The 70,947-nt window shown below is 48.3% G+C and overlaps 1 long non-coding RNA gene across 1 annotated transcript; it reads left to right on the top strand.

The window, feature by feature from the left end:
* Positions 1-7,042: 7,042 nt before the first annotated feature.
* LOC134560343 (uncharacterized) lies at positions 7,043-35,640 on the top strand. The gene is made up of 8 exons (XR_010082722.1): positions 7,043-7,303; positions 7,828-7,960; positions 12,039-13,627; positions 15,067-15,231; positions 18,085-18,593; positions 19,347-19,454; positions 19,586-19,740; positions 35,324-35,640. It is a non-coding gene; the product is annotated as an uncharacterized LOC134560343 (long non-coding RNA).
* Positions 35,641-70,947: the final 35,307 nt, after the last annotated feature.

The raw sequence follows: 70,947 nt of genomic DNA on the forward strand, positions 1-70,947 counted from the left end.
TCACACCTCTCTCAGCTGTGCTGTGTGGGTCCCTGTGCGTGTTGGATCCTTGTGTGTTCCCCACATGAGTCACTCCTGGCTGGGGCACGGATTTCAAAAGCACACAAGTGACCAAACTTAATGATTTTCAGCTGACTCCAAGCATTGTCCTAAACATGGAATTCCTACCCATAAACCCTGTGCTGCCCACACTCTCCCCCTGGTTCCCAGGCTCTGGGGTGTGCGTGGAGGCACGTCCTGCTCCCCCTGCTGCGAGGTGGAGGGGTGCTGGGGACAGTGAGAGCAGCTTGTGGGCTGTCTTTCTCATCTGCTTGCACAAATGGTCTCAGAACATTCATGGGCATCACCAGCACCTGTACCTTTCTCTGTAGAAGTTGTGTTGCTAAATGGGTACTTTATATCTCCTCGGAGGAAGTTTCTGTGATGGAAGGAAATTATTTGCTAAGTCCTGCTAAAGTCTTTGTGTAAATTTAACAGTATTAATCTGTGCACAGGACAAGGTAGGGACAAGAGATAACTCAAATATTTCAGGGACAAGTTATATTTTGAGTTGTCAGTTCTTTCAACAGAACATACAAAGCGTATGCACAGAGACTGCCTCATTCCTGGCCATGGTGAAATGAGGAATCCCTGTCCTGTAGTTGCCTGGGACGTCAGGGTAAAATCTATAAGAACTTGAATTCTTAGGGAAATTCTTACCCAGCAGCTCCCTGGGGCTTTAGCTGAACTGTGGGATATTCAGCGTTTCCCTACTCTCGTGTCAAGGACCGTCTCCTCTCTTCCCAGCTGTGGATGTGGCTGTGCACCCCTTCTGTGTCCTCCCCTCCCACGCTCTGCTTTCATAGGAAGGAATCCTGGGCATGTGAGTCAGAGAGCCATAGCACGTCCTGGCCGTGTCACCAGTGGGATGATTCAGGACTGAGACAGCACAGGACACCTACCCCGTGATCTGCATGGAGCTCCTGGGACACTCAAAGCCACATTTCCCCAGCGTGCCAAGCTCTTGAGAAAGCCCAACCGCTGTTTTGGTGCATAAATAGAAACACAGCTCCTAAGAGCAGAAATGGAAGAATGGGGGATGCTCAGGGCAGTGAGTCTGCTGTCCCCTCCTAGGTTGGTGTCCCATCTTCCCTACGTTGCAGGGGTTGTTTGTGCCAACTTCTCTCAGCTTCTGTTTCTTCTCTCCCACTGTTTTTCCCCCATGTGAGAGCACTGGCGCCTATGATGGAGGGTCACCACTGAGGTTACTCAGCTGGCTCCAAGGATTAAGACTTCCTGCTCTGCTCCAAAGAGCTGCCAAGTCTCCCCTCCCCGCTGCTCACCACAAACCCAGTGCCTGTTTGTCTCCCTCTCTCCCCTTCCCATCCCTCCTCCTACCAAGAAATCCAGATCTCTCTCCAGCAGACAGAGAGGGAGGTCGAGGCACCCCAGCACCCTCCAGAGGCATTAGCTGGAGCACCAAAAGCAGCGTGGCCCCAGGGTGATGTCCTTGATGGCACTCACCAGTGCTGCCAGAAGGTGAAATGAGCCTGTCTGTCCCTCTGGAGTCAGGGACAGGTTCCCATCAGGATCTGACACAATAGTTGGTTTCACAAAAGGTTTTTATTTCCACTGAAAAATGCCATCAAGTTTTTTTACCAGCAGGCTGGGGGGGTCCATGGATAACTGGGAAGGTTTTCTTGAAGAGTAACTAAGGACAATGTGATTTTTTCATTAGATGGGAATAGGCACAAGGACTGTAGCTTCCTTACAAAAATGTTGGAGGGGTAGAGAAATCTCTGCCCTGGGCAGGACCCTGTCCCAGAGGAAGCTGCCATTGTCCCAAGGACAGTGTGGCAATGGGGGAGCAGCCCAGGAGGACAGAGCTGCCTTTGGTGGGCACCCGAGTGTGTGGGAGCAGGACACAAGGAGAGCTTCATTCACAGGAGCAGAGCAGAAACCAGAGGAGAGGAGTAAATAGAACAGGATCCTGTGAGAGGGAGATGAGACAAATGTGGTGGGAATGGAGGGAAGGTGGGATGGCTGCTCACTATTTTTGTAAAGGGGGGGTGCTGCTCCAAAAAGCACCACAGAGATCAACCACATTCAAGTAAAAACATCATTTTCTCTAAAAATAATACAGAAGCCCTAATAGTAATGGTTGAACAGGATGAGGAAAAGCTGCCTGCTCCACCCTAGGATGTGCTGAGGTCAGGTGAAACCACCACCACCACCCTCAGGCAGGCTTTGGACACCGTGAGGGGGTGCCTGAGATCCCACCCTCAAACTAGAAGAGAGACAGCTGCTTTCTAGGACTTCAGCCTCTCCAGCCATGGCTGAGTCCCTTCAACTCCTTCCCTTTGCTCCCACTCCTCTTAAAGATCCCACAGGAGATTTGCCACTGCTGTTCAGGCTGCTGGGGTCACCAGCCAGGAGCTTCTGTCTTTTTCCCAGGAGCTGTGAGGCTGCAGCAAACGTACCTCGGGGAACATCACACCTGAATTTGGCCCATTGTCTGCCAGTTTATGCTAAATGGAGACCACAGAGACCTCATTTAATGACTGGGATTGTGTAGGTGTAAAGCTCTTTGAGGTCTCCATAAACATGGGTGTTTATTCATTTAGATTTCATTTTGATTTTCTTGTCAGATGAACTCATTAGCAGGGAGAAAGCCAAAGCCTCACTGTTAAAAATTCAACTCCAGTTTTTATTTTGTTTTGTTTTAAGAAATGAAAGAAGTATAAATTAACTAATTTCTAATTCTGATCTTGGTGCTGGTCCTTCAGGGTGCCTCCATGTGTGTTCTGGGAATTCATAGGTAAGGAAAAGCTGAGAAAAGCATTGAAAGAGGAGGACTGGGGGTGACTCCTGCCTTGTTTGATGGCACCCTGTGCTGGCTGCCCCTTTGGTTGTCAGGGATATCACATTCCAGGGATGCACTGCTGTGCTTAAAGGGTGAAGTGAGACAAATGAGAGGACAGAGGTTACACACATGAGCTGCAAGGATGTCCCAGTTTAGGTGCTGGGTGGAACACAGCTGGAGTGTGCTTGCTCCAGCCCTGGGGCTAAGAGCAACAAAGGGAGAGAGCAGGGGATTTATCTAGCTGGAGTCTAATACTGCTCTGGCCGCAGCAAAGGCTGCAGCACTTCCCGACTATCGGCTGGCGCTTTCACTCACACACATCTGTGATTGATGGGCAGAGAGTATAAACACCTCATTAGTGCCATAATTCACTGCTTAGGACTCGGGCTGGGCTGTGGGAGGGAGGGGGGAAAAAGAGTTGAGAAAGTTTATTAAAGAAAAAAAAAATGGAAGAAGGAGAACAACGGATGTAAAGGCCACACAAATCATTCCAGGGAGTTATCTGACCTGCTTTGAAAACTTTAATTGCTGATAATGGACAACCTGTTGGGTGGTATTTTATTAACACTAATAGATTTTTACGGGATATTTCTCACATTGCTCTCCCGGAGCCTGAGGAATACATTAAATATTAAAAGTTAATGCTCTTGGTTGCTGTTTCAAGGATGCCCCACCGATAACGAGCTTTCCCGCAAGTTAGAAACCGGGAGCAGACGTGAGCTGCCTCTGCCACTTACGGCCTCTGCAATAATAATGAGGAAAATACTTGCAGCCTGCGTGCACCTTGCAGCTGAGGTTCTCAAGCCTGGCCTAAATGCCCTGTACAGGCAGTGCCCAGCCCGGAGCTGGTGGTAGCAGTATCTAATCTCCAATCCTGGATTTACAACACTCGGATTCCAGAGTCCCATGCTGAAAGCAAATGCTCATAAACTCCCATATGCTACTTTACATTTCAGTTATTCAAAGCAGAGGCTGAACCGACAACCCATTCCTGTTTCTCAGGAGAACTCAAGTCTGAAATGGATGATATTTTTCTTTAACATGCCAAATGGTTTTATAAAAGTGCTGCTTCCACACTAATTTGTTGCAGAAATGACCCAGCTGCCTGGAACAGAAATGGAAGCGTCTCCTGTAGGCAGCAAGCAGGGTTCTGGAGGAAGCCCTTGACATCCCACAGTCCTGCACACAGCATTGGACCCTGAAAGTATGGAAAAAAAGGTAATTTCTGTACTGTAAAAGATGGATTCACGAAGTAAATGCAGGGAAATTTGCTGGAGGAAAAGTGAATTTGAAACAGGATAAGCAGTAACCAGCTTGTGTTGAGTCAGAGCCCTTGTGTTAGAACTGAAACTCCTAATCTGTGCTCAGGGGGCAAGCCTGGACTTCAGTGCCTCCTCTGGACACTCCAGCACTGTCAGCAGCCCTGGCCTGGGTCTGGAAAGCCAAGTGAAGTTTGTTTACCCTGCCCGTGGTGTCTCTTTTGAGTCGCGTTCCTTCCCTCGCGGCAGCAACGGGCTTGGGTTTGGATCTTGCTCTGACCACTGTTTGTGCAGCCACCTCCTTGTGCCAAACCCAGCTGGGCTGGACAGCCCCATCCACATTCCCTGGGACAGTCCTGGTGCAATCTGGGTGAGCAGTGCAGCTTTCCAGGCAGCCTGGCTGCCAGCAGCTCCCAGGATTGCAGTGCAGGCAGCCAGCTGGGCCTCACTCAGAGCCTGTGTTCCGGGCTGGAGGCAGCCCACAGAAAGATGGATATTGGGATATTGGGAGGGAATTGTTCCCTGTGAGGGTGGCAGGCCATGGCACAGGGTGCCCAGAGCAGCTGTGGCTGCCCCTGGATCCCCTTGGCAGTGCCCAAGGGCAGCCTGGACAGGGCTTGGAGCACCCTGGGATAGTGGAAGGTGTCCCTGCCCATGGCAGGGGATGAGGTCACTCCATCCCTTGTCCCAAGTCCCTCTGCAGATCTCCTGGAGCCCCCTTAGCCACTGGAAGGGACTCTAAGGTCTCCTTGGAGCCTTCTCTTCTGCAGGTGGAACAACCCCATTTCTCTCAGAGAATCTGGGTCCTGGCTGGATTCAGGAGGAAGTTGCTTTCAGGGCAATGGGAGGAAGGGCCAGGAGACCTGGTGCAGTATTTGTTTCCAACAGGGTAAATCCTTTGGCTCCCATACTCCAGGATGTGCTTTGTTGCTGGACTGCTGCTGTTCAGCAATAAAATGGTCTCAGTTACTTAACGGGAATTGAGTGCTTGGTCACTTCTCCCCCTGCCAGCCCATCCGTTCTCCCGTCTCCCCTCCAGCAACGACAGCTTTTCCTGATTGACCCCACAGGCTTACGAAAAACCTTTTTACTTAAACGTGTATTGACCTCAGTCTTGCTGCCCAGTGAATTATGTCACAGCTGGCTATCTGAAAGTCATCAATCAGGGCTCAGACCCGGGAGCTGTCTCCTGGTGACACGGATCCGAGCCTTCGTCGATGAAGGTTCTACCAGGTGCCTTCATGTCTCTGGCAACTGGGAGGAGAATACCCTTTGTATGGTTTTTTTCTGTCATCATCCCATAGGTCCTATGATTTTTTCCTTTCCTTTGATTTGTTTTTTATTTCCCTTCCCCATCTGTCTTTGCACTGTGTATAAAATTGCCTTCCTTGCCTCAACCTCCCCTTCAAAGAGAAACAAAAGGAAACTGTCAAATGTCACATCATGGATGATCTTAATTCTTAGTTAGTGTTAATTTTACCAGTCCTTTTTCCCCCTTTCCTATTTGATTTTTGTGTTGATTTGTTGTTGTTGTTTCCCCTGATGTGATTTTATGATCTGGACAAATGCACTGGACAAATGAGAAATTTAATGATACTAGAAATATCTCTCCCATATTTTGTAATGCAAAGTAATTCCAGTAGATCTTTTGCCCCATGACTTGGGATGTGCTGGCTTGTTGTCACTTTGTGGATGAGGGATGGCGAATACTCCACGAAATGTGAAGCATCACCACAAATTCAATCAGCCCTACTGTCTCTGTACAAGGACTGATCGAGCAGGACGGAGGGAGCTCAGTCTGTGACAGAGTTTGTAAAAGGGAGATCTGTGTTGTACTTGAAACAGTAAAAACACCATGAGTTTTCAGGATTCCCTGTTCTTTTGGGGGAGAAGGAGGCATGGTTTGATCTTCCTCTTCTAATAAGCAAGAGCAGGCTTGAGTGTCTCACACCTTGCATAGGTGGCAGGGCCGGAGAAAGAGGGATGTTTGCCTGCTTTCCCACATCTCCAAACAGGGCTGCACAAACAATTCTTGACTTTATTCTATCTGCACTGGAATATTCTGCTAACAAAGCTGGGAAAGAAAAAGAGCATATTTTTTACTTCTTCTAGAATTATTAGAAATACCATGTTGGTGACAGACCCATTTCTTGGTGGAGATCTTGTAATCCTAATTCTATATCTGTGGCACATTCCTTCGATGCACAACACGAATTCTTCAGCTCAGGAATGTCTTGAGTTGGGGATATGTTACCTTTTTCTCCGTGTCTTGACTTCAGCAAATGCAGGCAGATAAGGCTGGTGATAGCTCTGACAATGTGCCTGATGCTGTGGCCAGACCTGGCAGGGCTGAGGCGAGGCCAGGGCTGCTGTTGGCTCCCGCTGTCCCCAGGGAGGCTGTGAGGGGCCTCGGCACCTCCAGTGCTCTGGGTGGAGATCAGGCCCCCAGATAACGAGGTGATGACAAGCACTTTCAGAAATCCTGACACACAGACAGATAAAAGAAATGCAGTAGTAGTGTCTAGAAATAAATCCTTCTCATTCTGCTTTTGATCTTCTGAGTTTCTCAAATATAAGAATTTTCTCATATAAGTCTCTTATGTTATCCATAAGCTTAGGGTCTGCATTTTAACAACCTTACAAAATATTGCTAAAAGAAATGGATTCAGGCATTTGTTTTAAAGACACCAGATTAGGCACTATCTGTATTTAGATTAAAATCCTCCCCCACGATGTTTGTGGTATAATATCTGTGGTACTGGCATGTGCAGCACTGCCCGAAGAATGGAACTGGCTGGAAATCCCCTCATCTGCATAAATGCAAATGACTAAAGAAGTTGGACTGGTAGGAGAAAAATGAGTAGATTGTGGATTTTATTATTCCTTTATTGATGTAAATTGCAGGCATGTGTAATGATATTTGTGATTTTAAAGCAGGCTGTGTCCCTTCAAAGAAAATGTGAGCTCATAAATCCTGGGAGATTAGAGATCCTGAGGCCCGATGTGGCAACAGCTCCGGGTTTATGGCATTCCTCAAGACAGCCAGGATGGGATGTTCTGTGACCTGGCTTTTATGAAGATCAAAAGGCTGGAAACTGTTGAGAATAAGATTTTCACATCATGCAGGGGGAGACACCGAGCTGTGAGATGGGAGGAGGCTCTTTGAAGTGTGCAGATAAGGACCCTTCTAACCTTGAGCCAGGTATGAAAGCCATTTCCAGCGGCACAGGAGCGTGTCCTTCCACTGGGCTCTTGTGGAACAGCCCAGCTGGGTTCACTCAGGTACACACCTGGCAGTGCCTCAGCCACAGGGGATGTTTGAAGAGGACTAAACGGACTGGGAAATGTAAAATTAATGTAATGGGGAGGTGGGAATAGTATGTGGTAATGTCTCTGGGACCGAGGAGCCAGCAGAGCTCCCACTCTGGGAGCTGGAATCACCAGTGTGCTCCAACATGGATTATCTGTGTCTGAGCACGGGGGGAAGGTGGGAGCGCTCACAGAGAGCTGGAGAGAGACACAAAGTGCCTCACACCTCTGTGCTCACCAGGAAGCTGAGCCAGCACAGGGACAGCGATTCGCTGCTGCTGCAGGCCAGGGAGAGCTCGTCACTGGCAGGGAAGAGCTGTGGGAGAGGCATTTGTGGAGCACAGCATCACTTTTCCAACTGTCCCAGAGCTCCCCATCCAGCACAAACACTGACATGTTTGTTCATTCCCTTCTCAGATTCCTCAGAGGGGCTGGCATTGGCAGCTGCATCATCGTGGTGCCTTGAGAAAGCACTTCTACACAGTATTTCCCATGTAAGCAAAGGATCTTAGCACTGCAAATCTTCCCAAAAAAGGATTCCCCTGAGCTGGTAAGAATAATTTCTGGTCACATTTATAGAAGTTTAAATGGCATCTAGACAAGATAAATATCCTTAGTGTTTTGTCATCTTTGTGCTGATGAACTAAGGATGTATTTTCTTTTGCATAATGACTTTCTAAGAGAAAACAGCTAAACAAGACAGAATAAAAATAAAATTTCATGACAGATGCTGTTGATACATGTGTTTCTTCTGTAATAAGCTCAGTCCTTGGCTGACAATAAAATAGTAATTGTCCCTGGCCAACATCTTGAAAGCTGAAGGTGAAAACAGAGTGGTGGGAATCACATGGCTTTGTACTTCATGTCTAAACATTGAATTCCCTCACAACAACATAATTTCTTTTTAAATCTTGTCCTAATTATCACAGCTCGCATTGATCTTCTTGGAAAATGCCGTTTCCTGTTGGCAATGGTTGAGGAAATGACAATGATTTGGTTCTTTTAGGTCTTCTTCAGATAAGAAGAGCTTGACTGAGTTGTAGCCATGGGTTTTATTGAGGGGTTCTTTTTCTTTCCCAATGATTTTTTCTTTTTCAAGTTGTGTTAAGTTGAATATTGGACTTTCCCAATGTATTTCAGTGAGTCCAGAAGGCAATTGTGAGGGGAATATTGAGATTTTGAGGATTCTTTTCCAAAGCAAAACACAATTAATGAAAGAATGAAGTGGTACCAAATGGAACTTCCATTCTTTCCCTCATCCCAGCAGTGCTGTTACACTCAGAGTAATGGGTATCAAATATTCCAGCAGTAGGATTGCAGAGGGAGCTCCTCGTTTCTCTGAGCAGGGTTTGCTTCTTCTTTACTCCTCACTGTCCAGGTTTTCCTTGTCATCCCTCTCAAAGCAGCAATTCCCCAAACACCAGAGCAGAGAGGAGTGTGTTGTCACCCTTCCTCTCAGCAGGGAATGACAGGATCCTGCTCTAACGGGCCCACAGCTCTGAGTCACAAGGAAATTGCTGTGTCCCTGTATCCTTTTAATTGTAGGGTTTCAACCCAAAGTATAGAGACACACATCAATTATTACATTGTCATTTAAGCTGGAGTAAGTCCAGTGTGGTCCCTGAGTGCTGGTCCAGCCGAGTGGCAGGAGCAGGGCTGAGAGTCCTGGTGAGCAGCACAGGATTCCTGGGACCTGCAGGATCTGTTCTGCTGCCCCTGCAGTCCCTTGGGCTGCTCTGGAGGAGCTCCTGGGTGACTGGGGATTTCATTAGGGCCTGGCACAAGAGAGGTGGGAGCTTGTCAGTGTGCTCCCAGCAGAAAGGCTGCTGTGAAAAAACCTTGCTGTGGGCTTTGAAATCTGAACTGCGGCCAATTCCAGCTGAGGGATGTGACAGTCACCTTTTGCTGTGAAGTTGCCAGCTGAACAATGACAGTGTTGTGTGGTTTGAAGAGACAGGGAGCAGTGGGAAGGAGAAGTGTCTGTCGTGGCTGGGATTGGGCTCTGGGAGGGAGCAGCCCTCAGCCTTTCCAAGCCTTCACCTCAACACCCACAGTTGGACTGGTTTTGAGGGGACACATGTGCATCCCAAATTTTCTACTTTGGCAAGCTCAGTTTGGCTGGGCCATCCGGCTGTGCTTCTGCTCCTTTGAAAGCTTTGCCTGATTAAAGAGTCCTGGGAGCTCAAGAAGGAAAAATCACAGGAGGGGAACAGGAAGGGGGCTTGCTAAGAGATGTGCTATTCCCTAATTAAATAATAGCCTAAGAGGAGCTCACAGCTTGTAACAACCAGGGAGATTCTGCTGCTAATATTCACTGCAAAGCTGCTCTTCCCAGGGCCATGCCTCCCATCCCCAAACATGTGCTGCACAGCTCTCCCAAAGCCCTGTCACGGAGGGTGAGGGTTGGAATACATTCACCCAAATTACAACATCTCATCTTTTGTTTTCAATTTGTTGGGACAAACAGCTGCCCTGTTACTATTTATGATTTGCCACTCCTGTAAGAGCCCAGCTGAAGTCATTGCACTGAGTCTGAGCTGGTTGGGTCTGAGCAATGCTTGAATTAACAGCACAGTGAATGTGGAGAGGAGCAGAGCAGGAGAGAGAGGCTGGTACCTGTTGTGTCCCTTTTACAGCTGGGGAGCTGAGACCTGGCTGTGGAACAATTTGCTGTCAGTCTAAAACAGAGGTGATGGCAGGATCAAGAAAGCAACTCAGCTCTTCTCCATTTGAGACAGAAACACCTTTTTTGATCAATATTTTTGATGATAAATGCAATACCCAGCCTGAGAAATGGCTGGTTTAAAGATCAGTGATATTTATGAACCAGGTCCTGATGTCCTTGGACTTGTTCCTGCATAAGCATGGAGACTGAGAAAAGTAATAGTTAGGTTTGTGTTCTTGTAAGGAATAGGGATCATTAAAATCTGGAGACAGGGAAGTGTAATTAGTGAAAGGGGCTGGGTTACTTCCAAGCCAGGTGAAAACAAAGCTGGCAGCAAGACATTGCTTGGGTTTCCCTATGGACACAGATTTTAGATGAACTGAACCAACACCCTGCTTGGGGTGACAGCCTGGTGTAACAGATTGGTGGCCAGAAGACAGAAATAAACTGAAGTAGTAGTTGATTTTTTCCCTAAAGAGTAAGGAAATAGTCAGATAAACAGATATGTAACCCCAAACACCAAGACATCAACTTCTCCACTCTGCTCTCAGTTTGTTGTATGGATGTGGCACAAGTGTCATTACAAATCTGGTACAAGCCACAGATATTTTAGTCTGTCCAGCACTGTGGTGTAGTGAGAAGCAATACAAATGCTATTTGCTGTTTGCTGAAGGAAGGAGTGAGGTGAAAAAGCTCAACTGCAAGGTGAAGCACCCATGTAGAGGCTACACCACATTCCAGGAGGCTGTCCATACCCATCTCCCAAGGGTTAGGACTGTGCTGTTGCAATTCTTCATGAGATCTTTCTTACACAAGTTACAAACCTTGCAGCATCTCTCATTCCCTTGCTCCAGACTGGGAGCAGACGTTGGGAGAGGATCCAGGCCTGTGTATTACCCCTGGAAGAGGCCGTATGTATAAATCCCCCTCCTTTCTCCAGCTGTAATGCACAGTGTATGCACATTATTACCAGAGACACATCCAGAGCACAGGCTAGAGTATAACCTGGATAAAGCAGAGTCTTGGGAGATTTCTCCCCATTCAGAAAAGCTGAAAGAATTTTGTTTGGAAAGTCAGACTTGGGAGGAAAAGGACAGGGGTGAGGAAGGAGGAACCACTTTAAGTGTAAAAATGTTTGAAGGGAGTAGGGAAGAGCAAGGATTCAAGGCTATGTGAGCAAGTGTCATGTGCAGGGATAAGAGAGCCTGGATTTAGGCTAGAGACAAGGCAAGGAATTTGCTCTAGACAGAGTCCTTCCTAAACCCTGTGTGCTACTGGAGCTAACCATCATGTCAGTAGGGTTTAAAAGGTGCTTCAGAGGAACTGGGAAGCAAAGACAAATAAGGTGGGTGGCTGAGGGAGGAATGGAAAGTCCAGTGGTTACTGAGTGAGGCTTGAGTGTGATGAGAATCCTGGCTATGCTCCAGTATGAGATTTCCTATCACATTAATTATACTGCAACGGGCTCCGGGGTTTTCTGTGATTCAGACTTGTTGTATCAAAAATCACAGATGTTCACAGACACCAGTGGTGGGGTAAGAGATAATCCTGCTGTGGTGTGTCCCAACCTTCCACAAAGATGCCTTCAAAGACAAAACCTGAGATTCCTTGGTGCTGTTCCCTCTGTGCAAGTGGGCAGGAAGTGAGTGATCTACAGGGATCAAGGAATGATCAGTTCTGGGAAATGTCATGTTCCTCTCAAAAATTAACTCCATCCCCTTCCCTTTCATTAAAATACATATGCTCTTGCATGGCATTTTTGTAACACTGGAAAGTGTTACTTGAAAAGTGTTTCTAGCTTTTAAAATATGGAAATATGGTGACTTAAACCTACATGAACATACTGGGAATGTCGTGGTCCTGTCACTCTTTGTTGTGGGCAGAACTCTTGGCAGGTATGTCATGAAATTGTGTTTGTTCACACCAGGAGAACTGAGGTGGACTTTCTCTCTCTCCCCTCTAGCTCTCTCTTTTTCCCTCCATCTGGGTGCACTGGCTGAAAAAATGCCTTTGAGACCATGGAAGGACAGGAAATCAGTGTGGAAGAAGTGAGGTCTGGGAACAAGAAGTCATGGCAGAGGCAATTCCATGCTGAACAGCAGTGAAACAAAAGCTAAAGCCAGACAATATTGACAAACAGAAACGGAACAAGTGAGGAGCTGCCCCAGCATGGTCTGGTAGTGAAGAAGGAGAGCAAGGAGAGTCTGATGCCGAGTTCTCCAGTCATGACTGCCCCACAGTTGCCTTCTGTCACCTGGACATGAGGTAGATGAGGTAGAGCATCTCCAAATAATGCCCAAGTCACCTTGCTGGCTTCTGTGGAGGGGAAGGTAAGGGTGTAACAAGCACCCTTCCTGAGAAAGGGTGTCGTGAAGTGCATGGGGTCAGGATTGCTTTAGACCTGGGATGTGAAGACTGTAAGGCCTGGCTTTTCCTGAGACAGCTGGAGTAAGAATGAGGTTGGGTTTTAAGTCTCTTTTATCACTAAAATCTGGAGGTCTAACCTGAGGAAGACAGAGAACCCTCAGAATCCTGGCCATTGTGACCACACCACTGTCATTCCCTTTTGTGATGGAGGTGAAGACTAAAGCTTTGTGCTGGCCAAGGAATTCCTTCAGTCAGGAATAGTCTTAGGAGACTGATTCCAGAAGCCTTTCTCCTAACCAAAAGTAAATAGAAGAGAGGAGAATTGGGTCCTTTCTGGAGTAGCCACCTGCCCTCCCACCCAGCCTACTTTGGCTGGAAGACTTGGAGCATCCTCTACTTGTGCCTCCCCTCGTGTGGCCAAAGCACAGTTAAGCCTCCTGTCCCTCTCTCCCCCCATAAAAGTGCATGATGGGATTCTCTTTGCTGCCTCACCCTCCTCTCTCCAGAGCTGTGTGTTTGAAATGATATCTATTTCTCTTTGTGACAGCACACCGTGACTGCCGCCTTGACGCTGTGCCGAGCTGACATCCCAACCGGTCTGACACTGATGCCTTTGGGCAGAAATCAGAGCCGGTTTGCTCCACGGCTCCGTGCAGCCACGGCGCCCGTAGCGCCTCGCAGAGCCCCCAGCGCCCTGCCGGGGAAATGGAGCGAGCACGTGGGCCCCACATGAACCCCGGGGAGGGCGCAGGCGTCACCTGCGCTCATCCTCCTGCCCCTTTTCAGCTTGCAGTGCTCGCATTCACATGGGTTTATTTTTTTCTATTTCCCCCCTCTTCTCTCTCCCTTTTTGCCGTGCCTGTGAGAGGATTGGTTTCCTGTTTCTCCCGCGGCTGCAGAGTCCTTGGGGAGCTGGGTTTCCGTGAGCTGGAAAAGGAGTGCCCAAGCGTCTGATCAGCCCTGATTAGTGTTGAGAAAGATCTAATGGGTCCTGGCTTCTGGGACCATTACCTGTCATTTACTTTTATTAAGTCTGTGATGAGAAAGTTTAAAATTAAAGGCTTTGTAAATTGGATTCCAGTTCTAAAGGAGGACACCGACCGGGAAATCAGTGCCTAAGCTCGCAGATGGACCACTGGGAACAACACCAGACCAGGGCGTTCCTCTTCAGCTGCTTTGACAAAGGTCCCGTGCCAGGGGTGGAGGGGACAAAGCCTCGGGGTGTCTATAAACCTTCAGCTGCATGAACCATGTAATTCCTCCTTTGCCAGGCTACTCAGGTTCAGACATCCTGTTCAGGAGGAAGGGTGGCCTTCTGGTTGAGCCATTACCCAGGCTGGGAGCTCTGTGCCAGCTGAAATGATCCCAGGCAGGTCGTGTCATCTCCCCAAGGTTCATCTCCTGGTTTATAAGGAGCAGGGCCTTGTGCTAGTATTGATTTTGTTCCTTACCTGTTGCCTGGTTTGGGCACTCAGCTCTTTGGGGCTGGTACTCTCCTGTGCTTACAAGAGAACCTCCAACTCCTTTGGGTGTTCCAGGCAAAAATAAAGACTTTTGTTAAATCTATAGCAGAAAGCAAGAAAAAGGGATGAGCCAGCTAGTTAAGGTAAACATCTAATTCTTAGGGGTTGTAGCATTGTTGTATTCTCTGCTTTTGAGACTTAATCTTTGAATTAAGCACCCAAACACTTGTGAGTGAAACACCCCAATTGCACTAAAGCAGAGCAGCTAATTATGGTGTGACAAGGGAAGCTCAGGGGCCAACCCCAACAAAGAGCTGCTGTCACTTCTGTTTTCTCAGCTGAATAAAAATCTCGTGGTGACACTGCTCTGATGAGGAGCAGCATGAACTAATGGTTATAAGTACATTCTGGGAATCAGAATTCTTGGTTATTGTGTCTCAGTTTGTCTTTGACTGCAGTGACGTGGGAGAAGTCACCTGAGGTCAGGATTTTAGGTTGCCTTGTGCCCATCCTTGCATGCCTGTTGTGCTTACGTGGCTTTGCATGGAGATTTGAGGTCCACACGGTGTCTCAGAGGCAGAATACAGAGCTCCACCAAAGCACAGGCCTTAGCCAGTTGGAAGGAGTTTACAAAATTGTTTGTCTCCTGAATGGAGAATAAAACAGGGATTCCCTTTAAACTCATGGTTTCTTGGAAAAGTTCACCTCAGGTTCTCCCTGCATGGCTTGGCAGTTTTCATCTCCCTGTGTCTTGCCTGTGTTGTTATCATTATTGTTGTTATTATTATTATTATTACATCATGCTATATTTACTTTTAAGAGAAGTCAATTTGTGAATATTTGGAAGGGATACCCTCTTCCCCTCCCCTCTAGCACCAGTGTGAGTCCTCACTTTTAGGACGATCCCCCTGTTTTTAAAGAAGCAGGACTGAGAGCAGAGGCTTGCACCATACAAATCCACACCTTTCACCTTCTTTCCCCAGAGAGAGTCCAAACCACGCCAGCAGGAGGTGGGAAAATACACCCAGAGCAAACTGACACAGGGAGGGATGGCAAAGGAGGGGCAGGGAGAGGGCACTTGGACAACCCAGGGCGCAGAATTCCTGCCAAGTGAGGCTGAGCATGTGTTAACTCCAGGCCGTTCTTCCTGTCTGTCCACAGGCACAGCAGCTCCTTGACTTCAGCTAATTGCCACATTCCCTTGAAGGAGGAGTGATGCCTCTCCCAAGTTTCTCTGCTAGGGATGTGAGGAGCTGATCTCTGAGTTATTCAGTGGTTTCTTACATCATTCCTGTGTTCCCAGCCGTGCCACAAGGCTTTCAGAAGGTAATCTGGGGAGATTTTATCAAATGTAAAATGTTCCTAGACATTACTGGAGCCATGATGTAATGATCCAAGCTTTTTGTTCTTTAAATTCCACTGAAAAACCACAGGCCCCAAAAAATTGTTGCAGGGGAACTGATGAGTTTTAAGAAGGAGGCTGAGATCTTGTGCTGGACTGAGCCATTCTGGGGGCAGTTTCTGTAGAAAAGGTTTCTGTAGATCCTGCCTTGCTGGCCTTGTAAGGTCTGGACTGAGTGTCTGAGGCGGGCAGCAGCCTCTCCACAGCACCCACTCCCTGGGTTCTGCTGCCTGGTGGGAAGTGCTGCCAAAGGAGAGGGCAGCAGGGCTAGGATGCTTTGTACCCCACTGACTTCACAGAATCACGGAATAAGCTGGCGAAATGTTGGGAGTTTTGATATTTGTTTTGATTGTGGCTGTTCCTATTTTTGTGAAGACAATTCCAACCCAAAATCTTGCTCAAAAAGACCAAATTCACGGTCCCCTCAAGTAACAGAGCTCTCTTAGTGTCGTTCTTGCTGGGGCTGAGGACCTGGTTTGCAGGATCTCAGTGCTTTGAAAGGCCTTTAAACCCTTCCAGAGGGACAGTGATTCCTGAGTGACACAAAGCCTCCCTGGCATGTTTATATCTGCCAGACTGGGATGAGACTGTCCATGCTTTGATGCTTTGGATTTCAGTACCTGTTGAAATCCCCTGAACAAATGGTGCCATTAATTACGGGGCCTGGCTTTGATGAATGCTGCACGGGGGACAACATTTCATTTTGTCTGGGGGCAGTAGGTGGGATGGGGCGTTTCAGAGTGTTCAGTGATGCAGGAGAGGTCCTGGTGTTGCCTGATCAAGGGGAAGTTGCTTCCTCTCTCTAGAGTGCTGTAAAGTCAGTGTCAAGTCACTGTGGCATCTGGGTTATGTCACCTGCTGAGGGGGCGACACTTTGTACATCACATTTACTCAGACAAAAGCCAATTCATCCCTCTATCTAAAAAGCTTTTAGAATTTCTCTAAGGGTTACAAATAATTTTGTCCTAAATGGCCTCTGCCTGCCCCATCCCCAGGGCACTGAGCAGAGCAATGATTTTGGGTTCAGATGAGATACACGAGATGGGGGAAGGCCATGGGGTGTTCCCAGGGAGAGCCCCAGGATCCTACCACCCTTTTTTCCCCATATCCATTTGAAACTCCCAAAAGAAAAGTTGTTCATATGACAACACTGTAGGAAAGGCTTGTTCCTGAAGTGATGGAAATTTTTTTTACGGCTTTGGTTCAGTTTCTTATTTGTGTGGATCGTTATGTTTTGGTGCTGGCAGGTCATGCTCATGCCAAAAAGTTGAATTAATTTCGGGGGCACCTGAAAGTTTTGGTGTGTACAGACAACACAGTACTTGTCATTTCAGTCTAATTAATTGCAGCCATCTGAGAACATCTCTGGTGGGTTCTCACAAAGGGTTTCTGGACAGGATAAAGCAGTGTTAGAAGACTCTCCTCCTGGGACGAGGGGACTGCTTCAGGACTGCTGGGTGATGGCTTTGTGAGCTGATGGGTTTGGTGGAAAACAAGACCATTCAAAAGGGAAAGGAAAAAGAAGGAAAGTCAAAGACAATGCTGTCAAAAGTAAAGATAATGAGAGGAGAGTATTCACTCCTTTAAAGCGCCCAAAATGACAAGGAACAAATGGGAGTGCGTGATGTTCCCCTGTGGTCATGAGGAATCTCAGCAAAGACTGAAGGCATGATTCCTTTTAAGTGAGTTTGGTTTACACTGGAGATGTTTACATGATTCACTCATCCGTGTTCCAGTTTAGTGATTCACTTCAGGATAAACTGAACCATGCCTTGAGAATTTCTTATTGCTGACTGTAAAGGTTTTCTGATGATACTGGATGAGGTGAAGAGGTCTGTGCTGTATCCATCTCCCTGGGTCAGAATTAGACACAGGAACATTCAGTTTTGTGCACGTGGTTAAATACCTGCACATAGGGTGAACCTCTGGGTACCTGATACTAAGGTAGCCCTAAAATCAAGGCATGGAGTGAAGAGGCAGAAGAAACCCTGTGCAGGTCCTGAGAACAGACTGGTTTTTAAACTAAGAATTTAAATTCTTTTTAAAACTAGGAATAGAGTTCTTTTTGTGAGAAATTTCAGTTTAACTTAATTGATCCTTCCCAATGAAATTGCACTGAAAGTTTCCTGAGCAGCTCTTACAAAGAGGCTTTGGAGTCTGGAGGAGGGGCAGGACACCTCAGGTAGTGAGTTTGAAACAGGTGAAAGGAAATAAGTTGTGATCTGAGGGGCTGAAGAGATTGCAGAAGGCACTGCCAGGGAATCCAGGGGCCAAAGGCACAAATATGTTGAAGGTACGTTTAGGAGTGTACCTGGAGGGTGGCTGTGCTGGCCACCTGATGGAGGAATCATTAAGCAAATTACTGCAATGGAAGCCAGGTAGAGCAGGGGAGGCTCAGTCTGGGAAGACCTCAGTGTTGCATTCTCTCTCCCACAGTGGCTTTTGGTAAAGATCAGTGTCCAGCTGCACTGATTTTTGATCCAATGGCATTTCTGGTGCTTGTTCTAAGGACTTGCCTCTGGAGACAGTACTGGCAGGTGACCCCGGGGCTGTCCAGGCTGCCCCTGAGCCCAGTGTGAACACACTGACCTGCAGGGCCTGTCTGGCTCTGTGTAGTGCTCAGACACCATTCCCATATCCAGAAAGGATTATGGGATCCTACCCTTTTCCTGTTCTCCATGGAGCACGCAATGCCCAAGGCAGGCAATCCTCCTTGTGTTAGCGCTCCCCAAAATACCCAGCAGGGGATAAACTCCAGCACTGTGCTTTCCAAACAGGCTGGGAACCAAGAACGAGAGACAAGGGTGACCCTTCCTCCAGCCCCTTCTGTCCTCCGGGCATGCTCGTGCCACGTGTGGCTGCAAACAGTCGGGACATCTGGAATGGGTTCATGTGAGTCCATGGTCTGGATCCTGGTGCGTGGGAAATCCTCATCCTCTGCTCATTCCCCTGACAGGCAGCTCCTGCCTCGGCGTGACAGCACACAGACAGATCCTCTGCAGAGTTCATGGGGGAGGATGTTCTGATTGGGGTCCAAAATCATTCTCACAGTAACATCTTCTGATGTTTAGCCCTCCAGATGGGGCAGGATCTCACATCTAGCACAGACTTACCATGTATAAACCACTAGAAAACACTGATTTTGTTACTTCAAGGCAAAACCTGCTCTCATCCTCCTTGGTTTTACAAGTGACTAAATGCATCAGTCCAGTTTCTGCCTCACCACTGGAGTCTTCCCAGCTGAGGATGTATTTCACACCTCCCACCTGAAGGACACCCTGCCCAGGTGAGCACACACCTGCAGTCCAACCTGGGCAAGGCATTTAAACATCCTGGCTGAAACTGGGCCTAAGACTGGCTGCTGAGGGGGCATGTAAAGTGAAAACCACATAAAAATAGGTAGGGCATAAACTTGGAGCCATTGTTTACTACGTTTTTATGTGGTTGTATGGCAGCTGTCTGACCTCCTCACCTAATTTGCAAATAATCTTGTCAGGACAAATTAGCCCATGCTGAGGCTGTGCTGTTGAGACTAGATGGTTATCAGGACTTGCACTGGTGAGTTTTAAGGTAGTTCAGGAGTCCCTGTGGCAGCCACTGCAGTGCAGAGAGGCTTTTGGATTAACCAGAATGAATATGCACAAACCCTCTTCTACAGAACCTGGAATTAATGCTTTTCTGAGCTGGTTTCTTTCAGGCCATTTTTGCTACAGGAGCAAGTGTTGAAAATAAAGATTTAAACTCCATTTTAAAGTCTAGCTCTGAACACTCTGAATTACTTAATTCATCTTAATAGAGGTGTTCACTCTGAACCTGAAAAGCTTTTAGTTGAGATTTAGCCTGTGGTTTGATATTACAAATTGCTTGGTGGTAACATTGGTTTAAGACACTGCTGTCTCCTGGCCTCTCGTTCCTGCTGCCCTGCTGGCACAGCCACTCCTGTGGTTGGGAACCAGGTGGGAGGAGCCATCTGCCTTGGAAAGGGGGGAAAAAGGGTTTCATGTGTTTGGTTTTTTGTTTGTTTGTTTGTTTAAAGCAGGAAAGTTCCTCTGTCCGGTTCAGTGCCTGGTCACAGCGAGTTTTCCTGGCACAAGTGAGTGGAAAGAGCACTTTGGCATGGAGAGGAAATGAGCAGCAGAGGTGAAAGGTGAGCAGCAATTACTGGTGCTGGGAATGCCCCAGTGTACTTTAATATCAGCCCATGATCTGCAGCTGATCTCAACATGTGAAAAATGTTCAAATACCTTTCAAATTGTCGGGTTTAATCTTTGCTTTTAGGTGTCCTGGCAGGCACTTCCCATTTCTGTCCTTATCTCCAGTCTCCAGCTGTCTTCAGAGGCCTCCCAGCTACTGTGTCCTGCAAGTTCAAAACCCTGCAGCCCAGTGGGACTGAAAAGTGTGAAGGAGCACAGGGACCGGAGCTGAGTGACATTGTGAGTATCAGTTGTCTGCAAGGAATGTTTCCTTCATTTCCAGAAGGAGTTCACTGAGAAAGAACCTGTTTTAATATAAGTGAAAGCTGGGTTTCCACGGTGACTTTCTCAAATTTAGAAGATCTTGTCCTTTAAATCCAGTTTACCATGGGACATAAAGTTCATTTGCTATAGACCACATCACACTAGCTGAGACAAGAGAAGAATATGGTGAGGTGCCTGGAAAACAAAACAAAACAAAAACTCTGTAAAAACCAGACTTTTGTGGCACTAGAAAGCAAGAAATTGTTCTTACTGAAAATCTGTCACCCCACTCCCAGAGTGGAGTTCCCTGATAAATAAATTCCTGCAAGGACTGAAAAAACAAGCCAACACAGAAAAGTGGAATACCCAAATGGTTTAGTTAAAGAAATATTCATTTTGTTTCATAAATTATGATGGTTTTGATAAAATTCCCCTTTGTAAATTTGAGTTGTACTTGACAGGAGAAAATTGGGACCTCCAAAGCCTGTGAAAAAATGTGTGCTGCCTTTAGTTCACATCCACAGAGCAAAATTCAAACGGTTCCCATCAGTATCTGGCATACAAGTGGAAAGGGCAGCTTAGCAGAGTTTCTCTGGTTATAAATAGCAATGGATATATATCTTATAGTGCAGTGACACGGCTGGAAATATCAGCCCTCCCCCTTGATTAACATATCTCATTAGTGGGACTGCTGAGCCCTGGAGTGTGGAGTTTGCTCAGAACTCAGTGGGAAACTTGTGCTGGCAGTGGGAACCCCATTTCCCTCTCCATCCTCTCCCTGGAGTGGCCAGTGCTGCGAGAAAAACAAGAGATGGAGAGAGGAGTCTCAGATTTCTTCCCGGTGACACAGACAGAGGCAGCTGAGGGGAATCCTGCCCAGCAGAGGTTAATGTGACCCACATATAATTGTGTGAAAAGATGCCACTCTGCGCCTTTGTCAAAGAGGCTTCTCCTCACAGCCAGGGCTCCCCAGCCCCTTCAGCAAGGCACAGTTTTCTTGCATTAAATCACCACTGCCCTCTTGCCAGCTGCTTAGAGTTTGCACATTATACAGAGGAGATAGCTAATATATATTTATATATTTTTAAAACGTGACAGATTGTCTTGTAACATATGTGGTACTGCCTTGAAATGAGCTCCGTGCGTGTGATGGCCGAGCCAGCGGCCCCTGTGTGTGTGTGGTTTGTGTTTTATTCCTTCTGCTGGAAATCTGAGAGCCTGGGACACTGGAGCTGTTCGTGTTGCTTTTTCTCTGAAATATTCATGACGAGTTGATGACCTTGATTCTTTGATACCTGCCATTTATTTCTGTGCCACTGCTGATAACTGCTGCTAAGTACATATGTCAGTGCCATGGTTGAATGAGTGGGATGATAAGGAGAGGGAGAGCATCTCTGGGATTCGTGTGCTGGAATAAGATTACTTTAGAAACTCTGAGGGCATTTTAGGAGCCTGCCACACCATCTTATTCACCCCACTTTGGTTTTTCTGACTAAAGCCTGTTTTCTTTGCTTCTGCTCCAGCTTTTCCTTCTGACTTGGAAATCTGCTAGGTCGCTGCTGCTTTTCTCAAAGATGATCCTTGGCTCACAGTCAAGTGAATTGCCAATGAATTAGTTACACTTACATTTTTTAAAAAGAGATGTGAGTATGGGGACACCCAAGGAATTCTTCCTCAGCCAGAAACAGATCCTCATTGAAATGGACTCCAGGAAGTTGGATTAGATGATTAGGGCATTTTGGTGCCCTAAAGACAAGGAAAGATGAGGGCAGAGCAGAGGAACATAAGAAGAAGAGTAGGCAAGCAGGTAAACCCCAGTACCACCTTGTAAGTGTGACATTTCAGCAGACAAATTTCACTGATGTTTGTGAAGCCATTCCTTGGAAGGAATCTAACCTGCCAGGAGCAAGGTTTTGAGGATAGGGGATAAAATCAGTGACAGTAAGGGTTACAGAATTGACAAAATAATTAAATATATGGGGAAAGAGTTCCTGAGTGGAAGTTAAGTCCAGTATGAAGCAGTTTTCACTGACATTGCTGGATCAAGGGGCCAGTGTGGTTCCTTTTGACTGCACATTATTCTATGGATTTTCAGAGACATAACTGGTGTCGGGGCCTGGATTCATCCTGCTTAGTTCAGTTGTCCAGCTGAAATACGGGATTGGGAGACCTGGGCTGGCTGCCCTGCTCTGGGTCCTGCAGTGGTGATCTGGGGGTGAAGGTTGGTGCTTCCACCCTCATTAGGGTTGGGAATTGGAAATTTCAGATGGAGGCAGCTGGGCCCCATCTGTTGGATGCTGAAGATGGGACTCTGATGAGGATGTATTGACAGAGTTTTCCTTCACCTAAACTGTGAAGTGAGGGAAGCCAGAGCAAGGGAGACAATGGAGAAGAAGCTCTGCTATGGACTCTCTTCTCAGCATATTTCATACAGAAAATTGCAGCACTGTCTCTTTTCTGGGCTGTCACTTTCCCCTCACAGAAGTCACAGCACAGGGCTGTACTGCAGTGTACATTCTCCTGAAGATCACTTCCCTTCCCTATGAGAAAATGTGGGCAAAAGAAAGAGAACACAAGGATGGAAGGAAAATTAGCAAGGCCTGAGGGGCGTCTGCATGTGCTTGTTGAACTGCAGCATCCTGGAGAGGCAGGAGATAAGGTGGCTCAGGGAATGCAGCCCAGTCCAGAGAGGCATTTATTTAAGATTGATATCAAACCTTGGAATTGTGAGTGGGAGGATTTTTGAGGAAGGAACAGGATGTTGCCAGGAGGGAGGGAGGCTGGCTGGAATGATTTATGGTGAGGGTCAGTGGCAGGAAGTCACTGGAGATACGTGATGGTCTAAAACGCAGGCCAAGGAACCCGCGTGCGGACACTGCTTTATACTCAGAGATTCTGGCTCCTCAGAACAGGCCCAGCCAAGTGACTGGGTGGTCTAATTCAGGGTCATCCTTGGTGGTCCTGCGTGCGTGTGTTTTGGTCAGCTTGCTTGTCTGTGTGTGTCTCTGTGCGCACTGACCCGTCCTGCTCCAGGCTCTGCTACGGAGGCTTCGAGCACTAAAAACATTTCACTGTGCTTGCAACAGAGAGTTCAGGCCTTCCTTAGGGTGAGCAGGCATTTGGTGCTCACACAGATAATTGTGGACATGGGGGAATGAAGCAGTGGTGTTCGTTATTAGAGTTCCCTCCTCCCCAAAGGAAAATTCCCTGTGACCAAAGAAACGAAGAGACTGGCAAGAGCAGAGGAGCTGTGATTGGGAATGGTCTCTGGGACCATAAACAGCACTGGGGAGTTCAGCTGGATGGGAAGCTTTAACTGTTTGTCAGTCTGAAATCTGCGGCTCCATGGCATTGCACCAGGCCAGTTATCTCGAGCAGGACTGCTGCAGGCAGCCGTGCCTTTTGATACTGATGGCTAGGAATAAATTACTGATCGTTAAGCACAGCCACCTTCAGTCTAACCTACTTCTGAGTGCACTTCTGTGTGTTATTGTGCTGTCCTGTCTTCTGACCCAGCCAGACCTGGAGTCCTCTTGTGTCAGGAGCAGTTGTCCTTCCTGAGAAGAGAGATGTTGTCCCAGAGAACCCTCAAGACAAACAGGAGTGTGGAAATGCAGTGTGGTGGAGAAGGCAGCGGTGCTTTGAAGGGAATGGGGAGGTGCCCTTTGACTTCAGGTGACCTTAAATGACTTGTCAGAGCTCAGGAGCAGGACTAAGTTCATATCTTCTTTGGAGGGGTGAACATGCAGACAAGTCTCCCGTATCCCTGTTCAGCCTCTCATTACTGCAGCCTCGGCTGTGTTGTGGTTTCCCTCAGTGCATTCCTCCCCTGCTGCTCTGCCTTTGTTCCTTTCTGCAGCTCTTCAGGCTGTCCCTGCTGATAATGGCTCTGATTAGATCAACACGAGGGGGTGACATCTGAGCTTTCCATGCTGTCCTTTTATCTAACGTCCCCCAGCTCGTGGGCCTGTTGTCCCTGCACAGCTCAGTCTGTGGTGATGTTCACTCTCCTGCTTACACTCAGTGAATGATTTATCCTCTGTTATCAGTAGGACTCTGTACAGTGTCCAGGGACAATGTTTTCTTCCATCTGGTTCCAACCTGGTGGAACACTCTTCCATATGGTTTTCACATGTGGTTCTCCTAGTACCGCCTTTCTATTTTCCCCCTCTGGATTCATCATTATGCAGTTTGTCCAACAAGTACACTCTGTTTCACTTTATAAATTAACCACACACATTAATTAAAACTTCAGCAAATGTGGATATTTCTTAAACGACAGAGAAAACCTTCCCAGCTGGGTGAATCTATCTTCTGGGAGAAATACCCTGTCCCGTTACATACTGGGAATTAATTGCTGCAGGGTTTCACGCCACTCTCGGGGCACACATCAGCCTGGGGCTTGTTCTGGAATTAGAACATGTGGGGAAGTCTTTGGTTCAGTTCTGTATTATGAAGGTGCTGGTTGCAGTTACAGGTTCATAGTGTGGGCAGGACAAAGACCATAAAAACATCTTTTTATGTAAATGTCTTGAGTGGCTGACAGTGATTCTCCATGACTGGATACTGGGCATTCCAGGAGCCAAACAGCTCTGTCTCACCCATCCTCTGGGTGATCCAATGTCCCCCATCAGGATCCCTTGCTGCCACATTTGTTGGTCTTTGCAGATAATTTTTGCTGTGGTCTTTGTTGATTTTGTGTTGTTAGACCTGGTAACACACTTTTATCTTATCTGCCTTTTTCTCCTCTGTGCTCTCGGTGTCGTTTGCCATTCCAGGATAAATGCGGAGCCGCCTGCCCCTGGGGGCCATGCACCGTGTTCCTCCCCCAGAGTGTGCAAATATTTGCAGCAGAGCAGGCTCTGAGCCCCGAGACGTGAGCAGCCACACGAGGAGGTGCAGCCAGGGCAGGGGCAAGGCCAGAGGGTGTGAAACCAGCACACGGCCCCGGGTAAGTGGCCCGGAGGGTTTAGGAAGCTCCTGCTTGGTCTCCAGAGCAACGGGGAAATGGGGACTTGACTGCAGGGTGTGCTCCCACTGCTGGGATGTGCTCGTGTGATTCAGGAGCTGTTTCTTCAGAAAATTCTGCTTCTGAAGTGACTGATACCTTGGAGCTGGCAGAGTTACCTGAATTATGACCCCTCCTTTATGCCCCATTCAGAAGCAGAGGATGTCGAGTAGCTTGAGGTGTTTGGTGAGTCTGTCCAAGAGAAACAAGGCATTGCTAGTGCAGCTCTCACACCAGGGAGCTCATGAAGCAGTAATTTTTTAAGCTGTTGAAACCAATGTCAGCCAATATTCTCACCAGAAAAAAAAAATTTCCACTTTTCCTTTAGCTGCTTTTCCATGCTTTCTGCCCTTTCAATAGCACAGATGTTCCTACAGCTCTGTGACTGTCCCCACACGTCTCAGAAAGGAGCTGTGGTTGGTGTTACCTTAGATCTGTGCCCTAATGCACTTTGTTGTGGAAGGTGTTAGTGTCACTGTGGTGTCCCAGTGTGGGGCTGCCACTGTTCCCTGGGGGATGCCCAGGACTGGAGCTGCTACTGGTAGAGACCTGTGCTGCTTCTCCCTCCAGGGGCTCCTCCTCCCTGCTGGCTCCCATCCCTCTCACCTCCCTCACCCTGGGTTTGGTGGGCTCACCAGGACAGTTCCTTTGTGTTGGCTTTGGGGGTTTTGCTGTTTGCTCACAGCTGCCCTTTCCTGGTTTGAAGTTTGCCAGCCCTGGGGCCAGTGACCCCTCTGAAGGGTGATGGCCAGGGGGGTTATTCCGTGTCCCTCAGGGCTCTTGGTCCATGCTGGATCCATCCTGAGGGCATTGACTGATGGCTCTGTGCCAGCCAGGGTGACCCTGGTCTGGAAGCTCCCTCCCTCCTGCAGGGCCTGTTTGATGCCCATCAAAGGGGTGCTCAGGTCATCAAACAGCCAATTAAAACAATCAAGAGGGAGGAGTGGAAGAGGAGGCCTTAACTCTTTCCACCCCATCATGAACGCCTTTGTGGAGCCGTGTTTTTCTGCCAAAAGGAGGTGTGTGAGGGAGGTAAAAACAAAGATCCATCTCTGTATAATTTATCTGTGAGATCTCTTTAAAAATTAAGCAGAGATAAGGAAACAATTAACTGTCTATGTAGCTGTCAGTTATTTAGGGCCTGGAATGAGGCTGGATCAATGGCCTTCCTTTCCATTTTATATTTTATTTCTGAAACACACATCATAAAGCAGCCCATGAAATTCAGCGTAGGGTAATGAATATATAATAACACATCTCAAACTCCAACACTGCTTGGAAGAATTGAATTTTCTATCATGGCTATCACTATTTGAAAAGGAGAAAGACACTCCCATTCCAGCTACTGGCAGCTGAGAGCAGGCAGAAGGCAATAAATTTAGGAGTTGTTTAGCATCAGCTTCTGAATAATGGCATCAGAAGGACGAGCTCTTCACTTGAGGAACCTAATGAGGTACAAGTGCTAGAGCTGGGAATTAAGAGCCCTGCTGGGATCAGGGGTAATAAAAGGTCTGTGATCTGCCAGGGGCTGGTGCTCAGACCAGTGCAGGGTCAATCCCAGTTGTTCCAGTGCTAATTTGAGGGCTGTGTAGTAAGATCATGCAGCCTTTCCTAAAATGCCAGCAAAAACGCACGAGAACCCGGATTATTTTGCCTGTTGAGCTTTGATCCACACTTACTTTGAAGTGTTCAGGTACCAGTTTTGTGGAAATGCTGACAAAATGAAAGTTGATTGAGGGTTAAGTGTAGAAAAATTACTTTCTGAATAACTCATCAAATCCACACTCAGTTTCTGATCCAGACACAGAATTTCAGAGTGACGTTGTCCTGTAATTTCCAGCCTATAAAAGAGGGAACAGCTCCTCTTTTCCCCCAAGAACACTAAAATCTGTGCAACATAATAATGCTGAAAATTATCTTGGTGTGTGAATAAGAGAAGACCAAAGATGTTCTTCTCTCCTGCAGAAGATACCCTGCTATACTTGAGTGCAGCACACACTCCTCCCAGATCTTCCTTCATCTGCTTGTACTTGTTCAATTTTTGCTCTAATATCATCATCTAACTAATGCAAAGGCATCGAATCCATTTTCTGACTGTTGGGTAAATGATGGTTAAGTGTCAGGAGATTTATTTAATTGTCTAGCTATTAAAAAAAAAGGTAGGTCTGCTGAGTGAAAGCTTTTATGCTTTTAAATGAGGTATTGTTGTGATTAGAGTTTAAACAGCAATGATTTCCTCAAAAATGCATTGTCAATAATCACTGGCTTGTTTGATTGTCCACATAACTGTACCACCCTCACTGCCAAGAAACTCATCTGACCCACCAATGGTAAGAACAGCTATTTTTTCCATTAAGTGTGCAGCAGATCTAATGCTCAGGGCCAGGAACATCTTCATTAGGCAGTACGGAAAGTGAACACATTGTTCACCCACCAGCCTCCAGAATAATGGACTGGAGAGACTTCAGAGGTGAGGGATGGAGGTTGTGGGAGTGGGAAAGGGGCTTAAAGCTTCACAAACCACATAGAGAGAGGGTTTGAGTGGGATACGGGCAATTGATTCCCTTAAGTGTCTTTGAAGAGGCCGGTCTAGAGGTGGAGAAACTCCACATGACTCACTGGGATCCTGCCTGGTCTCAGCACAGCGGCTCAATGCTCATTTTACTCTTTTCTATGTATTTAATTCAAAAAGGCAAGAATCCAAAGGTAATTCAGCTGGCATAACCCAAACCCACAGCACCACCACGGCAGGTTCCTGGAGCGGGGTGCTGACCTGCAGGTCAACTGGCTGCTCCTCAGCTTACCTGGATGTCTCAGAGACCGATTTGGGAAGTGCAAACAGGCCAAAGCTTTTCTTTATGCTTTTTTTTCCCCAGAGGAAATCTATTTTCCAAGTGAATTCCACTTCCCTGCTGGCCTTGTACCAAAATGTGTGCCGAGCATGCAGCTCAGGATGAGTTTTTGCCCAGAACATTCTCTGCCTGGGGAGTGTGAAGGGCCTATGGAAAACACACATTCCCAAGGGCAAAGGGAGATGTTCTTCCCTGTCCACCTTCACGTCTTCCTGAGCTCAGTAATGTTTTCAGGCACTGAGAGCTGCTGGTTCCAGGTGTCAGGCCTGAGCCTTGAGCAGGAATATTAGATTCCCATTTCTCACTGCCACCCCTGCTTGGGGAATCCCAGGCAGGGCCAGCAGGGAGATCCCTGGCAGCACCCCGGGCAGCAGAGTGGGGCTGGTGTGAGCAAGGCTGAGCTCCTGCCCCCCTCCCTGCCCTCATCCCCCCTGAGTGTCACTCAGGCACGTTCGGGGCTGCTCCTCCCGGCTGCTCGCTGTTGGAGAGCTGTCAGTGAGGGGAGAGCCATCCATCCCCGTGGGAAGTGATCCCACCCGGCAGGAGGGCACCACCTCCTCCCAGCCGAAACAGCGGGGCTTGGACAGCCTTGATGTATTTATTATCTTGTGTGGGGCAGAAATGCTGCCACAGCAGGCAGCAGGGCGGGGGGAGGATGCTGCTGACTTGGGAGAGAAAGCAAGGAAAGCACAAAGTGCCAAGGAGCTGCCTGCAGGGAGCAGGGCCTTGGAACTAGGGGGTCTTTTAAGGTCCCTTCCATCCCAACCATTCAGTGGTTGTATCATGAAGGGAAAGGAAGAAAGAAAAAGCCTGTTGTAAAAGAGTCATTCCTTTTATTTATGTGCTTAACTCATCCCCTCAACTTGAGAGCTGAGAGAAGCAAAGAGCAAGTGCAAGTGCAAAAGCAGAGGCTGCAGCTCGGATGGGCCGTGGTGTCCCAGCCAGGCTGGGGATGCAGGGATGGTTTGGAGAGCTGTCACCTTGTGAGGAACACGAATCCCTGCCCCTTGTGCTCCCTGTCCTGCAGGCTGGGCTCCCCTCTGGCCTTACACCCTCATCTGGGAGGGTCTCACACAGGTGCCATTTGTCAGGTGCTTTTGCCAGCCCCAGTTTGGGTCCCTTTTGCCTCTGCAAAGTGTCAAAGGACATTTTGACTTTAAAGACAAGCTGTCAGGTTATTTCAGGGGCACAATTATGTCATGTCTTCTGCAGCTGTGCTAGTTCATAGGGCTCATCAAATTTAAATTCAGCCTCCTTAGCCTCACTCATCTACGTTGAGCTTTTATTTTTGTTGTATTGAAGTTGGCTGGTTGCTTGGTTTTCTGGAAAAATGTTGGTGAAGTGTTTTCTTGGCTGAGGAGAGACCAGACAAGTTAATGCCTGTATGTTAGACTTGTCAATAACTACTTTAAAGTGATGAGGTTGTTTTGGTAGTTCACAAAATCATTCTGGAGTGAAGAGCTGAGTGTGATCCTGCTCCGACTGGCTGAACAGCAGAAATTGGACTAAAGGCTGTGGTACAGTGAACAACCAGTGTCTCTCTCTTCTAGCTGTTTCTCCTTCCATACTGTTTTAGTTCTGGGAACTTTATGGCAAGAGAAATGTTGCTATTATTGGTGCAGCCAAAGGATGCTGATATGGGTTATTTAATGAATTATTTGTGTATGTATGGGTTGCTGCAGTGCTATGGAGCATTCTTGATGCAGGTGAACCTTGGCTTTGGAAAAGATGAGTATATCTGTGTTCCTAAGGGTTTTCCAGAGGCTTTGGAACAGTTGTGTTATATATCATGATTGCTTTGCAGTATATCATGAATACACTGTTTTTTCCCCTTTTGCATGACCCAGGTTACTACACAAGCACAAAGGGGCTCCCCCAGCCATTGATTATTCCAATTGCAGTGGAAAGCCTTGGGTAGCTGAAGTTTATTGGCCACAGCAGCTGGATGCATTTGTGCTATCAACTCTGCAACCCCTGCAAAGTTGTCTCCTCCTCCTCTTGGCTTCCAGCTCTACAGGGGAAACCCTGTGCTGTGCTGGCCAGCTTGGCTCTGCAGGAGTCACAGAATCATAGAAATGACAGAATGGCTGGGTTGGATGGAACCTCAGAGATCATCCATGGGCAGGGATCAGCTTGCTCAAAGCCCCAGAGTATTGTCTGACAGAATTATTGATTCCTCCTGGGATTTATCTATTCAGCTCTTAATTTGAGGAGTAAAAACTGTGGTAAGGGTAAAGTATGGTACTGGTTTAACTCATTAAAAATGCTTGGGTTATTATTTTAATTCATGTTGAATATATGAAAGAAGGGGCTAGATGCAGCCCTTTGGGGTTGGAATATCTGTGTAAACTTCTTGCTTGTGATGAACTGGCTTATAGGAGGAGGAAAGCTTTACAGTGTGCCCTCAGGGGTGGATTGTCAGGCTACTCTCCCCTGGAAGGCTGTTTCACAGCCAGATTGTTTTCTTTGGAAACGCTTTGTTCCTGCTGTGATCCGTGCTGGGCTTTGTGACCTGTGAGTTGCTGGGAAAGCCTCTGCATTGGCAGCTCCCTGAGGGAGGCAGTGGGGCTCAGCCTCCACCACTCTGTGCCATCATCACCAGGGCTCCCTCACCGTGGCTCCAGCAGAGAGGCACAGGCTCAAGTGGGACACAGGCAGGGCTTTACTCCTGTAGCTGTTACGTGCCTGAATTCAGGCCTTGGCTTCCTCCTTCAGCCCCCCACAGCCCCTGAAGTCAGACGTGCACAGAGTGACTCCTCACTAAGCACGGGTTTTCCTGTGCATGACCAGCCTCAGCCCAGCCTCTGGCTCTGTCCTGCTGTGATTTCATCCCTCTCTGGGCTGTTCAGGTGTCAGTGCTCTCCCTCTCCACCCTGTGGACCTGCTGCTCTTGATGGCTTGTCCAGGGCTGGCTCCTCGTGGCTGTGCGCAGAGCGCTCGCCAGGCCACGCTCTCGCTTTCCTGTCGTATTTCATGGCTGTGGATGGCAGCTCAGCTGAGGAGTTATGGAATTCATATCCTCCCTGCCTAGGAGAAAATGGCAACTGGAAGATTTAATGTCCCACAGGGTTGGTGTAGGAAGTTGTACCAGAGGTGAGGAGGAGGGGGCTAAAGCTTCAGGTCCTTCACAAATCTCTGTGAGTCAGCCTTTCCAAAGGCTGGAGAGCTGTGAATTACCCCAGCTGAATTACGTGCGTGGCACAGTGTTACAGCACTTGTGCTGAACTCCCTTCCCCACCAGTAATTCCAGGATTTATGTTTGGAGGAAATGTCCTTGTTTCATTTGGTGATGGATTTCACTCACCAGCACACAAGACTTGGGGATCAGGAAAGACAAACTCATGGTAGAGTCTATCACCTCTTCCTCTGTGCTGCTTTGGAGTCACAGGTTAGGATCAGGTCCTGATATCCCAAGCAAACATTCTGTTTTGGGGTTTAGAAGGGTCAGCTCCAGCCTCCCTTCTGTACAATGCAGGGGATGGGAGCTTGTTTGGTACTGCTGGGTGGACACTCACCAGCTTCTGCAGGGATTTTGGGCTGGAAACATCAACTTTGGTCACTCACATGCACAGAGCACGTGGTGTGTGTTAATGACGTGCACTCCAAACAGTCTCAGCTCTGGTCCTTCTCTAGAGCCAGTCCTTTAATGAGGAAAAAAAGCTTAGTTATGGGATTCTTTATTTTTTTTCCCTTTCAATTGTACTATCCCTCTAAAACTAAAGCTTTACCATTTATATGGCCTAAGAGCTGCAGTCTGGCTTTGTGTGGTAGCAGTTGAGGTGAAGTCAAATATCAAGGACCAGCAAAGAGAAGCTGTTGGTTGGGAATATTTTACTGTTTACATTTTTACTTTTCTCTCTTTAAAAAAAAAAAAAAGTGTTCAGTTTTATAACAAGTAATGAAACAGCAGCTAAAAAAAGATTCTTTTATTTTCTTCCTTTAAAAAGCAAAAGCTTCATCTCCCTCTGTAACTCACCAAAAAGTGTTTCAGCACCAAATCATCTTGAAGTCCTCAAAAACAGGAAAAGAATTTAGAGGAGATGGGGAAAAAAATGGAAATGCTTTTATAATGGAAGATTTTGTGAGAGTAATTTTGGGAGGGGCAACAAAACCAAATATTAAAAATGCTGATGGTCAGGTGGCAGCTATTATTGGACAAAGACACAGATTCAATCCCAGAAAAACAGCAACTGCTGTGTGGCTCTTGGAGAGTTCTTCCCCCTCGTGTTGGATACAGAGCTGTCTGGTTGCTTGTTACCAGAGTCATTTCAGTGAAGCTGCACCTGCCACGTGAACTGTTCTTATTTGCCTCTTCTGACAGGAGACATCAGAAGCAGGAGCAGAAACTATTCAACCATAGTGACAGAACCCCTTTTTTTGGATGGTAGAATGTCCTGTTGGTTTCATATCTGTAACTCCATGTTGGTCTCTCTGCTCGCATGCAGCGCCCTTGGTGAAATCCAGCCCCAAGGGCGGCTCTGGGAGATTCCTGCCTCACCCTGCAGGGCTCCAAGGGGAGGATCCCAGGTCCTGTGTGCTTGTTCTGGCTGGTGGGCAAGCAAGGAATGGGATCATGGAATATCTCAGTGGGAAGGGCCCCACAGGGATCATCCAGTCCAACTCCCGTCCCTGCACAGACACCCAGCAATCCCACCCTGGGCATCCCTGGGAGCGTTGTCCAAGCACTCCTGGAGCTCTGGCAGCCTCAGGGCCGTGCCCATTCCCTGGGGAGCCTGGGCAGTGCCAGCACCCTCTGGGGGAAGAACCTTTCCTGATCTCCAGCCCTTCCCTGGGTGCTGTCCCTGGTCACAGGGAGCAGAGATCAAAGCTGCCTCTCAGGAGGAGCTGCAGCCCTAGTGAGCTCTGCCCTCAGTCTCCCCCAGCTGAACATTCCAAGTGACCTCTGCCATTCCTTTAGACACTTCACCATCCTTGTAGCTCTCCTTGGAATAGGTAGCTTGGTGAGAGACTAGGGACTGTCCTAAATTTTGGGTTGTTACTAGTGGGAATGCTGTATAACTGAGAAAATATAACTGGGGATACCTAGAGATTTTGTCAGCCCTCCACCAGGTGCATCTTCCCCAAAGCCTCACAATTTAGTCTTATGTACATGGTGTCACCTGGGTGGTGGTGTGGAGGACCTGGAGCCTGTTAGTCAGGGCTTGATTCCCAAACCAGGGGCTGTCCTGCAAAGTGGCCTCAGCCAGATCCTGTCACTGCTTTGTGCTGCATTCCCAGACTCAGAGCAGAGCTGAAAACCAGCTCAGCTGATGATGAGGTGAAAGGAGAAAGAAGCCTTCTCCTTTGATGTTTGTCAGGATGCAGGGTGCTGACCCAGATCTGCACAATCAAAGTGCATGTAAGCAGCAGAGGGCAGTTCCACAGGACGGCATCTGGGCACATCCAGGCTGGCTGGCAAATCACTGCCTGCACCAAGGTTACAAGCATCACTGTGAGGCAAACAGACTGGCTGATGCCCCCTATTTAAAGTGAAGATGTGTGGGTTTTCAAGCTCGAATTCCCTGGAAGGATAAAAGGACATTTGTCAGGTCTGAATCTATGGGTGGCAGTGTGTGGCTTCAGTGACGTTCACCGCAGGGTTGTAGGGGATATCTCATGTGTGGGTGTGGGTATGTAATAAATGCCTTGTGCCCAATACACTTCTAAGCCTTGTGTCTTTAAAATCCTGTAAGATCCTGTGGAGCAGCTGGATTCCTGCCCTGGCTCCTCTCAGAGCAAATTTTGTATCTGCTTTGGGGTGTTACATACTTTGTACTCGTTTGACTTCATCCTTGTGCTTTTCCCTTTCTTCCTTCTCTGTCCCAGTTCAAGGACTCCTCCCAGTCCCCTGCCCAGGGGCAGGGGGGTTTGTAGGGGTTTTATGAGGGTCTTTGGTGTGGATCCTGTCACTCCAAGGGCACCGGCAGCAGTGCTGCTGCTGTGTCTGCACTGTGCTGGCCACTGCTGACATCCAGCTTCTCCAGGAGTGGGATGAAATCCAAGTGGCAGGGCAGGCACCTCTGAGGAGATAGCTCCTAACTGTTCCCACAGAGCTTGAAGAAAAAGATTTGACGGATTTACAGAGGAAAATGGCTGAGAAGGGATTGATAAACACACAGAGAGATCTAACTAGTGTGTCCCATCACTCTGAATAGCTGATCATAGCGAAAGTGCTTCAGGGCAGTGTCGGGAAGGATTTGTTGATGTGAACTCGTGTCTCCCTGAGAGAATCATGCTGTTTCGGGGAAGGGACCATCCAGGGAAGGTTGTCGTGAGGAAAAATGCAACAGCAGTGGGGTGGGCATGTGTGTCAGGAGCAGTTGGTGAGATGCTCACCAGTGCTGTCTGAAGGCAGAGCTGTGAGGATGCCAGCCAGGACTGAGAGCTGAGCTTCCCCCAGCAACAGCACCGAGCCAAACCCCAGAGCAGGCACTGCCCAGACACGGCCTCCATGCCAGCCACGAGGAATTCTGTGCTGCAGCTGGGAATCTCCTGCACAGCCCGCGATTAGGCTGACCTGCAGCAGTGTGAACTGGCTTAGCTGAGCCTCTCTGGTATAAATCACTTCCTCCAGTGCTGCCAGTGCCAGGAAAGGCTCAGGACAGGAGAGAAACCGTGGCTTTGTCAGTGAGCTCCTCAAGGGTCGGCTGGAAGTAGTCAGATTTGAGCAGCTCTTGCTGGAAGATCTGGGGAAGGGTTCATTGGTACATATTGATAGTTTGAGGAGGACTCTGTATCACAAACACCTGGGCTGAAGCGAGGACTGCAGAGTTTGTGCATTGTGAGGGGTGCCAAACTGCACTAAATACTCCCCAAAATTCTGCATTGCCTTTACTGGAGCTCACATTAACCCTTAGATGCAGCACTGGGGAAGCTGTACCTTATGTGAAGGTAAAGTGAAGTCTTACCCTGTGTGGAAAACATCAGTGTCAAGTGAACTGTGTCAGTTTTTAATGCTGAGTTCCATTTCTCCTCCACTGACATATTTTCTTGGACATTTAATGGACAGAACATACATATTCCCAGCATGGCATAATGCTTCAAGTGTCTTATTAGCATGTATCATCTACTTATCAAATCTTTAAAATACTTTAGCTTTGCACTCAACTATTTTGCATAAGAGTAATCATCAGAGTTCCTAATTTCTGGTTGCTAATAAGGGAAATAGATCCAGAGTTCCATACAAGTGGAGGCATCCTGACAAATATTCGTACTTTGAAGATCAAAACTAGGAAGTTCTATCTAAGTGCAAGAGAAAATAAGCAATACTAAAGCTTTGAAACTTTCAGAAGTGTGAACATTTTATGTTTGCTTTAGTAGGAGAGAGGTGTCTGACTCTTGGGAAGCTTTCTCCCAAAGCACAGGATTGCCGGGGACATTTGTGTGCATCCGAGTAATTTCTAACTGTCTGACAGGCTCCAAGCTGGGATGGCAGGCAGGGTGATCATGGTGTCACCTCACCTGAGAAGGCTGAGGTGAGGCAGCCCTTTGTAAAGATGTTTTCCAGAGCTTTTGTAAACAAGCTCTGTGTGTGTCTCTTACACTTCAGGCCAGGCTAACAAATTGAGATGAGCCACAGCAGCTCTGTGAAGGCTGGCTCTGCACACACAGGGGCCTGAGCTGATTTATCTTGATGTTTGGTTGAATTCTTCGCATTTTGGGTCCCTTCTGTAACCTTTTCACCTCGTTCTTTTTTAAGGTGGCTGCCTGGCTGTTACAATTTATCATGAACGCATCTCACTTCACTTCTGGCTCCTCTGACGGAAGGAACAGCCGGTCTCCGGGAGGTCAAAGACATTATTTTCCCCCAGTCTTTCTCAGTTTCCAGCACGTATTTGTCACTTTGAAAAAGCATGAATTCTGGATTTGATGCACTTTAATTGATTTCACCCTCAACAAGTCCAACTGTCCATCAACCTTTCCTTTTTCTTTCCTCTCCCCCTTCTTCATTTCTTTCCTCTGTCCCTTTGCTTTGGGAGTGATGTTTTCACCCGCCTGCATGTTGGAGCTGTTGCAGAGCCCGTGACCCTGTCAAGGCTCACTGTCACTAGCCATTGCTCTCATTTTCCTTATCCCCCAAGCTGAACTGTGGATGCTGAATGGGAATGAAGCAGGAGTACTGGTCTTGGAATATCTCAGTGATGTACTCCTTGACAAAGTAAAAGTGGTGGCTGATGCTCCACTTATTTAGAGGCAACTGTGTAGGATTGGAAATGTGAGGGAATTAATTCATTATGTGCTGGCATCGGTATCTGGAACAATTTGCAGTGTTATGGCAGAGATGAATGTGCTGTTTCTTCTTCCCTTCTGGAAGGATGTATTCCTGGTGCTGTGCATGTATCCAGGGTTGTGTGGTTGTAAATTTGGTGTGTCAAGTGGCATTGTCACCTCATAAATGGAGATCATAGAATCATAGAACATCCTGAGTTGCAAGGGGTCCACAAGGACCATCCCAAAAATCCTATGAGGTGCCAGCACACTCTTGTTTAGTGAATTCCTCTGGCACAAGTGACGATACGGAATAAGTGTGAGTGTGCAACAACTTGTGCTTTGCACAGAAATCCTCAGAGTGTGTCCTGGAATCCAGGGGCTGCTTATGGTGGAAGCTGAAAGAGTCACCGGTGTTCCTCTGGGTGCTGCCATTGCATCCTGGGTTCTGTCAGGGCACGGGGCACGGAACAGGATTCTGTTTACAGCACAGCAGAGATTCCGAGTTCTCTGCCCTGCTGTGAGGTGTTCACCCGAGCTCTGCAGGGAAAGGGCGTTCCTGTGTGCGCTCCCTGAGCAGCTCCAGCGCCCAGAGTGAGCAGAACTGGCTCATGACACGCTGTGTGAGAGTTTCCAGGCTGTAGCCGAGGAACCCAGCCCCGCTCCCGCCGTGTGCCCGGCGCCGGGCTCGGAGCGCGCCGGGAGCCGGGAACTGCTGTCCATGGTCCTGGGTGAGCACCGGAGCGCCGGGCTGGGCCCGGGGGCTTGGGGAGAGCCTGGATCCCTCCCTGCTTCCTTCCTTCCTTCCTTCCCTCCTTCCTTCCCTCCTTCCCTCCCTCCCTCCCTTCCTGTACCACACCGTGTCAGCTTTGCCAGCGTGCGTGGGGAGGGAACGGAGAGTTCTTCAAGGGCTTCCAGTGGTGCTTGTGGACCTCACGCTGGCCCTTTCCTGCCTTCCCACTGCCAGAGGGTGGGTTTAGATGAGCTTTAGGAAAAAGCTCTTCCCTGTGAGGATGCTGAGGCCCTGGCACAGGTTTCCCAGAGAAGCTGTGGCTGCCCCTGGCCCTCTGGAAGTGTCCAAGGCCAGGTTGGGCAGAGGGGTTTTAAAAGACATCTAGATGTGGCACTTGGGGACATGGCTTAGTGGTGGCCTTGGCAGTGCTGGGGGAATGGTTGGGCTCTATCTCCAAGGTATTTTCCAACTTTAATGATTCTGTATTCAACCAGGAATAGTACAGACTGGGGGAAATACTGTATTAAGGTAATTCAGCATGGCAGTACTGGGGCTGGGCATGCCACAGATCCAATCTTTCTATCCCTGGGATGTACATTAGGAAAACAGCAAACACTAGCACTGCACCAGGGCTGCTTATAATAAAATATCAGATAACCTCGGGGTTCTGGGAATGTTCAGATGATATTGGAATCATCTGAAGATGTAGGGTCAAGTTTGGTACTTGGGTTGGGATTTAAATGAAAATCATCCTTAAAACAGTCCAGTTCAATTCTAGCACTGAGAGCATCCAGCTCTAGGAATCCCTTTGCTGGAAATCTGGAGTTTTAATGCAGTTTTGGTGTGTGTATCAGACAGCCCTGAGCAGCCCCACACCCTCAGCCAGCCACACCTTCCTCTCCCAGCCCAACCCAGACCCAGCGAGGTGGGAATTTTCCCAGAGCCTCCCGGGAGACTGCACAAGCCATGGTTTGGCAAAGCTGTGGAAGTATTCAGAGCACCAATTTTAATAGATAGGCAAATGAGGAGGCAGAGCTCATGAGAAGGTGATGCAGAGCAATCGCATTACACAGCTGATGATTTCAGTCTGGAGAGCTCTGAATTCCCCTCTGAAATCTTCTCTTGAGACTCTTAGTTCTTAAGTTAAATGACTAATTAGAGCCTTCACACCACAGATCAGCCAAGCAAGGCAAACTCCTAAGAGCTAATGCTGCTTATTTGTTCCCAGAAGAAGCTGAAAGTCTCAGGATCTTGCAGAGGCATTTTCCCCCTGGAAATCTGTGCCTGCTACCAGGAGAATTTAGGTGGGAGGAAAGCGAAGAAAAATCCTCCCCCATCAGACAGGGCCTGTATCAATCCTCCTCTCAGGCCAATTTCTTTGCCTTGTTCTTCCTCTGCTTGAACATCTTGTTTAGTGGGAGAAAAAATGTGAAACTAACTGCCCCAAGCTGAGAGATGTTGGTCACCCAGCAGGACCCTGACCTCCCTTGCAGGTGACAAATTGGATGGCATGTCAGCTGAGGAGGAGGGAGGGGGTAAAGTTACAAAGCCAACATCTGTTCTGAGGGCCTGTATGGGCTGCAGGCCCTGCCATTCCCTTTGGGAAGGCACCGGGGACAGCCTGGGGTCACTGCGGGACAGAGCTGGGGGTGTGCACTGGGTCTGAGGGGACGTAGAACAGGTGCAAAGAGAAAATAGGTCCTGAGGGGTTGCGTGTGGAGGGATGGAAGGTGGAGAATGAGTCTTCAGAAGGAGCAATGATGTGTTCATCTGGGAGATACAAAAATCTGGGTTTGGTTTTCTTATCTCAGGGCCCACAGGAATTAGTCATCCCTGAGTAATGGAGGGAAGCAAAGCTGTTACTCATCCCTCCCAAAGTCCCTCCTCTGATCATCTCCTACATTCATATCCTCTGTCTCTGACTTGTATCTTCCTTGCTATTTAGCCCCATGAGCCACTGCAAGAAAAAAAAATAAATTTGGTCGGACTGGGAGTCTGAAATGATCTGGAGAGATGATGTGCCACAGCCTCCATGGAGGAGCAGGAGCCTGGGCAATGGCATCTCTCCTGCATTCAGCTGTGAGGTTTTACCCCAAATGCTGTCTGTCATCTCAGCAGACCCCGTCCTTTTTGCTTTAATTGATTTTGTCTGGCTTTACTGTGATGCGAGAAGAGACCTCCCACTGTGAGCCCTGCGAGCTGGTTTGTGCACGGGGAGCTGTGAGAAGCACCAGGGTGTTTTACTGAAGAAGGGGGACAAGGATGTTTTGGGAGGGACACTGCCTTCTGTAAACCCATTAACAATTGAAATGAGCTCTTTCACTTCCATACAAGGTTTGGGAAGTGCTTGTGCCACTGGAAAGCGAAGAGCTGTAATAGTAATTTTGCATTATAGCCTTGTGTAGGGTTTCCTGAAGCCATCCACAGCTGGATGGCTCCATGCAGTGGGAGACAGTCCTGGAGACCTGGAGAAAGGAGAACGGAATGGGTTTGGCTGTGCTCACCCCAACTGCACGACAGCAGAGATGAGAATAAATAGGGAAGCTGAAAAGGAAACCTCCATTGTGAGTCTGCTCAGCCAAAGTCTAAACAGTTGAGGAGTTTGTTTTATCAAATCAAAATATTTTGGTTCAGTGGTGGTGTTGGCTTGAGTCAGTTTGTCTGGGCTGACACAGTGTTGGAGAAACACTCAGGTCTGAGGGGCTGGATGCCTGTCGCTGGGGATTTGGGAGCTCTGAAGCCTTGGCAGAGGGGGCTTTTGCTCCCTGTGGCCGGGGGAGGCTGGATGGGAGCAATCCCATTCCCCATGGCTTTGGGTTTAGAGTGTTCAGATATTGCAAGGCCTCTCCAAAGCTGCTCTGCGGCCCTGTTGAGTCTGATTAAGTGTCCAAGTGCTGCTGCTTGGACCACAAATAAGGGTTTTAAGTGGAATGGGAAGATTTTTGAGGGAAAACAGATGAATAAGTATGGAGAGTTAATTATCTGCAAACCCCTAAAATGGCATGAGTAATAAAATATAGATAGGTACACACTTATTCCTATCATGCCATTAGTGGTCTGTGTGTCTGCGTCAGGGAATGATGTGCAAGACAATACTCCAAAATACAAAATTACTGCCTGCCAGCACTGGAGGCTCAGCTCTGTGGAATTATGGCCTGGTTGAGGTGTTCTTCCAGAAGTATCTTGCCAAAAACACCTGGTGCTGAGGACCTAAGAGCAAAAGAAGTAAAGCAGTTGAGGTTAGGCTGGAGTAGATCCTGTGTAGCTCCCGGCCTCTCCCACATCTCCCCCAATAAAATTCCCAGTGAGAGCTCCTTGTTCTAAAAAGAGATTTGTTCCTGTTAGTTTTGCCTAGGATGTGATAGAAACTGTAGAAAATAATACCATGTAGTTTTTGTTCAAATATTTCCTCTTTTCCTTCCCTATCCCAGAAATCGTCCTATTTTTTAACTTGTTTTTAGCCATTCCACCTGACCCTTCACTATTTCCATATTTCAAGGAGATTTAGCCAAATGGTGTGTTTCCATGGCTGATATGCAGCAATAATGCAGGGTTAATACCTAATTAGTTCCCAGGGACATTGAGCTTTTCATGGATATTCAGTAACAAAAGCAACAACAAACAAGCTGAATTCCTAGGTCTTAATTCATCGGGGAGGAGGAAATAGGAACCTAAAAATGCAGGAATTATTCAGTGCAGTCTGAAAGCCCCGTTCTTTCTCTCATGAAGCCCAGAGGATGCTATAGTAGCTGACAGGGGAAATATAACCTCCTCCTCCTCCTCCCCTCCCTCCCTTCAGCGGGGCTGTGGATGTGTCTGCGTTTGCAGCCCTGACATCTCCAAACAGGAAAATTCCCAGTTCTGCAACACACTTTAAACATCTCCCTGCCCCTTCCCCTCCCTGCCTCAACCCCCAGCCAGCCTGACCTGGGTTTTTTTGACATGCAGCCATACCTGATCAGTCGTATCCCCAGCAGCTGGATGTGATCAGAGCTGGCCTTCCACCTCGCAGGATGGCGAGCATATGGGCCCGCGGGCTGCAGCCATTATGTTCCTGAGCACTGAGCTTGTCTGCCCCTGGCTACAGAGGGTTTTTTCCCTCTCAAGCAATCGCAAATAAACCTTTCTGATAAGTAACAGCAAAACAAACAGGCCCTTTGGCTCTGTAGGCAGTGAGAAGGAGGGAGGAATAAAAACCTGACCCACTAAAAAAATCTTTGCTGTGTTTAGGCAGTGCCTCCAGGAGGGAGAAACTGTCTGCCCTCAGCCAGACAGAGCTTTTCTGGGAGTGGGAATGGTTTCAGGATGATTAGCCCTCAGTGCTTTACAGCCAGGCCCTGGTGTGGGAGCTCCAGGGGATGGAGGAGGTTTGGCTCAGAGAAGAGCCCTGGAGAGCATCTGGACCATCGAAGGGAGGCTTTGAGCTGACCCGTGTGGGCAGTCTGGTCTCAGCCTGGGAGTGAAGGGGTTGAAGCTGAGCACTGTGAGGGTCCTCAGCCCTGAGCAGGAGGGTGGTGCAGTGTAAGAGCTCAGGGCAGCTGTGGGAAGAGGCTGGGGACAATCCCAAACAACCTCTCTACATCCTTTCCTATTTCCAGAAAATTTCCAAAAAGTGCCTCAGGTTCTGGAAGGGCTCCCAGGAGGCCTCTGGCACTTGGCACAGTGTGTGCCAAGTGAAGTGCAACCAAGTGCCCATGTCCTGAGGGTTCACTGTGGTGCTTGGAGGGCTCAGGGGGGTCCCTGAGTGTCCCCAACATCTTAGTGTGACCTGAGCCCTCATCACTGTGGAACACTTGAGGCAACAAAGGGATTTTTGCATAGAATGTATTATAGACATGGTGAAGTTTGCCTTCCTTTCCTGAATGCCAAGGAAATAAGGCTTCAGCATTCCCAGACAATCCTGGCTTCCCAAAACTATGTAGCTTAGAGGTGCACGCCAGGGCATCCAGATGGGACCTGACGTATCCTTAAAATTATGGTCTAAGCTAAGGATGGGAGGAACAGCCTCATTTTGCTCTCTGAACCCTGCTAACACAACACCCCCTGTTGCTGCCCTGTGTGTGTGGTACTTCAATACCCAGGGCCACAGAAACCTCTGGATGGGCAGACAGGGGAAAAGCTTGCTCTGAGATGTTCAAAAAATGTGATGAAAGGTGATGAACTAAAAATCTGCCTGCTGACACAACCCCTTTCAGGCCAGCAGTCTGTGTTCTGGGTAGATGTCCCACTTATCCAGGGTCCCTTGAGGGGCTGAGCCTCTGCAGTGCACTCCCAGCTGGTGGTAGCCACAGTCAATAAATGATGGACTTTTTCCACTTGGAGGCCAGACCTGTGAGGAGCCTTTGAACCCTTTGCCTGGGCAGATATGGCCAAGGTTATCACCCTGGCAGGGCTGCAGTGAGCTGGGACACTGCCTTGAAACGCTGCCAGAGTCTGCACCAGGCTCGTGCTGGGAGGCTGGAAGCAGATGAGGGGCCTGTGGCCCTGTCACCTCATGTGACAGGGGCCAGAGCACTGATGTCACCACAGTTACAGCAGATGGGACCAGGGACAAGCAGTGTTGCTGCCAATACTTCTTCTCCTTCAGCAGGAATCACTCCTGTGGAGTGATGGAGTTCTGCACCCCTAAACACTTGAACTGTGGAGAGGAGCTGGAAATCTGTCTGGAAATCCATTCAGAGAGGGGAAAATGAGAGCATTAGCCATGGGATCAGCACCAAGTGGGCCAAACATCGCTGTCAATTACACCCCGAGCAGCTCCATTGAGCAAACAGCATTAATTGTAGATTTCTGCCAGAATTTCTGAGAGTCACTCCTGGGACGGAGCCAGTTCTGGTAGAGGATTAATCTTGTTGGAAAACTCCCTCTTGTTCTTTGCTTGGTGTCTGACACTCGCACATGCACACAAACAGATCTCGGTGACCCTCCGCCAACCCAGTTAACTAGCAGGGAATTTGGGGATGTGAAACCTTAGCTGCCCCTCCAGCACAGCCCTGCATCTGCCACAGCCCTTTGGGGAGGCAGGACAAGCCACCTGCTGCTTGTTTTGCTCAAAGAGAAAATGTCTGTTTGGGCACATAGGAAGCAGCCAGTCTGGTCCCGTGGGACGGAGCAGCCATTCGTCATTCCCACAGTCTGCAGCACAGGTACTCAGCACCTTCCAGGCTTTTCTCCGGGGATTTTCCCTGGATGTTCTTCCACCTGCCAGTAGCCCAGTGCTTGGCTTCATCTGACAGGGGTATTTCTGAGACACTGGCATTTGGTCATCCACCTCAGGACACAGAAAAATACTGTGTGTTCCATTCCCACACTTCTTTCTCCATCCCTTCTCAGCTTAAAAATTAACAGAGACAGGCAATGCATGTGCTGGGTGCACATCTCCTTTACATATGGGGGGACATTTGTGCAGTTCAAGGCCTTCCAGAAACATGAATCTTCTCCAGTTCTGACTTCTGCCTGTGCCTAAGGATGCTCAGTGGCATCCTCTCACCACACTTCCATGGTGTCATTACACTCCAAGTGACACTGAGTGTGTCACTTTTTAATGTTTTTTTAAATCCAGATTGGCCAGTGGAAATGCTCCAGATGCTTTCCTGAAGTCTCAGCAGCAGAAGGGATAGTGTAAAGGTCTCGAGCAGCAGGCTGGGAATGCCTCCATTCCTCGGGAACAGCAGGCTCAGCTCTGCAGGCTGCTCAGCCTTTCCCCCTTCTGAGGGCAGTAAATTGAATACCATTCCGTTTACTGCCTGCCCACAAGTTCCAAGTGGAAGAGGTGAAGCAGAGCCTGAGGCCAGCCACTCTGTGGGTACAAATCAGTGTGGCTGTGCTGGCTTACCCCAGCTGTGGGGCTGGCCCCGAGGTTTTGTGTTCACATTATCCTGGGGCTCTTATTGCAGGAATGCAGGGTTGGCCAGATGTGCTGGTCACAGTGTCCCCTCCCCTTCTGAAGTGACAGGGTACTGGCACTCCCTGTCCTTGGAGCAGCCTGGTGTGGCCTGCCTGCAGCATGGAAGGTGCTCGGGGATCCTTGGGAATGGCCACCAGCACATCAGTGCTAGCCCTGTTCCAAGACACAACACTGAGAGAATAAGAGCAGCTGAGGAACTTTTCCCCCTTGGAAGTGATGTTCATCTCCTCCCCCAGCCCAGCATATGGAATTCTGGATCACATTTCTCTCTCTTGCCAATAAATATTGCAGATTTATTGCTCTCTACCTGGTGGGTAGTAAATTGCATTCCACCTCTGTTATAAGGCTCTTTGCTATGACACAGCCTTGCAGCTCCATTAAACCTTAATTACAGCAACACTTCATTGGGTTGCCGCGATGGCCCGAGTGCCATTGCAGTAGGGAGGACGTATGGCCAAAACAGGCTGATGCAGAGGGGCTTTGTTTTGTTTTCTTTCCTCCCTTTTTAAGGATTATGGAGAGCTGAGCCCAGCGAGGGGAATAGAGGGAGCCTCAGCCTCCTGCTCTCTGCTCATTTTCCACAACAGCTGGCGTCACCTGCCGCAGCTCCTCCGCGCCCTGATGAGGTGCTCAGCACACAGCCTCGCAGGCTGCCCCTGGGAAAGGGCAGATTTGCATTTGTGCTGATGGGATGCATCCTGCAGGCAGAGCCATCCCGGGTTTGGTTGCGTGAGGAGCGTGGAGTTTGGCCAAGTGGAACACCAGGAGCGGCACGGTTTCTGTCGGCTGCAGCAAGACAAAGTTAAGGCAGCTCTGGTGGTGTGCAGGCTCGTCCTGCAGCAGGCAGCCCAGGGCACTGCTCCTGGTGCCAGCTGTCCTTCCCTGCAGCCTGTGACACGGAGTCAGGCTTTGCTTCAGCAGCTCTGCCTGCCGAGGAGCTCCTCAGAGGCCAGCGCTGCCTGATGTTCCCCAGGCTCTCTGGCCCTGCTGCCTGAGGCCCCAGGAGAGGCTGGACAGGGTGGAGGGCTCGGTGCCTGTGGACATTCCATGTGTGGAGAGATGGCTCTTGTTTCCTGTCCAGCCAGGCATGGAGGAAGCACAGCCTGGAGCTCCAGAGGCTGCCCACTGCCTGTGCTCCCTGCAGGCTGAGGGGTTCTGCTTGGCCTTTATGGCTCTTTTTGGAGATCCTTCCTGGTGTGGGATGAGTCCCCAGCACCCGATGCAGGTTCAGGAGGAGTGTGCATTGCACAGGCCCCTCTCCTGGTGTGGATGCTCAGGCCTCTCTGTGGGATGATGAGCTAACCAGAAGGCACTAATGGCTCCACCAGCCACTTGGGTTTGGTGCTGTTCCAGAGGTGAGGCTGTGTTGTCAGATCTGCCCAGGACAAGGGCTGTGTCAGGCCCAGTTTGGAAATCATTTGCTTCCTTGGCCATACTGGTGTGATACCAAGTGTCAGATGTGGAGTAGCTATGCCAGGAACCAAAATGCTGGGATTATCCTCAGGATTCCCTCTACCTTCAGTACTGATCCAGACTGTTGTGGTCACTGTGTGCAATGCTCATCACCCTCATAAGTCCACTCACATGAGCAAGGATGTTTATTTGAATGCATTTTTCCACACCTATAACTTTATCTGGTCAAACATCCACACAGGGTGAACTCAGGTATCCACAGGGAGTTGCAGATAGGCAGCAGAGAAATCTTCTACACCACTGCTAGTGCAGAAAGCAGCTACCAGGAATCAGCTAAAATCCTTCTGCAAATTGAGTTGCTGAACTCTTTAACGAACAACCAACACATGGGAAACACTTTCCTATGGAGAGCCAGTGTTTGAGCCTTCTTTGTCCTTATTCTCCCCTCTTGCAGCAACCTTGAGATGTCAGGGGTAGGAAATGTGGCCACAGCTGTTTATGCACTTAGAGGGTTTTTTCCAAGGCCACATCCTTCTATTCTCCCGTAGATGACTTGAAAAGATGCTGTGGGGACTCCAGCAGTCCAAGGTCTATGTGCCATGTGCAGGTGTTGCCAGGAGATTGACATTCTGAACATTTGAAAACTATCAGAGAACTCATTTGGTGGCGGGTTTTTCCCCTCTCCTCTTCCTCCCCTCTCGAACTGTGTGCTGCAAGGCTTTTTGCTGGAGATTGATATTTCTAGCAGAAATTATTATTAGGCCATAGTCAAACAGGACAGCACGTATTAGGAAGGAAATGGGCAGTTTGTCCTTTTCAAAGTGTTCAACTTCTCTGGGATGAATTGTCCCTCACCAGAGCCCTGCCCAGCCCTGGACTTACCTTCCTCTATAGGGTAGTTCAGTCATGCCCACCCTCAGTGGCTCAGCAAATACCACTTCATCTTCTAGGAAAATGTCATCACCTTGATGAAAACTGATTGGTTTTCTATGTGAAAATGGATGAGTTTTGAAGAATCTTTGTTGTAAATAACATGAGGGAATTAGTATCAGTGGTCTGACTTTGGTAGGTGGAAACCATAGGAGTTTGTTCTTTCTCCTTGGAGGGAAAACTTTTAATTTTTAAAATGCAGTTCAGGGGTAGGCAAATTAAAGATGTGTAAAATTAAATGGAAATGTTTTGAAGGGATTGAAAATATATTTTTTGATTAACTCAAATGAATTTAAAAATAAATCATGGGGAAAATGAAATGTTGGTGGAGGACTTTTTCAGTCCTCATTTGAAATGAAAAATAATTTGCAATCTTGACACTTTCCACGGAATGAAAAGTCCATTTGCTGATTAAGGTCCAGATTCATCCTGGCTAATTTCAGGCACTATTGAACTGCTTAGTGCCAAAGGGCACTTTAATCCACCTGAGGTTTAAATTGCCCTCTGGAGGTACCTATTTCTTCCATTGATAAGACAGAGGCAACGTGACTGGTCCTACGTGTGCCTGAGATAACCACCTGAGATGGTGCCATGGACAGGGTGCAGTGCTTGGCCTGGTTTTGGTGACCTCTCAGGTCCCTTCCAGCCCAAACCGTTCCATGGTTTTATGACTCTGGCTGCTCTACGTGCTGCTCTTGTGTTCATGTGCCCTTCCAGTTCTCCCCTCAAAAGCTGGAGGACTTGGGCTTGGGTTGGATTCAGGAGTTGGAATCCATGATCCTCCTGAGTCTCTTCCAGCTCTGGGTATTTCATGATTCTATAACTGATTTTTTTTTTCCTGAAGGGGGAGGAGATTTCCACTAAAACTCAGTTTTTTATCTACTTGTTTCCTGTTGGTGGGGAAAAAAAAATCTGGAGGACTGTCAGGATGACAGCTGATGGGAAGGAAAGGAACAAGATTTGTGGTTAAGATGAGGGAATCACTGGTCAGGTTCGTTCTCTTTTAAGCACCACATCCCCTGAATCTCAGCTCTCACATCTGCTTGGCAGAAGGCAGGTCCTCTCCAACAGCTCCTCCACAATGTGCCAAACACTCTGCTCCATCTTTAGCACTCCTTGACCCAGAACAAAAGTGAAAATACTTGGCATGCCAGGAAAGGTTAACAAACAAATGATGAACAGCCTTCTCCTCCCTATGACATCACTTCCATGTGAGAGAACAATCTTCGTGCCACACCTGGCAGTCTGGTGACAGCAAAGGGACACATCTGCTGCAAGTCATTTCCATGTTGGCATTACACAGTGCTGTCCTGCCTGGCTGGGCTGAGGAGGTAACCTCTGGGAGGTCAGGTCTGGCTCACTTTGTCACCAGCCAATGTCACCTTGTCTTGTCCATGAGGGCTTTGGTCACCTGTCCAGGCAGCCAGATGGCTTTGCTTTAGGTAGCTGGACATTTGGGAAGTATTATTTCTTTTGAATATGTAGCCTGTGCTGTTCTTATTTTGGGCTCATAAAACATAATGAGATATGGGTCAACATTTAAGCTGTGTGGAAAATTACATCCTGGAAGACTTTGTGGAGCCGAAAGCTTATCTGGTATTAACTCTAATTATACCATTGAGCTGTGCAGCAGCAACTGTGGCCTTGGACTAAGACCTTATTCTCCTTCTAGAGAGCTCTCCAAGGCTGTTACACCTGGTGGCAGGAGCAGTGTTGATCCTCTGCTGCGTTTTGCTGGGAATCATGGAATGCTTTGAGTTGAAGGGACCTTAGAGATGATCTAGTTCCACCCCATGCTGTGGGCAGGGACACCTTTCACTGGATGGAGCATCTCACTGCGCTGAGATTGTCTCACTTCCTGGTCCACCATGGAATGTTTTGTTCACCTTTCAAGTTTCCAGGAACTTTTTCAAACTTGTTGCAGCAGCAGCTCCTTGGCAGAGCGCGTAGGATGTGTCTGAGCGTTTCAGTCTGAGCATCGCAGGCGTGTGCTCTCGGAGGCGAGCACGCAGCATAGGAGGCTGGGGGAAGGAGATTAAAATACAGTTGTTGGCTGATAGGAAACAAAAAAAAAATGCTTAAATAAACCACAAATTACAAAAAAAAAAACCCAAAAAAATCCTGTGAGAAAGAAAGAAAGTAACAAGTCTGTGGAGGATGGATGTTTGGAACTGTTCAGCCTAATGCATGCCAGATTCCTTCTCTCCTCGCTCCCCCCACCCCCTCCCGCTGCCTTCCCCTTACCAAATGCTGTCTGCTAAACTTCTGAAACACCCTTTGCCTTTTTGACCCTTCAACTCATCTTGAACTTAGGAAAAATTGGGGAGGCGGGAAGGGCTCGTTGCCTGCGTGGTGCATGTGGCTGTGCTGGGGCAGGGAGTGTGAGCCGGGGGTCTGCGAGCGGGGGGGCTGACATGGCTTTGTGTGCTTGATGCTCCCCTGAAAACAATTTGTATCCTGTTAATAGAATTAGTAAATATTTGTAGCTCCCTTTGAAGCCTGTGTCCCCAGGGGAAGTCTGGGGGTGGGGGGGCACAGAGAAATTAGAGACAAGTTACTGATTTAGTCATCCTGGCCCCTTCCCCCCGCCTCTCTCTTTCATTTTCCCCTCCTTTATGAAGACACTAAACAGACAAATTGGAGGTTTGAAACGAGGCTTGTGCTGGTGCCTGCGGAAGTGACAGGGGTGGTACTCGGGGGGCCTGAGAGCTGCTAATGCAAAAGCCATTCACATCTAATGACCCCATTTGGGAGCCAAGTTCCTGAGGGCTGGGGGCCCTGCCAGGCACAGAGCCCGCAGCGGGCAGGTGCCCGGGGGCTGGCAGGGCTCTCTGGCAGGGCACTGCCCCATGGCATGTGGGGGTGGCTCCAGACTGCAGGGTTTGCCTCATGGGACTGTTCCCTGGGCTCTGTCAGCTCCATCACCCTAAGTAACCATAAAGGAAGATGTTTTTGTAACTTCACTTCTTCAAATCACAAAGCCACAGAATGGTTTGGGTTGGAAAGGACCTTAAAGATCATCTCATTCCAGCCCCTGCCAAGGGCAGGGACACAGTCCGTAGACTTGGCTGCTCCCTCTCGCTTCTTCCTGGTGCAGGATTATAAACCATAAAGGACAAAGGAAGAAGAAAGTGATCTCGGATCGGAAAACTGAGTCATGTAGGGCTGAGACATTTCATTTCCCCTTATTCTTCCTGATTTCTTTACAGAAATGCACAGATGCACAGGCTGAGCTTAGATCACCTGCAAGTTTTTAGGGGGTGGCCGTGTTCCAGCTCCCTGCCTTCAGCAGCTGGCAGTTGGAGTCCAGTGAGTGACAAGGGCCACCCAAAAGGAGGCTCAGGTTTGAAGCAGGGGAAATTCAAAGAGCTGTTAGCATCTCCTGATGGCAGCATTGCTTGGGAGTGGTTTTGACAGGCTTTAGGGGGAAGTTTGTACCAGTTTTGTTACTTTAAACCTGCGTTGTGCCATTGTTTAGGGAAACTCTCACCATGGAACAACTCCACAGTACTGTGATAGTGCAAAGCCCTTGGCAAAGCAGCTGAGCTCTTACAGGTGAAGTGTCTTGTAAAAATGCACATCTGAAGTGAGTTTTCACCTCACCCAAGGTCTGTAAACAAACTGCTGGGTGGGGGGAACCAAGGAGGGGACACCACATTTCCTGGACCCCACTGGGGTTGGGTTGGAAACACCTTGTGCAGTAGGGGTTGCTGTGCTCCAGGTGTAGTAGAATCAGATAAAACTGCATCTTGGTGTCTGTCCAAATTAAACTGGTTGGACTCGAAAGCCTGTGTTTTGAGGGTTCAGTGTTTGTAATATCAACGCTTTCTATGAAGCCTTCCCTGGCCCTGGGAAGGAAATGACAGAGGCAACACTCAGCTGGGAGAAAGTATTGCTGCTGGAGGGTCAGCCTGTGCTGGAGAGGAGAGGCAGCGCTCAGTGGGAGCCACTTAAAAAATCAGCTGGCCATCACAGAGATTCCCTACATGCTTTGGAGGATCTCTGTGTTTCTTGGAAACAGAACAAGCCATTATGAGTGGTGGTGGGGCTGCCTGCTGAGTGAGGCCAGGCAGTGATGGCATCTCTCACAGCCGAGAACACGTGGGAGGTGAGGGAATGACTCCCCAAACCCGGGCTGTGAGGTTGGAAATTTGCCTTCTGGATTTTGAGCAAGGAAGGAAGCCCAGGTGGATAATTTGTGTCTTGAGGGAAGGAGCAAGCGAGGCAGGCTCTGCAGTTGTTGGATATCAGGTTGTCTGCATGACAGGAATATTTAATGGGATTGACAGGCTTCACTTCTGCAGCAAGAGGCAGCCAATGTCACCTCAACAGTCCTGGTGGAGAGAGGCTGGGGGTCAGCAGGGTGATTCCTCAGTGTCTGCTGAGTTGTCTGGTCGTCTCCATGAGCTACCAAGTCACCAGGATTACTAACTGCAATATGTGCTTCAAGTTAGGATAGATGAATCCATTTCTCAGCTGGGAGTTGGGTGTCTTGGAAGAACCCAGATAAAATTATTTCATTGGTTTGTACATGGTTGAAGGTTGGGCTTCAAAGTTTGCTCACCTAAAGAATGAAAACCTTTTAAAAGCCCCAACCTTTAGCTGAAACATAAACTCTGTGTAAGAAATTAAGCCATAAATTGTCTGAAGTTCATGAGTTTTCCTTTCTTGAGAACAGGTTTTGGAAGAGAGAATTTTTGCAGTTGTTTCTCCCAAGTCTTGCTGTTTTTTTGCTCAAAGGCACCAACAGGAATGTTTGCAGGCCTTTTCTAAAGAAAACTTTCAGGAAAATATTTGCAAAACACATCTAGTATGCTTCAACCAGCTGGATTTTCTGGCAGCTCCAGCGAAATCTAAACAAGGAAAATGATTGTCTTTTTTTGTTGTGTTTTGCAATATATTTCTGTCCGGACAGGACAGTACAAAGCACATCCTCTGCGGGAAGGTGTCGCGGGCTGCAGATGAGATAAAGTTCCCTGTGATTATATGGGGTGTTTCTCAACTGGAGAGTCAGCACATGTGGAGGTCCAGTCCTTTTAATGCTCACAAGCAGGGAAAAGGGAGGAAGTGGAGTCCATTAAGGAGAATAGTAAAACCAGGAGTCAAGTAATGAATGAGGGACTGCTCCAGTAATGTCATGTGAGCACCTCTCCCTCCCACTCGTTGCAGGAGGCATTGGCCGGTCCTGAGCCCCGGATCGTGTGAGCAAGGGCCCCTTTTGCAATCCTATATGTCTGCTCTACCTTTTCCAGACATGCATCTCTGGTTTTATTGAGCACACGGCTTGCTGTGGTCCTCAAGTTCCCAGCAGCTCTTTCCCCTTCCCACCCAGAGCTGAGAGACCCATTACCAGGTAATGATGTGTCAAGCAACAGCAAGGTGGGGGAAATCACTGCAGGAAAATGCTGATGTAGTGATGGAAGCATCCATGGCAATTCTATTTTCCTTCATGACCTGGTTTGCTACACCCAAAGCCTTTAAGTTGCTGCTGTTTCTCCTTAGGTGAGTAGGTGGCTTTGAGCACTGAGAGAACGGCAGCAGGTCTAAGAGTGTTGTAATGTTTCTCTTGCCCTAAGGTGAATTATGTTCTCAAATCCCCACACTTGGAAAAAAATGCTTTGAAGGAGTGAGCTTTAACTTCTCTTGGGTCTGTACAATGACAGAAAGAGTCCAGTTAACTGTGGGTTCGTGTTTATCTGAATTCTTCCAAAACTGAGTCCAGTACAGCTCAAAGCTCAGTCTAACTCTGTAGGACCTGACCTTGCTGGGCTCAGGCCAGCAATTGGTGACTTCTCCAAGCTTCCTCAGGGAGCTGCCTTCAGTCTAGCAGAGACTGGAAGCATCTTAAGCTGTGGTGTTGTAGAAAGCTCTGCAGAGCCAAAGCTGCTCCTGGATGAGCTCCCTGGGAAGCGTTGGACATCTGCAGCCTGGGCTCTGTCTGGGTAAAAGTGATCTGTGATCCAGGGCTGCACCCTCTCCTTCCTAGCCCTGATCTCAGCCTAAACCAAGGGAAAATCTCGCCCAGCTTCTTGCTGCATCATGCACCAGTTTAATGGTTTCCCATATGTTAAATATTTTCTCAGTAAGTGGGAAATACAGTGTTTCTAGTGAATCTGATACTTAATAAAGCCATTTTGAAATTATTCCTGGATAGCAGATCTGCAAATGTGCAGAAACTTCTTTTTTTTTAACATCAAATGCTCAGAATTGCATTCTGAGATTCCCTGCAAAGACTCAAGCCTAGACTGTAAAATGTAGTTTGAAATTTAATTTCCACCAATATCAGTGTGGAAGAGATTAAAATGGGGAAGTCCACAAGGAGAAAGATTTTCTTGGTAACAAAACAAACTCCACTGTGAGCTGGTGACAGGTTTTATCAAAAATATTTTAAAAGCTGTCATTTCATATTGTTTCTGCTTTACAAAGCTGTAGAAACTGGAGCCATTTTTAGTCTCTTTAGGGAACTAATTTTACAAATCAGCCACTGTAGCTTTGATTACAACAAACTTCACTTTCTGAAAACAGCGGCTGTGGTGAAGAGAAAGAAAACACATTCTTGTTTTGCAAACAATTTTGGTAAGTTCAATAAAAATATAGATAAATTATTCTGAAAGGACCCAACGGTCTTTCTAAATGCCGACAGTAAAGAAAAATTCTGGCTAAAAATTTTGTTTTTGAAAAAGAAAAAAGCCTGGTTTCAACATAAAACACTTCTGATGCCAAGAATTTAAGCCAGCTGTCATTGTCTTTTGTATCCATAAACAAATGCTTTGGTCTCCCTAACAAATCTGAAATGAGGAAAAGGAGAATGGGAGAAGCGAGGGCCATCTGCGTGCAGTGCCCGGGCAGCCAGAGGCTCTGACACAGATTTGGGGCTGTTTCCCTGGAGTCCTTGCCATGGCCAGGGGGCTGCTGAAGGCTCTGAAGTCACCTGGGAGGAGAAGTTAAACCCTTCCATCAGACCTGGGGAGAAGATCCAGCTTGGCCATGAGCGTTCCAGAGAACCTCCCTTGGTGACCAGTGTCCCACCATTCCTGACCAGCCGTTCCAGCTGGCCAAGGACTTTGGATGGGGCTCTGGCCAACCTGCTCAAGCAGAAGGTGTCCCTGCACATGGCAAGGATCAAGGGAGAAGCAGATAATCCTTCAGCTCCCTTCCCACCCAAACCAGTCCATGATTCTGTGATTCCCATTTTCCATGGCTGTGCTGTGACACTCAGTGGGAGCAGACTGGGCAGAGCGATGTGTCAGCAGAATTTTTAACAGCTTGTTGGAACTTCTGAACAGCTGGAAAACAGGAGTGATTTGCTCCTCTATCTCTTTGGTCCCAGATCCTTTATTATTTTTCCTCTTTAAGTGTTAACCCTGCTTTAAAGCAGGAGTTCCCCCTGGAATGTGAGGGACAGTGTCCCCCTGTGTCCTATTTCCTGCTGTGCTGAGAACAAAGCCCTGCAAACATGGATGAGGATTTTGGGTGCACACACAGCTTGCAGATCTTTGTCCCATAGATTCTGAAGCCTCAACTGCTGTGGTTTTCTACCTTATAGGATTCTCTGCTGCCTGCTAAGTTCGGGGGTTCCCTCTTTCTGGCTCTTATGGGAAGTCTTTCCCACCTGGTTTCCTGGTAGTGTGATACTTGTCAGAACTATGTAACCCTGAGATCTTTGTTGAAAAACGTAGTATTTGTACTAAATCAAGATCTGTGGCTCAAAGATAGTGAGGTAACTGTGGATGAACAGGCTCTATCACACCAGCCCTGTCTCCATAGGAATCCAGGGGGGAAAAAATAGCTGACATCATTTCTGAGTCTTCTGCCTCTGTTTAGCTTCAAGTTGTTGGTGAAGGTTAAACAGAGATGTTCCCCAGATGGTTCATTTTACCAAGTCTCCAAGTCTCTCTCCTTTCATTAGTGATCTGTGTCATTCTCCACTTCCGTGGTCAGCTTTAGAGTGGTTAATTGATAGGGACTGTTTGGTTTCAGTTTCTTCACTGCCTTTATCCCTGTGACTCCACCTGGATTCAGGGAATCACTGGTCATACCTGATAGAATGGCACAGACTGAGCTGTTTTGGAGTGCAGGGTCTGTCAGCTGTGTACAGCTTCCATATGTTAAACACTGATGTAAACAGACTCTCCCCTTCTCTTTGGAGTCAAACCCGAGGTCAGGAGAACATGAGGTGCTCAGCTGCACTTCACTCACCACGGGACAGATCTGGAAGTGATGCTCTCTCTAAGTTGCTAGGGCAGGGTCCTGGCTGGATCCCTGTCCTGCTCACCCTGGGCAGCTCTGCCCTGCCAAGGCTTGGAGCTGATAAAACATCTGCCTTTGCACTGGGGAGACGTTGCAGACACGAGCGACTGTCACCGAGCTTAGAGATCGAGGCTGGGCAGAGCACGGGGTGGAGTGAAAAACCTCCCAGGGTAATTAATCCAGTCCTATTACTCCAGCTTTCGGCTTTGTTGTTTTTTTTCTAAAGCTGGCCTGCAAAACCCAGGTCTCAATTAATACTATTATCCTGGGGATGACATTTCCTCAGTCTGTCGTCGGTTATTTTTTAATTCTCTAATTTGTTCTAATCTGCACATTGCCTGCACATCAAGTCAGCCATGAAGACGCTGCATTTCCAGGTTCCTTCCTCTCCATCCTCCCAAAGAAATTAAAGCAAGGAGGCTGCGGGACCACAAGTGCAGGAAATAGAATTAGGGAACATATTAATTGGGGCATCAAGTAGGATTTTGTTCCAGGCGGTTTCCTTCCGTGAGCCACTTTGATGCTTCCCCTTCGCAGCTCTGTTTCTCATTAAAAGTATCCCTTAATGGCAAATGTTGTTTATGCATGTTGCAATTATGTCATGCTGTAACCCCTATGCTGGCAGGCCGGGCTGATTGGCAGCGAGGAGTTGGAGGAGGAGGAGGAGGTCAGTTGTGGGGAGGAAGAGGGGGAGGTAAACAACAGACAAATAGCTCCAGCTTTGTGTTTGAAGGATGGCTGCTCCAAAGCCCTCGGTGTGTCCAGCCAGGCTGGGCCCTGTGTGAGAGTCGGGGCTTGAGGCTGCTCCTTCCCGTCGGTTTTGGGCTTTTTGTGCCTTACAGGGCTTGGTGTTTGCGGCACCGCCAGCAGAAAGGGACGGGTCACAGTAAAGCTCTGCTTTGCAAAGGGAGGCCTGGGCTCCCGTTTGCTGCTTTAGCTACTGTTTGATTTAAGAGAAGCAGGATTTGGGGTGCTTAGTGGGTTTTTGGGGGAAGGGAGCGTGGGTCTCTTCACTGTCGGGGCTTTCTCTGTTCTCCGTGGCTCTTGTGCTGTGGCTGCAGACCTTCCATGGGGATCCTCTTCAGGGCACCCAGATTTGCTGTGATCTCCTCAGACCCAGATCCTGGAGCGAGGCTGCTCCTGGGTGACTCTTGCCAGCACTAATTCAAGGCTGTGAGAATAGCTCATTTGTGGGAGGGTATTTGTTTTTCCATCCAGGCAGCCAAAACCTCCAGCTTCCCCTCTCCCTTTGCTCGCGCAAGGGGAGTGCAGAGGGTTCATTCTGCCCTTGATCTCTGAGCTTGTGTGATCAGCTCAAGGCAAACCTGATGGTGAGCTTCACTTCTTTCTCTCATTTTTAACTGCTCCTACTCCAAACTGAGTTTGTCCCTGTGTCTAGATCTCAACAGCAAACAATTAACAGCCATAATGAAAGAAAACAGCTCGTGTGTGTGGGGAGAGCAAGCCAAGCCATGTCCATGCCCAAGCAAGTTCAGGAGCCAATACAAATACCCCTGCTGTGTTTTGGAAACTCTTGGCCTCTCTGGGTTTGGGGAGGCAGCACACAGCGACTGAAGCTGATGGCGAAAGCAGTGAGCAAAAACCTCAGAGCTGTAAAAACCAGAATGTAAAACAAATCTAAGAGCGGGAAGAAAAAAAGCCACCTCTCTCCTTCCTTCCTTCCTAATATTCTACCTAAAGAGATTGGAGCCTGAGCAGGCAAAGAGGCCGAGAAAACCACGGGAGCTGGTGAATGAGGGGAAACAGGCAAGTGTAGGAGTCACAGAGGAGAAGTCACTCGGTGCCTAGAGCCAGAGCTGCTGTGAAATGATTCATTTTCACTTTGCATGTATGATATTTGCATGCAAAACACATTCTGCGAACCGTCATGTGGGGATTCTGCTCATGGGGTTTGATCTGGGATGAAATTTCACCCTTTCCTCCAGCAAAGTCGTTTATCTTTCTTTCAGGGAGGAGGGAGGAAGTGGGAGGGAACTGCAGGGAGAGAGAAAGAAATTGTCCTTCAGGCATAAAATTCAGGGATTTATCCCTCAAAAGGGTCGCTCAGCTGCTTCCTAACATGGGGACAGAAGTGGGGAATGCTGGTGAGAGCACAAGGTCAGGGCAGAGGTGGTTCTTGACTCTGCTACCTCCACCACCTCTGGCCTGAGCTGGTGAGCAGTCTTTGGCCAGAAACTGGGAGTCTTTGTGCTACTTTGACTTAAATCATTATTCAGTGAAAAATCTCCTTGGAAATGAAGTAAAACTCCAGAATTAGACCCATGGTGTGTTCTGGTAGTCTTGAGAGGTCATGGGATGTCCACTGAATAGGGTAGAAGAGACACTTGGCGTTTGATCCATTCCCTGTGAGAGGTTTGTGGTGTTTTCATGATGTTTTCTGGTGTATCCATCAGCAAAAGGACTGGGATCCTCAGTGATGGACAGACAGTGGGGTAATAATATTGATAATGCCAGCGTATGTGCAGGGCTGGAGGGGTGTTGGCTCTCAGGGTCAGGCTGATAAACACGGAATGCCAGTTTAGGAATGACTGGAGAGGTTCATAGCTTGACAAATCATAAACCTAATCCTGCAGTAAGGACAAATTACTTTTGTCCATAATTTGTCCTAATCCTGCAGTAAGTCCTGGTGCTGCTCCTGGGGGTTTCATTGCTTTGGGGCTTGGACTGATCCTGGTGTCCCTGTAGACACAGGGCAAGGTGTATCAGCCTCCACCGCTAGCCTACCAAAGGGATGGAGTTTCCCAAGACTAGGATTGCATTTGTGCAGTCTCTTAACGTTCTCCTGCCATTTCTTCTGTGCCAGTGCCTGTTTCCAAAGCCTTACAATGCCCTGTGGCCTTTCAGGAGAGGCAAACCTTTGGTGCCCTGCTGGTAGAAGGGAGTGAGCTGAGTCTGTCAGCAGCTGCTGTTTGCCCTTCCAGGGCTTCCTAAACCAAAGGAGCAAACCCAGAGCTGGGAGTCCTGGTGGCAGAGGTGTGCCAGTTCCTCTATCTGGCAGTTGATAGCCTTGTAAAATGTTAATATCTTACCTACACAGGAGATTCCCTGGCAGAGCTCTGCTGTGGTCTCTGGTGCTTATGAGTGAGTTCCTGCTGTTCTTGGCACGGCAGGCAGGGAGAGGCACGGGATGAATGCAGGCAGGTGCCACCCTGGGCGTTGGGTTACAGAGCTGTGCTCTTGGGAGCCTTTTACCCCGGGTAATGGCACAGCTTCTCCACTTTGGGAGCCTGAGGGCTGTGTCAGCCATGGCAGGGGCTGGGCCTTGCTCAGGAGGATGCATTTGGGTACAGGGGGCCATGCCAGGGCAGGTGGTACCAACAGGGGGTTTTGGGGTTTGGTTTCCAAGGCAGTGATTGACATGGAAGGCTCACCCATGTGAGCCTGGTGCTGCACATCACAGGATGAGAGGGTGGGTAAGGGTCTGCCTTGCATTTGCTGCCTGTGTTCAGACCCTCCATCTGCATGGAATAACATCTCTGTGGAGTTTATCACAGAATTAAATCTGTCCAGTTGCTCTTAGGCTGTACCTGGAGCTTACATTGTGCACAGACCCAAATCTGAGCTCATACCAAACTCGCTGTGTTCTGAGCATGGGCTGCTCTCCAAAATGGAGGGTGGTGAGCTTTGGGCATCCCAGCAAAGGAAAAACCCTGGGACAAGCCTTTCCCTTTGCCTGAGCTCGGCTGTGTGCATAGGGAAGGGCTGGATTCCACCAGTCCATGCCCAGTGCAGCACTGGCACTGAGGTTGTTCTGTTTTCTAATGCCATAACCAGCTGTAGTGGGATCCCCAACCACCTGAAACAACATGGCAGCAGATCACTGCAGTAGGCAAAAGCGCTTTGAAAGGACCTATTTTAGTGCCAAGGTGGAGGAAGGACATCCCAGAGCAAGCACGGCTCATAAACAGAGGCAGAACAACTGCCTCTGGCATCATTCTCTAAGCCCATGATTTTTTCAAGGACTTCCAGCATCTCCTGGCTGTTGGAGATGTTGGATCCTGAGCTGGAGGGTTGTGTGGGCAAAGGGAGTGAGGCTGCAGTGCATCAGCTCAGTTCTCCTCTAAAGATGCAGTTTTCTCAGAAGCCTAATCAAGGAAGGAGGAGTCATCACCAGGTAAACAACCTTAAATGAAGGCTATTTTGCTGGAAATGTTTATACATCACTCCTGAAAAATACACAAAACATTGATAGTGTAGCACAGAGTTCAGTTTGTGCAATCAGGAGCGTGTGTGAGTAGGTGTCTGTGTTTGTTTGTGAGATATGTCCTCCCCTGAAAGTTTTGAGAAACAGTTGCTGACAGGTGAATTTTTGCTGTAGAATTCCCTAAAATATCCTGATCCATCTGCACCAAGTGACTGGGAAGAGCAGTGATAAGGCCCAGCCCTGGTGTCTGCCTGCCAGGGTTTCCTGCCAGAATGACACAGGCAGATGTGTTGGGGTGTGGGGTAATAAATCCAACCCAGCAGCACTGGATGCAGGCGTGGGTTGGCACTGCAGAATGTGCCAAAGGCTGGATCTGCTCCATGGCACTGCAGAATTTCCAGATCTCTGGGTGTCCAGTTAGAGCTGCTCACAAACCAATATCCTGGTGCCTCTTTCTTTGTTGAGATTGATTCTCATCTCTGGCCAAAAGAGGACAAGTGGGGACATCTACAGTGTGGTGACCTTAATTCAACTCCTGACCCACGGCTGGAGCAGTATCAGAAAGGCCAGGGCAAAGTCCCTCATTTGGTAGTAGAAATTTAATCAGGTGACCCCAGAAACCCCCGATCAGAGATTTTTGGCCTGTCCACTTTGTTGTGTCATAACGCTGGGGAGGAAGGCTGAACGTGCTGCTGTTGGCTCATGCCGTGGTGATGCCTCAGGGCGCTCGTGAGGCGATAACGCCAACACTGCCGCTCTGCAAACGTGCCAGCCCTTGGATGTAAAACTAATATGAACAAAGGATTGGGAAAGCAAATTGGTCTGCAATTAACCTTTTTGCAATCCAGCTATTCCCAGCATGCTGTGCCATTTTCTGCCTTTTTCTACCCATGCTCTGCTTTTCTCCCTTGAATCTCCATTGCCCCCACTTAGATCCACAGAGCAACACTGCGTGTTGTATGTGCCCTCAGAATCACGTGTGTTTCCATGTTCTGCTCACAGACACCAAACCTCTCTGTCCCTGCAGTGCTGGAAATCTCTTCAAAGGAAAGATTTTCGTATGAAAATGCCTCTGTGATTTAGCCTGCTTATGGAAAAAAAGAGTGGAAATGCCTAAAGTCAACGACACAGCTCACAACTTGGGTGGCCAAGGGGTAGCAGGTGGGGTGCTGTGGTAAAACAAAGCCCAGCTTAATTACAGGAACCTCTGTCAGAGAGGATTTCTTTTTTCTCACACACACGTACGTGCATGTGTGCATTTGTCTCCTGCAAACACAGCGGGTTTGCACGAACTCACGATTCACTCCTGTTGCCACAGACCCTTCTGCTGACTGAGTGCCTGGAATCCTGCTATGAGCAATGCCAAATTGCACCTGGGTGTTGCTTTTGATTTGCTTGCTACTGAGTATTGAAAAAAATTAAAGTCTATATTAAGGCACTTTTCTAGCAGAGAGCTGAGAACCTGAGCCTCAGCTTTGGATCTCCAGCTGCCCTGGATGCACCTGCTTGGACAGGGGAGGCACCTGGGTGAACATTCCCTGTGAGAGCCTCCTCAGCCAAGCAGGAGCAGCACAACTGAGTCAACAGCATCCTCCAGATTCCAAAGTGTGGGTGGAAGGAAAGAATCACCCTTTGTTGCCGAACCCAAAATCCCGGAGCTTTCTTTGCTGCGTGATTTGCCGGCGTCAGCAGATTCTGGTGTTTTACTGCCAGCAGCCGGACTGAACTTCCTTGAAGTTGCAACATCAGGAGGGTTAATTATGTACAAAGTGCTGGCCAGTGCCGAGGTCTGGCACGCAGGGATCCAGCTGTGCTGCAGAGATGATCCAGAGGTGATTGTCACGGCCGGGGTCTGCGTGTTCCTGGGGCCGGTGAAGGCAGGGCAGGGGCAGGCTCTGGAAGAGGCTTCCCTTTGTATGAAGGGCTCTGCTTCAAAGGGAATCTTGTTGGTCTGGGGATGGCTAGCATTCCCAGGAATGGAGCTGCAGCCCTTCTGTGTTTGAGCTGGTTCTTTCTCAGCATTTCCCGGCATTGCAAATGCCGTTTTCAGCCATTACAGGATTATACTTTTACAAGTATAAGAGAGGAGTTTTGGGGGAAAAAGTGAAATATGTGAATTTTGGGTCTTATTTTTTGGTATCAGTGCCTGGAGGTTTTTTTGGTATCAGTGCCCTTGCAGCTGAAGGACTTGTTTAATTTTACTGAAGTGAGCTGAGGTATATAGAGCTGAGGTGTACAGAGCTTTGTCCATGAGGCTTGGAGTGAACCTGGTGTTGAGGAGATCCTCCCTCCACACTCCCCCATCGTTTGCTGGATCCTCCAGAGAGGCAGAGAGTTTATTCTGCTCTGTCCAAACACCCAGCAGCACTGCCAAGCCTCCATCCTCCCCCTCCCAGCGGCGCTTCCAGTACGGTTTGTGGATTTCCCAATATTTGTAACCTCGTCACTCAGGGCTTATCTCCCTGCTACATGAAAGGACAGAAAGCACACATGGGCCTTATCGGGGAGCCAACAGCGCCGGAGGCGAAGACATGGGAAGTGTTCTGTCAACAATTCAAACAGTGCAATTAAAATGTGGATCGATTCCTTCTTCACTTGCGCTGGTGTCTCATCTTTGGCTGCCAAAGCTGTGCTCGACACCAGGCTTAGCCAGGATCGTGGTGCAGGTTCTTAAAGCGTTAAATGTTCCTCTTTTCTCCTTTGCCTGGCATCTGGTACCCCCATCCCAGTTCAGCCACTTCATCCTACAATGGTTTTGGTTGGAAGGGACCTTTGAACTCATCTCACCCACCCCCTGCCATGGCAGGGACACCTCCCACTACCCCAGATTTCTCTAAGTCCCATCCAACCTGGCCTTGAACGCTTCCAGGGATCCGGGGGTAGCCACAGCTTCTCTGGGAAATCCATCCTGGTCCCTCCCCACCCTCAAAGGGAGGAATTTCTCCCCAATATCCCATCTAACCCTGCCCTCAGCAGTGGGAAGCCAATGTGCAAACTGCCCTTGATACTTTAAGTTTAAGGTCCTTTGCCCTAATGGGCAAATGCTCTTCTCCTTTGCCCAGTGCCCAGCACTGCAATGTCCCCACCTTGTATTTTAATACAGTTTTTAGTTAATTATGACACAATTTAGTTACAACAGCAGCAGACCAGATGCCTTAAATGCTTGGCTGTCCTTTGTCTGCCCTAGGTCAGATGTCAGAGCTGCCAAATGTCAGCATTGCCAAATGGGAGGGGAAGGGACCTAAATACAATTTAAAGCAGCTTTTTTCCCCCTTTTTTGGTAAATGGGCCATTTTCCTTTATGCTACAACATTATCAGAGACCTCTGGCCCCCATTTTCCTGTTAGAAATACCTGACAAGGGAAAGCACTGTTGTTTGCACTGCTGGTGGGTGATATTTTTTTAAACAGTAGTAGGGTTTGACTTGATTTTTGGCTTAGATGTGCAGTGCAACCGTCTTGTGTCGTCCTCACTCCAAAGTGAATGGCTGTTTAATCTCCATCCCATGGAAAAAAAAAATCCAAAAAACAAAACAAAAAAAAGCCAGGACATGCAAGCCCCCTGAGATGGGCTTAATAATTGCTCCAGCTTGACACTCCAACTTAGTGTCCTCATGGCCACTGATTGATTTCAATTAACATTCCCATGCTCCAGGCACTATAAATAACCCTTGTCTGGCCGGCTGCTTCCCCACTGCCAGCTCAACCTTTCTCCTTTAGCTGCTGCTGCTGCTCATCTTGCTTCTTGGCTTGGCCTCAGGCTCAGTCTATAATTCTTTCCAAACTTCCCTGTATAAAATAATCATGTACATGAAGTAAAACAGGAGTCTCATATACACACTTAATAACTCTTGTGTACTGTATGAGTGGGAATTCCACTTTATAACCCCCAGAGCTTTCAAATGGTTCTCATTTTCGGCAGCATTCCTCCTGCGAGATCTAAAACTTCCCATTTTATCCCAAGCTTTTTCTTTCCCTTTCAACCCTTGGGTTTCTCCCCTGGATTTCGGGGGACAGGCAGCTTTGTTGTCCCTTTGGGCTGTGGTTTCAGCAGGGAGCTGATAGCCCTGCTCCTGAGCTCTTAGCCAAATGTCAAGGTTCTCTTCCCAACGCCACATTTTCCAAATTAAAGCTTGGGCTCGCTTGCAATCCAGAGCAAAAGGCTCTGAGATTTAGACTAAACTGATAAGATAAGCTTACAGGGACCCAGAGCTAATGTTCTACACGTGTTCCTCTGTCTGCCTACCTGTTATCTCGTTCCCAGTGAAAAAGAGGAGAAAGAACACCGGGGGTATTTAGACACTCGGTGGATGTGACAGCTAAATAACATCTGTATAGAGATGGGATATGTGGATCCATGGATGCACCACTGACAGATGAGAGCCAGAAACCTGCACATTTCTGAGGCCAGGAGGGACAGTTGTACCAAAGAGTGCAGAGCTGGAGGCTTTCACTTTGGGGGTGTGTTGTTTAGATGATGTTTCGAAAGCCAAAGCAAAATAGACACCTCTTTGATAAAATGCACATGTGCTTCTCTTTTTCCCTGCCAGCTGGAGATGGGGTTGGAGTTTCCCAGTCTCAAAGTAAAAAAAAAAAAAAAATAATTCATGATTTGTCTCTATTGTGCCTGGAGCTTTTTCTTCTTCTTTTTCCACCTGGCAACGCACCCAATGGAAGATCTCCAAACACCCAGACCTATCAGTATTTTGAATTTGGAAGATTTGTGTTGATTTGGGGACTACTCCACAAATATGGGAGAAGTAAAATGGATGATAGATGTTGTCCTCAGAACCTCTGGCTTCAGAAATTCGTGATCCCTGTAGAAATATAGTGACATAAGAGAAATATAGCAATATAATAGAAATATAGCGATATAATAGAAATATAGTGGTACAATAGAAATATAGTGATACAATAGTGATAGAATAGAAATACAGTGATAGAATAAAACCAAAGGCGGGCACTTCTCTGGGTTGGCAGAGTCAGAAGTGCAGGAACACACGTGGGTGGAGAAGCCCAGGGAGCAGGGAAGGCTCGTGCACATGAGGGGTCACAGTCAGAGCCTTGCAGCCACTGGAGGTGCCACTGTCCCCATCTCAGCACAGGTCACCTGCCATGCTGGCAGCCCCCTGAGCCATGCTGGCAGCCCCTTGAGCCGTGCTGGCAGCCCCCTGAGCCCTGCTGGCAGCCCCCTGAGCCGTGCAGTGGCTGCCAGGACCTGACTCTCCCCTCCAGGGCCACGGCTCCGGCTGCGTGCGGAGCCCATGTGCTCCGTGCGTGTCGTGCAGTGCCTGCTCACCCTGTTAATTAAAACAGTGTTTTCAGTGGTACATTCTTGAGCTTTTTTTGGTTTTTTTCTCTCCCCTTTATCCACATTTGGAGCCTGGCCTCAGTCCCTCTGTTGTGCCCCTGGCTCTGTTTGCTGAGCTCCGTGTCAGTGCTGGATCTCCGTGATGGGCAGCTCTGGCCAAAGGAAGGGATCATGAAATTGTGTTGAGTGGCTGTACCCAAAAACTGGAGCCCCCTAGCCCAGATAGGGTCTCACCAGTGCTCAGCAGAGGTGGATAATGATGTTCCTCATTCTGCTGTCCATGTTTTTGGAGCAAACCATTTGCCCTGTGTGTGAGGAGAGGATGCTGCCAGCTGGGCTCCATCCCAGTGCCCTCTGCAGAGCTGATTCCAGGTGCTGAGCTTTGCCTGCTGTGTTTTCTTCTGAATCTCTGGATCAGGTCTCAGTGCTGAATTTCCCCCTTGCTGCTGGGACCCCCTGCCTGCTTTATTTTTGTCAGGTTTGTGGTGCTTGTGTCAGTGCAGTTCATTTATAAAGAGCAAGGTGCTGATTCATGTTCTTAGTTTTTCTACCCATTCTTTGAGAAAGAGTTTGTGGCACTGCCTTCAGCTTCTGGTTTGGACCTGGTGTTGGGTGGCAGCAATCAAAAAATTATAAATCTGTATAAAATAATTCAATACATTGGCAATTTAAAAACCTTCGAGCAATGATTAATTTGAAATGAACATTAAAAACACCAAAGAGGGCTAAATTTTCTTGTGTGCCTGGTACAGTGGGGATATTAATAACTTTTAATGCTGTTCAAGGGAAAGAAAAACACCAAAAACGAATCTTTTCAAACAGAAATTTTATTTCTGGAGATATTGAAATTTGCCAATTTGATGAGTTGGGATTTAGCAGAAAATTGGAATAACAACCCCCTAGGTCAGCAATATCAACACGCATTTGTGATACGTTGTCATCACAAAAGGTTTTTCTTTTTCCATAAAAAGTAGTGCGGGGAAAAAAAAATGCACATAGGTCTAATCACACGATCTCCCAAAGCTATTAGTGGATACGCTTATAGATAAACAAGAAACAAAACATCCTGAGAGCAGTGGGAGAAATAAATAGATTTTTTGGACGGGACAGCGAGTGTGAGAGCGAGGGGAGTAATGGGGCAGATGTGTGTGAGTTTGCAAACTGCTTTTTGCATTACAGGATGTCATTTATTTAGCTTGAAAAAACGTGTTTTTACGGTGTTCTTCTGTGCCTTTCAGAGTTCTCATGCGCTGGAAGCCAGCTCTGACTTCTGTGTCAATGGGCACTTGGGGACTCCAAGCCCTGAGTTATTTGACTGTCAAATGCTGTTACTAAGTCACTGGAAATCACTTTTTTTTTTCTTCTTCACAAAATTAATTTGTTTTACTCCGAGGTGCCCAGAGCAATCATTTATATTGTAAAGCTGCAAGTGGCAGGAGGACATCTAAAAATAGCACATTCTAAAAGCTCCGATGCAGACACTGGAGGAGAGGTTTTTCCTTTATTTATGTTCTGCATTGTTATTTAATATAAAAAACCCCAAAAAGGTCAAATGTGGGGAGTCGGGTGGTGTACAGCTGCACAGATCATGATCTTGTCATTTGTGTCAATTGAATCGATCTCAAAGAGAAGTTGGGCCAGGTCTTGCCAGGTTTTGTAAATTGCTGTGCTGGGCCAAAGTCTCACCAGGCAAACTGCTGATAAATCCCAGACTGGTCTGGGTTGGAAGGGACTCCCACCCCTGCCATGGGCAGGGACACCTTCCACATCCCAGGCTGCTCCCAGCCCTGTCCAGGCTGGCCTGGGACACTTCCAGGGATCCAGGGGCAGCCACAGCTGCTCTGGGCACCCTGTGCCAGGGCCTGCCACCCTCACAATATCCCATTGAACTTCCCTTTTTTCAGTTTAAAACCATTTCCTCTTGACTTGTCACTGCAGGCCCTTGTCCAAAGCCCCTCTCCAGCTCTCTTGGAGCCCATTTAGGTGATGGGAGGGACTCTAAATTGGAATGTTGGTATTTTATCTGTGAAAACACACAAGTTGCTCGTGTGCCAGCTCGGGCTGAGTTGTCCGGGCCCGCAGGAACATCTGTGCTTGGGAATCTGTGTCCAGCAGATCACTCTGGGCTCCTCTGCTCCCCAGGGGAGCTGGATGTGCTCAGCGTCCCTGGGCTGCAGCCTCCTGCAGCTGCCTGTCCCAGATCCTCCGGGCTGGTCTGCCCTGCCCTCCTCATGCTGACTGCAAAAACAAAACTGTCACTCCGTGCTGCTGGCACCTTGCAGGGCAGGAACACCCTCGGTGTGTCACAGCAGCCTGGGGTGGGTTTGTTTCTGAGGGTTCAGAGTCCTTGCATTTCTGCCAGGGTTTGAAGGTGGGTGGGATGAGCTTTGGCCTTAAACTGAAACTTGGCCCTAGACCTCTGGTTTTGGCTGGCTTGAGGGCTTGTCCCCAGTTCACTGGGATCTCTTCCCAAGCTTTTGGGAAACGTGGCCCAAGCAGATTATGAGGAGGTGTGGAGATGTGTCTAATTCCTGACCCACCTACCCTGGCTTTCCTTACATGAATGACTTCTGTTACAGAACTTACACAAATCTGATTAAATAGTTGAGCCTCTTCTACCACCTGGAAATCTCATTCATAAGGGAAGGAATCTGACCTTTTGTCTCTCATTCTGGACTTCAGCATCCCACGTCCTCCTTAGCCAAGCTTTGTTATGGCCATATAAAGCAGCACCAAAAGCCTGGCCAGACATCACTCCCTTCATGCCACACTTCGTTCATAAGCCTAGATTATGCTTTTGTCCAGGACAGTTTGCTTTACCCTAGAATCCTGGCAGTCTAGAGGAGAGGAAAATGAGATTAAGTGTTCCTGATAGCAGGGGAGCCGAGAGCCGGTGCGAGGAGCGGCTTCTGCTGGCAGCTGGGCACAACACCCCGGGCTGGCCTGGCCTCGAGGGATCTCAGCCCCCTCTGGCTGCTCCAGCACGTGTTTGGGAGCCTGGGCTGGCACCGAGAGCCAGGAACCCCTGCAGGAGCACAGCTCATGGGGAAATGTTTAACAAATGTTCAGCGAGGCTGCTGGGGAATTCACTTGGTTGTGCTTTAGGGCTGTCACTCACCTGCTCTGGGGAGAGGGACTTTGGGGGGTTAACTGCTGTCTGTGGAGCAGGGAGCTGGGAATATCCACGGGATGGGGTCAGGTGCTTTCCCTACAAGGTGCAACGTGAGGAGCACTGTGGCCCTGCCTTGCAGGTGAGAATGAGCCACTGCTGCAGGCAGAGCAGATTCACATAATACCCTGACCTGGAAGGGACCCACAAGGATCATCAAGTCCAACCCTGACAGGACACCCCAACAATCCCGCCCGGTGCCTGAGAGGTGTCCAGATTCTTCCTGAGCTCTGGCAGCCTTGGAGCTGTGATCTCTTCCCCAGGTTGAGCTACTGAGGCTGCACTTGATGATCTCCAGTGGAGGAGTCCCAGTGGTGGTGGTGGAGGGGGATTGGCCCGGTCAGGGTGGTGGAGCAGGAGACCCGGCTGCCAGGATCAGGTTGGGACCCTGGGGTCAGTTTGAGAGCAGTTCAGGGAACTTTATGAAATGCTGAGCATTTTAAAGAAATTCTCTTCTTGGAATCTCTTGATGCCATCATAAGGTACATCCCTTCTTCCAGGCAAGGGATCTGCAACAAAAGGAAGGAAAGGAGGGAACTTTGCAGTAGATAGAAAATAGAATAAGGAGAATAAGGACATGGAGTGTCGGAGCGGGAAGGGGAGACCATCCCACCACTGCCACACTTGGGGTGGTGTCCACCCTCCAGCCCCAAAGGGAGGAAGGAACAATTCAGCCAGACTCCCCTTTGCTGCCCAAGCTCTCTGGGCTTGGCACAGGGTGAACCACTTGGTTTCTAATGTCAGGGACTTTCCTTTGACTGAACCCTGGAGAAATGGTTTATGCAGGTTACTGGACCATTCTGACCTCTTGCCTGCTTTATCAAAGACCACAGAAAAGATCTTGTCATTTATTTTATGTGGGGCCAGAGACTGACTGGCCATGCATGGTCGTGGCTTTGATAAAAGCCGAAGTCCCAGCTGAAACAATAAATTAATTTTGACATCTCAGGTACATATTGGTCTTCTCATTCAATAGCCAGATCAGTCACTGTTCCATTTCCATCAGTGGCAAAGGGAGGCTTTGAGTTTGGGAAGTCCTGATGCTGTGACTGAGCACGAGGCACTGGGGCATGGCACCTCCATCCTGCAGCAGGACAGGGCCAGGCTGTGCAGCAGATCTAGGAAGGCTTTGCATGGTTGGTCACTTGGATTCAAGCTGCAGAACACAGTAAAATTGCATTGATAAATTTTAATTCCTAATTTAACGAATTCTAATATGTTTTTCTCTCTGGGGGCGGGAGGGAAATGTTTCTTGTGAGCTTTGGATGCCTTGGTTGAACCTCCCATGCATTCTGTTCTCCTACTGTCGAGACCTGGTGCAAAAAACTCTACTGTTTCCATTCTTCCATTTTGATTAATCTTCAAATGATATTTTTAACAGTGCACAAAGTTTTCCTGTTTCCCTTTGTATTTCCCTGAAGTTTTATTCCCACTGCAAGCATGTAAAACACTCAGCAGGCAGAGTCACTGCTGTGACTCTGTCCCTGCTCCTTGCACAGTTCATCCTCTTCATTCCCAGTTTCTCCCCAGAAACTGGGGGGTTCACTCGTGCCTGTGAGCTGTCTCATCAGTCCCAGTTGATGATGCTTTAAAGTCTTTTTGCTGTATCTCTGTTCCTGAAGGTGATCATCATACTTACCTGGCAGGTTTTTCCCTTTCTTCAGGAGTTTCCCCAACTGTGTCACCCATCCCTCCTCCAAATCCACGGGCTGAAAACAAGGAGCATTTCTTCATTTCCTGGCTGCTGTGTCCCCAACTTCCCAGGCTGGCCAGGGAACATGACCTGAATCACATCAAGGGTTTTGTGATCACAGGCCATGTCCTTTTCCCTTTTCATGGGGTAATGGCAGTAAACATCCCAAAGTTTCACTTTAATCCTCTCCTAGATGGGATGATTTCTTGGCTGATCATCTGAGATGAGTTACTGGGAATGTTTTACACTGGGATGTGCTGCGGATGTGGCTGGCAGTGGCTTGATGTGTCTCAGTGATGGAGGTACAAACAGCACCCTCATTTCTGCCTGTGATGTGTGGTGGTGGGTTTGTTCTTGAGCTTGTTGTGCCTTTGGCTGCTTGTTTGTTGTGGCCGCTGTGTTTTCATGCTCTGATTCTGGGTTATCATGTAGCTGTGGAGACCCCCACTGCGCTCTGCCTGCCGTTGTTGTGGCTTCCTGCTAACCAGTGTTTGTTGTGGGGGATAATATGTGGGGATGTTTTTCGGCTTGTTCCTTTGCTCCGGCTGCTTGATGTTTGCATTGCAGCCATAGATTTCCGCGGTAAAATGAAGAACAAACAAGCTTTCCCTTTCTAGTCATTTGTGAAACTCAAACATGATCTGGTTCAGCACGACCACGAAAACTTGGAGATCAAACTGAGTAAATTGAAAGTGTCCCACAACACAGAAATTCCCTCCTTCCGCCCTTCCCTGTTGTCTCCCCACAACCAGATTCCTGCTGCCAATTCCAAGCAGAAGGGAGGTTTGCCCACTGCTAGGAGAGCTGCTTGTGATCCCACTGAGTAGGGTGGGACAGTGGTGATGTACTAGTACCTGAGCAGAACCTTATGTTTGGTAGTAGAAGTTTAGTAGGCTCTAAAATACGAATTCATGTCTTTTGTCAGCCTTATGACTCCATAAATCCATTATTTTTATCGTAAAAGAATAAGGTCTGTGTGCCTGGAAATGGAGAGGAGGGGTGGGGGCAGTGGTATATGTTTATATGAAATGTTTTCATGCAAAGAAAAAATGCGGTGTTTTAAAGGCTCTGTTTTGGTGATTTGCTCATGAGCTCCATTCCGCTCCTCTTGTTTCCCCCACGGCCCCAGAGCCAAACGTCTCCCTTTACCTGTACAGATTAAAGCAGGGGGGATCAGGGGTTTATGAACACAGCATTTTTCCCTTAAGATAAACCCACTGGATAATCAGGGTGGGAAAAGGTAGCTGTGAGGTACTTAAAATGAGACATTTGAAAGCTCCTTGTGAAACCCTTTCCCCGAGTCTTTTCTCCTGGTAAGAGTCAGAAAGCCCCCCTTTCCCTGCGCCAGCCATGATCAGCAACACTGAAACTCAGACAGTTGTAATCAGCCCTAATAGGAGCAGAAAAGCCAAGTGCCACGCGTTATTATGCCTCAGCCCCTGTAGTGCCGGTATCCGGAACCTCACTTGTGCTGGGATAACAGTAAACAGATGTCAGGGCACTAGTTGCAATACTGAGTTACCCTTTCCAAATCCAGCTTGCCCCATGGATTTTTTGCAGTTCTTGTTGAGGCCCCTTCTGACTGAATGCTTTTTCTTTCTCTTTCCTTCTCCTTTTCTGCAGGGTTATTTTATTTTTTTTGCAGGATCAGCTCCCTTGGCTGATTCACCGTGTGGCTCCATAAATAGTTGGATTGGCATAATTGAGGGGTGAACCGGATTTGGGAGTGAGTGGCTGGTGATTGAGGAAGGAGGGGGAGTGTGATGGGATAAGCTGGGCTTACCACTGAGAGAAATGTTTGTGGAGCCACAGCTTTTCCACAAGGAGCCACAAGTCTACTGGAGAAGTGGAGAAATGCTCCGACCACTGGAGGAGTGAAACTGCTCCCTGGGCCAGATGCTGATATCACTGCTCTGAGAGTTTTGGCTCTGGCCCCGGCCCCGTGCAGACGTCTGTACCCATCCCTCAACGCACTGAGCTCTTCAGTGGGATTGGCCACGGGATTCTGTGGGGTGACACTGCTCCAAATATCCTTGACATCAAGGCAAAGAACTCCATCGGCTGCTGTGGAGCTGAGTTAGCTCTAAAAGTCATGTTAAATACCTGCCTAAAGTGTTATGAATTGGGATGTTACACCAACCCCAAATCTGGTGATTTTGAGAGAAACAACCATTTTGTCTGTCGTGGGGTCACACAGATGTTTGCTCTGTTGAGTGCTCCAGCAGAAGAAGTAGAGGGTGAAAAGAGAGGAGGAATCAGGGGTGGCAGCACAGATTTCAGATTGTTTTCAACGGGTTGTGAGGGAGCTCCTCAGGGATTGGGTTTCCTATAACGTCCAGCCGAGGGTGTCCTTAGGCAGCTGCCCTGGACTTGCTCCTGAATTCTCACTGCTCCCCTCATGCTGTTCTTGCTGCCACAGAGTGAACTGAGTAAATTACGGACTCACAGAACGGTTTGAGTTGGGGTGAACCTCCAAAGATGATCTTGTTACAATTCCCCTGCCGTGAGCAGGACACTTTCCACCAAATTCAGTTGTTCAGAGCCC

Source organism: Prinia subflava, chromosome 19, assembly GCF_021018805.1.
Source record: "Prinia subflava isolate CZ2003 ecotype Zambia chromosome 19, Cam_Psub_1.2, whole genome shotgun sequence".
Taxonomy (NCBI): Eukaryota; Metazoa; Chordata; class Aves; order Passeriformes; family Cisticolidae; genus Prinia; species Prinia subflava.